This window comes from Diadema antillarum, unplaced genomic scaffold, assembly GCF_040938485.1.
Source record: "Diadema antillarum isolate AM-2024a unplaced genomic scaffold, OU_Dant_1.0 seq00001459_RagTag, whole genome shotgun sequence".
Classification (NCBI taxonomy): Eukaryota; Metazoa; Echinodermata; class Echinoidea; order Diadematoida; family Diadematidae; genus Diadema; species Diadema antillarum.
Window position 1 is genome coordinate 222,132 of NW_027272204.1, and position 72,089 is coordinate 294,220.

At 38.4% G+C, this 72,089-nt stretch overlaps 4 protein-coding genes across 4 annotated transcripts in view; 1 reads left to right on the forward strand and 3 right to left on the reverse strand.

The window, feature by feature from the left end:
* Positions 1–3,011: 3,011 nt before the first annotated feature.
* Positions 3,012–7,414, reverse strand: LOC139709705 (PSME3-interacting protein-like). Its single transcript, XM_071621661.1, has 5 exons — positions 7,296–7,414; positions 6,612–6,710; positions 4,537–4,658; positions 3,799–3,935; positions 3,012–3,448 (listed from the first exon to the last, which is right to left on the reverse strand). Exons 1-5 carry the CDS (start codon positions 7,402–7,404, stop codon positions 3,124–3,126), a joined length of 792 nt encoding a protein of 263 aa, XP_071477762.1. The 5' UTR covers positions 7,405–7,414; the 3' UTR covers positions 3,012–3,123.
* A 6,861-nt stretch (positions 7,415–14,275) lies between these two features.
* On the forward strand, positions 14,276–32,154 carry LOC139709686 (gamma-tubulin complex component 2-like). Its single transcript, XM_071621643.1, has 18 exons — positions 14,276–14,372; positions 15,156–15,323; positions 17,139–17,301; positions 19,224–19,326; positions 19,727–19,896; positions 20,554–20,781; positions 21,388–21,587; positions 22,269–22,383; positions 23,184–23,358; positions 23,939–24,089; positions 25,242–25,421; positions 26,419–26,492; positions 27,315–27,421; positions 27,960–28,030; positions 28,954–29,128; positions 30,089–30,232; positions 31,022–31,144; positions 31,849–32,154. Exons 1-18 carry the CDS (start codon positions 14,320–14,322, stop codon positions 32,152–32,154), a joined length of 2,706 nt encoding a protein of 901 aa, XP_071477744.1. The 5' UTR covers positions 14,276–14,319.
* A 10,099-nt stretch (positions 32,155–42,253) lies between these two features.
* On the reverse strand, positions 42,254–57,700 carry LOC139709706 (probable tubulin polyglutamylase TTLL9). The gene is made up of 13 exons (XM_071621662.1): positions 57,580–57,700; positions 55,932–55,978; positions 54,876–54,959; positions 50,129–50,243; positions 49,127–49,246; positions 48,517–48,651; positions 47,742–47,882; positions 47,273–47,360; positions 46,773–46,894; positions 46,146–46,279; positions 44,864–44,977; positions 44,211–44,335; positions 42,254–42,466 (listed from the first exon to the last, which is right to left on the reverse strand). The coding sequence occupies exons 1-13, from the start codon at positions 57,595–57,597 to the stop codon at positions 42,396–42,398; spliced, it is 1,314 nt and encodes a 437-aa protein (XP_071477763.1). The 5' UTR covers positions 57,598–57,700; the 3' UTR covers positions 42,254–42,395.
* A 6,502-nt stretch (positions 57,701–64,202) lies between these two features.
* The window catches only part of LOC139709707 (solute carrier family 35 member C2-like), an 8,035-nt gene continuing 148 nt past the window's right edge, over positions 64,203–72,089 (reverse strand). Inside the window, exons 2-9 of the mRNA XM_071621663.1 lie at positions 71,512–71,643; positions 70,101–70,251; positions 68,912–69,048; positions 68,200–68,368; positions 67,373–67,456; positions 66,283–66,458; positions 65,225–65,351; positions 64,203–64,544 (exon numbers count right to left, since the gene is read on the reverse strand). Of these exons, the coding sequence (XP_071477764.1) occupies positions 64,411–64,544; positions 65,225–65,351; positions 66,283–66,458; positions 67,373–67,456; positions 68,200–68,368; positions 68,912–69,048; positions 70,101–70,251; positions 71,512–71,643 (1,110 nt within the window). The 3' untranslated portion in view covers positions 64,203–64,410. The remainder of the gene's footprint in view (positions 64,545–65,224; positions 65,352–66,282; positions 66,459–67,372; positions 67,457–68,199; positions 68,369–68,911; positions 69,049–70,100; positions 70,252–71,511; positions 71,644–72,089) is intronic.

Below are 72,089 nucleotides of genomic sequence, written 5' to 3' on the forward strand. Positions count from 1 at the left end.
AAGCACTTGCACGCACATTCACCACCATCTCACATCAGAGTTTATTTTTCCTGCTATCTTCGCAGCAGAATTTGTATTGTTACGAATCTAGTACGTCCCTACCTTTTCCTCGGGCCGGCCATCTTTTCAAGCAATGCTTCCAATGGCGGCCCTCTGCATAATCACTTCTTAACTACAATCTTTATTGTAATCCCTGCTGCATAGACATGCATACTGTATATCATTAATTTCCTTTGATATCGTTGTTTATGCAAGTCAAATGACTTTGAGTTAAATTTTCTTTGTATATTTCCTACATGTTCATGATTATGTAACTTATGTATATCGTTGTTTATGCAAGTCAAACGACTCTGTGTTAAATTTACTTCGTATATTTCCTACATGTTCACGATTATGTAACTTATGTATATCGATTTGCAGAAAATAAAGTATCCATCAAACAACAACAAAACGGGGATGGTAGACACCTTCATGGGGGAAAAACAAAACAAAACATAAACACAGACACATCCGTATGTGACAACAGGAGACAGGATTTCTAAGTTGCTTGTATCTTTTAATTTCAACAGATATCAGTCTGCTGTGGTTAAAGAAAAGCGCACACATGGTCTGGTTTTCAGTGAGTAAAATTAAAGACAAACGAAGCAAAAATATAACCTCATTTCTGAATGAAAATTCACATCAGATTTTGTGCATGTAACCTGATATATGTATACATATTATATTACTATACACGCTAACTATTTTGTGAATCATTAAAACACCTAAATTTAGAAAAGATTTATGAGCAGGGTAATGCTTGACTTAGAGGCAATGCAATCATTTAATCAAATTTGCACAAGTGATCATGAACAATATCAGCAAATATCTTTTTTCATTTTGCCTGATTTTTATAATTTTGTTAGACTGTCTTTACTTCCATTACTTTTGCCAAGTTGCAAAGTGGAAAGGAGTACTTCTATAAAGCTTTGAACAAGTACAGCACTCTTTAGATTTCAATTATGATGATTCAAGAAGAATGGCACAGTCGACGTCAAATAAGAAAACTTCCATGGGGACCGAAGGTATCTGGTCACCTAACGAACTCATATTTGATCTGCTCATTGCAATATGCAAACAACTTCCTTGCAAGAGAGAGGGCTCTGATATACCACAAAGAAGCCTTACCAAGCCATCAACCAAAACAGCCAGGGAGTTTGCTTGTTTAAGGGGAATAGGACCCAAATATCTACAAAGATGGCTCCAGTCAATGCAGCAATATTAGCAGAACGCATCGGTGAAATTTGAGGAAAACCGGACAATCCATTAAAAAGACATGAATTTTTGAAGTTTCAGTGCTCACACTGCTGGATGAAAAGATTACAACAGTTTGTGACATAATGCAGGCAATGTTACTAAAAAAATTAAGAGAATCCCACAAAATTATTATTATTTTTTTTACTGAAAAGTACACATTCCCCTCTTGATACTGACATATATTAACGGCAACACAATTTCCCTTGTTTTCTGCATTCCACCCGCTTTGATGTTCCATGCTCCCAGCCACTCTCCATTTGAGCTGGGATATAGTGACCCAAAAAGTGGTTCTTAATTTCAACAATTTTAAGCTGTATGTCAAATGAAATTTTGAAATCTTGTACGGAATTTGGTGGTAATATTGTATGGAACAAATCATTTAAGTTTTTTCTGCAAATCTCCTTGCTATCAATGCACCCAAAGACTGAAAAACAGAAATATGGGTATATTTCTTTTTAAAAGTTAGCACTTAACCATCTCATACACATTCGTGCATAATTTGGTTTACCAGGTGTAGGACTTGAATGGTACATCCTTGGGATTAATTAATGGGCTGATATTTATTTCTGCACACTATAGCACTAAAGAAGCACAATTTTTGACATAATCTTGTTTGCATACATGTATCATGTCCTTTGAAAACTATATAATTGCTGCTGAAAATATTGGAAGGGACATCAACTGCTGCTTGCTGGATTTGTTGTGATAGGGGATTGATGCATACTTTCACAGAAGTGCTCTCTTCTGTCAAAGCAAAATTTTGACAAGCGATAGAGCATTTTACTTCTCCGTGGCTCAGAGCATGGGTACAAAGGAGAGAATCTGGTTTCTTCTTGCTCCATAACACCTCCCTGCTCCATACCTTCAAAACAACTTTCGTGCCCTTTGTGATGTCATGAACAGTATAGGTCAGCACTGAAACAAGCATCCCAAGGCCTACTGTTATGCACCTTACTCTGACAATAGCAGGGAAGGTCATACTTAATATCACCTCAGAACTTTTCAATTATGAGAACCATTGCATCGTGGAACAAAGTTCTCAAACTGTGTCCATGGCAGGAGAAGGTGTAGAGTTACGCATATAAAACCCGTCTTGCTATTGTGAGCTGGTGCACCTGGTAATGGCAATGACCACTTCGTTCAAGTAATGTTAGGTACATTGTATGAATATTTTGCTTCCTCGTTTTCTGATACTAGTAATCACACTACCTTGGCATGAAATGTATGGGGGACAGAGCTTCAAGAAAATCAAGAGTAATGTTTATAAAGACATGGTAGTGTGGGGATACATGGGGGCCTATGGTGGCATCAATTCAATTCAATGCAATTCAATTCAATGGGTGGTCCGATTAAATCCATCTACATTTGTTGCTTTCCAGGGTACACTCCGAAAACAATGAACAGCATCTGCCAGCATGCTCAATGAATATGTGCATCTCGGTGCAAACTCATTGGTAACCGCTGCTCGAGTCGAAATTCTTTGACTGTGTGTGTACTCACATAGAGATCAGTGATAAAGCTGTACATAATTTGTTACGGGAATTTTAAAATATATCGGAGCTGCACCAGCCTCCCACTCCATGGTATCCCCATACGACCAAGTCTTCAAACTAAAACAAAATAATACTGCGACATATCTACTGATGATTATCAACCCCGCATTACTTCCTTTCATGCAGAAAAATCACAAAATCAAAATCATGTATTGATCTGTCATTCCAAGGGTCGACAGACATTACATTCTGGTTTTGCAGTTTCTGGAGAACAGTACTAGGAGATCTAGAAAGAGTGCTTTGAGGCACGCCCGCACTCTTCTGCGAGATCCTCTCACTTTTCGGCAGACTTCTTCCGCCTACTCGTTTTGTGGAAGACCGCCTTGATGAGGTCCACGCCTTCCGAGTCACTGCTGTCCGAATCCGAGTCCTCGCTGCTGTTGGAGTATGTCCCTATTCCTGGCAGCACCGCGATGCACCGAACCTTGCCTTCGTCTGATGAGTCCTCTTTGACGGCAGAATGATCATCTCCCTCTCTGGTGAGATGTCCGTTATCTGTCGAGGAGGGATGCGTTGGGGGCACTCCTGATGAACTGACCGCAGCGCTGTCCGTGGGCAAGGGATTCTCAGACTGCGGGGGGTCATCCACGGGCTCCGACCTTGACGACCAGGATGACAAAATAACACAGAATCATTATAAACTAATATCAATGCCAACACCTGGCAACTGGACACAGGCATTGTCGTATACACATAATTACTTGGAATGACCCCTCTTCAATGTCAAGGTTTAAGTAAATACACACATTTCTGCCCATTCCAGAAACACTTCAGCATCTATGTTCGAGAGAAGACAAGTTCATTAAATGTTTACTGTTACAGGTGGTATACACACCTTTTGAAACTTAATAGATGTGTCACTACAGACTAGTCCACTTTCCCTTTATAAAACATCTCTATATCTACAAATATTAAACTGATGAATTCCTGTGTCAGCTGAAGCACCTACTTCTTCCTCTTGACGGCACCAGCCAGCAGGGCCGCCTGGCTGCGCTTGCTGCTGGATCGAGGTCTCCTCTCGGCAGACTGACTGGCTGGCTTTGTAGACTGACTGGGTGCAGATACCGTCCTGCTCATGATGGTTTCGTATTGGGCGGAGTCAAGGATGACAACAATTTGTTCAGGATAATTTGCTAAATGGTACAGTGTAATTAAAGAATTCATGATATACATATTCATGTTTCATCCCCCTTTCTCTTCTTACTATTTTTTTTTTGTCAATGGAGTTACAATTAATTACACATTGATTCAAGAAAAAGAATGATCATAACAAAAATTAATTAAAAGCAAAGATTACTAGCTAATAGAGATCCTTGTTTGATAATGCCATTGACTCATAATTCTTCCACAGATTAGAACATAGAGGCATATTCAATCACATTTCTTGGTCAACAACTTACAGCTAGAATAATAGGACCATTTCAAAAGTCATAATGGCTAAACTGTTATACAACTCTAAAACTATATGATGTAAACAATAAATGTTTTTGTCGTAAAAAAAAATTCAAGAAAGGAAATTCAGCAAAGATTTGTGTACAATAGAGTCACATATTTCGTAACTGCATATTATTTGCATATATACATATATACATCGTATACAGGTACAGTAGCTTTAAATGTATTCAAAACTAACTATATAACCTGTTATTGAACTTTCTTGTTAATCCATGAATTAAGAAAAGGATATCTTGCATTCGTTTATGAGCTGCTTCTCCTCATCAAGTCGTTGGCTTTCAATCTTCATCTGTTTTTCAGCAACGTCGTTCAGGAAATTTGACTCATCCTCGTCAATACCACGAATCATGTTTTCTGCAAAATGTGGCATACATGATAAAAACAAACATATATGCATGCAAACAAGAAATGAATAAACTGCTGATTAACAGGACACTAAAGGGCAAGTGTGTTCAATGAACATTCAATTGTAACCTGTTGATTCTTAGACATACAGGCATTTCCCTCCTTGCTTGGCAAATTAAAATTAAAGTCTTTGAGACAACAACCTACATGTAATATCTATTAGTCAATGTTTGCTATCTCCTCTCCCTGTACAAATGTACTCAGTCATATAAGATCTCTTCCCATGTTCAAGAATTGCCCCATGTTAATCTTATTTATTTATTGTATCTATTTTGTTCAAGGAATTGACACATACAGCAAACTCAGAGAATGACCTTTGATGTTGCAAACATTACATTGTACTTCATGATAATCTGACAAGACTTCTCTGTGACAGTTTGCACAGGGAAATTGTACTGTTCAAAATGTTTTTTCTTCAGTTATAACTTTACAATCACCATTGTACCTCACCATTTTTTTTTTACTACTGTAAACTGTATATCAGTTCCTAGAGCAAACTCAGCAAAACAGTATGATCATGCAACATTTCACTGAATTATATGGATTATCATTTTCTCCAAATTCATTGATAGAGGCAATTAACACAAGATATGCACAAGACTTAGACTGTAAATTTTGCAAAGTTGACTATGTCCACTACTGCAACATGAAGAAGAGAATTAGCAATTCATAGCCTAAGTTCATGGCACTTCATTAAGTGACTTGAAATTACCCTACTCCTGTCTAAAACTATAATTTGTGTCATACACTTGTGTACAGTACATAACCATATAAACCTTTGTGATTTTTTTTTCCATTTATGCCGGTTAAAAGAAACATAGAAAAGAATAATAAACAAAAAATTAAAAAAATGGATACTACTATTATCATCATCCCATCATCTACTTGTATGCAAACATTTCTTCTACATTAATATGTCTTTTTGGTTTTTTTTTTAGTACCGGTACTAGAACTGACAATAGAAACACTGAACCAAATATACACAAAACATCAATTCTGCAGCAAGAAGATATGATATGACACATAATAAACATAAACAAAATTGAATAATACTCGGCATCTCATTACTCTCTCACAATAACTGAATACTTAGAAAATATGGCATATGGAAACAAAAATCAGGGCTTTTGTTTCAGTTTTTGAAAGCTTCTTCTTTTCAACAGCAAGGCAAATCAAACAATGCTGTCTTATAAATGGAGGAATTAATGCAGGTGAAGATGATGCTGATACGAAGAGGATTATTTTTTTTCTTAAATATTGAATTTGTAAAGATAAATTCTCTATGACTTTAGAATTTAATCATGCATGATGCAGTATGGATATCACAATATAATGATTATTTATCATTCTCTGTAACAATTATACTATAGTAAAAGATCTTCGTTGGAAAGATGTTCTTTGTAGTGTATTATGCATATGCCCAGTATTGCTGTTCTATATTATTACGATGTATTGTGTATATCTCTCCTGTGTATTGTTGATGGAAGGCACATTCTCGCAGTTGTATTTGTGGACAATACAGCATTCAATTCAACTCAATTCAATTCAATTCAATTCATTCAACTGCACCATTTTAACTGTTAGATATTTCATATGTTAGATATTTCATATTACCTCAGGAATGTGCAAACTTTACCTATATCATAGGACTTGATATTAGCACTGGACAGTGGCCTGGGGTCACTAAAATTTACGTTGAGCCACCAGACTTTTGGTGGCTTGATGTGGCAGCTTAACTTCAAAAATGAATTTTTATATTTTCTTTAATTTCGGGCCACTACATTTCTTTTTCTTTTTTTCTTTTTTTGGCAGCAAAAGTTATAATTCAAAGATATTTGTGGCCTGAACGGGACATCAGAGAATAATGTTAGTGTCGAGCCCGGCCTAAGTATGGATACTTACTAAATTTGAATTGCTCATCATAGTCAGACTGTTTCTTGTCCTTCTGTTCCTGTAATTTCTCAAACAGAGATCGAGGATCATATTCTTCTTCCGGACATTCTGTTGCGGAGGCAAAAACAAAATAAAAGAGTAATTACTCCCACATTAAAGCAATGATTTACAATGTAGTTCTCGTTGAGACTGGGCTTCACATTTCCAACTTTTTGGTGAGATAATGAGAAACCTCTCAATGAAAGAGTATACAATTCTAAGATAAATTCAAAATTTATATAGAAAACAAACCCCTAATAAAAAAAATATTTGGGTGCGCACAAACTGGATGGAGAGATGTCCATAGTTTGTCTGTTATATGACAATCACTGTTTTTATCATACTAATCATATTATTTTTTTACATATCTATTTGTAATTGTAAATTCATTACCCCTTGTCTGACTATTGTTGTTTTACTGATTCATTCAATTAAATTCATTTACAATGTATCAATTGATTTCATCTGCAATTGTCACATTTCTTCAAGAGGGCCACTTCATTGCTTCTTGTCGAATCATGTTTTGGTCTTTTTACTAATTCAAACCATCGTCAAGATCACCAGAAGAAAACTGAAAATTGGAGTTTGGGTTTGTCATTAATCTTGTTTTCTTCCATGCGATACGACCATGATCTAAAGAATGGGTTTTGTTACCTTCTGGTTGATCTGCTGTTCGCACCTTCTCCCATTCTTCTTGGCGACGTTGTCTCTGCGCCTGAAGCTCACTCTCAGAGACAAATGCTTTCAAGTTGGCACTTGCCATACCCTTGGAGAAAAGATCAGACAAAACAAAAACAAACAAGACAGTGAAAGTGAGCACATATTGCACCCAGTATCATCAGTCAAGGACTTCCGAAGTATGGTAATTTTTGTATTTCATTTATCTTTTTTACACTCGGTTCACAATTTATATTACAAAAAAGGATTCTGTAAACAGTCTATAGTGGTGGTAGTCAAGCTCTCAAAGATCAGACCAAACATCAGTAAGAGGTTGTACTGTAACTACAGTACATGTACAGCAGGGCTGCACACACAAAGCCATTTTTTCTACTGGTCCAACCTTTATGTCAGACCAGTAGGTACCCAATTTTTTTTTTTTTTTTTAACTGGTCCATTCATGAAAATGTCACTGGTCTGACAGTATGAAATACTGGAGAGTATGGTCGTATAGATTGACTATATTTATGGGAAGCATGCGTTACACATATTTCAATCTTCACAATTAAAATTCATTGCAAATAAAGGGCTCGTTTCATCAAGCATTCCAAAGTGAACGCACGCACAGATTAAATCTACTTCTGACCATACAAATGCCTGGTGTGGCTATCTATCTTGTACATTTAACGTTAGGCAGCGATGCACAAGTCGGAGGTGCCGAGGTATTATTTATTCTTATTTGATTTTAAACTTTCATGTTACTAGGCCCTAGGGATTAGTAGAACCCCCTTTGGATACGGTGGCCTTGCCCCTTTAGGGGTCTAATTAATTCAATAATTGTAAATTTATCTTTGTTTGTAAAAGAGAAGGCAAGATTTTAATCTCCCTCTTTTGAGACTTTCCCATTCAAGAAGCTTCATCATATTTGTCAAAGTTAGCTGTTCTGTCATAAAAGTCTAATTTAATTGTTGTAGTTGTTGTAAAAGGTGTATATTATATGCAAATCTTGCTGCTGGTTTTTGGATCTTTTCAGTTAAATTACTGTAGGCTCCTACATGTAAATTTAGAACATTCATAAAATTTAAATTTAAGTTTACATGCTTGTTGATGCTGATTACTGATGTTGATACAAATCATACTGATGTCGTGATGATGTTTAATGAGCTGAGCTGACTATATTGCAGAGCTACCAAGTCTCACGCATTCTGCGTGAGACTCAAGCATTTAGGGTCTGTCTCACGATCTCACGCATGGCACCCATTTTTCTCACGCGTCTGGTGAAGTCTGCAATTTGGGCCAAAAATAAGGAGCATTGCTCAAAGGAATGAAAATGACATATGATGTGTTAGTTGCAATTGAAGGTATATTTCCCTTTTGCCTTTCAAAATTAGTATAAAATAGTCACTTATTAAGTATGCACCAGATCGCATCATTAAGAGCTAATAATCTAAAAAAGCTCCCTACATGTACCATCCATGGGAAGGGGACACCCTCCTCGTTCGCGTGCGCATGCGCGCGAGAGCCGAGACATAAAAATCTCACTCATAAAAGTTTTTTGAACTTGGCATCTATGTATATTGTAATCTAATATGAAGCTGAGATGAATGAATATCATTCGTATATCCTCCTCATTTGAATACAATAGTAAGAATACAGATGTACCCCCCCCCCCCCCACCCCGAACTGAAGTGAAATGATTTTATCTACTCAGTAGCAGCTAAAACTTCGCGATACATACCGCGGCGCTCGCCCACCCACTTATAAGCACTAACACTACAGTCACAGTGCAGTGTGTGTGTCAGTAGGCCCTACTAACGTTAGTAGAGGGTCTAGTTACAATACCAATCCAATACAATGTCAATAGCGTGTCCATCTTACTACACTTACACCGCGCCGATTTCTATGCACGGGACCACACCAAATTTGTGTATGAGTCTATGAACTAAACTGTTAACCCATACTATACCGCGGATCATTCAGTGAACAATGAAATCAAAATCTATAGTCACGCCTTATTCTTACTTTTAATGAGAGACGGAAGGGCCAAGTCACGGTATTCCCATCAGATGGCGCATTCGTTTCCAGCTAAAGTAATGTTTTTGTAGACATCTACACAATTCCTGCACCGGGCCGTGTGTACGTGTAGTAAGTATTTCTAGTCGTGCGATGGAATAGATCGGTAACGCTAGGGTAAGCACTATTTGGGCACCCGTCCCGCTTCATCATGAATATTCATCAGGCAGTAAGATACTGTACTAGTAAATGGCAGAACGCTGGATACGTGCAAAACGTATGGCCGGGAAATGTAAAAATCTCGAAAAATTGCATCAACGGGGAATGTTAAAACGTCTCGCCGGGAGAAGGAAAAATGTTCAGTTTTGCCGAGAAATGTAAAAACGCTGCCGGGAAATGAAAAAAATATGTATTTTAACGGTATTACGGATACATGTAGATGATGAATATTCATGATGAAGCGGGACGGGTGCCCAGATAGTGCTTACCTAACGCTAGAGTGGTAAGCACTATCTGGGCACCCGTCCCGCTTCATCATGAATATTCATCATCTACATGTATTCGTAATACCTTGGAAATACATAATTTTTTCATTTCCCGGCAGCGTTTTTACATTTCTCAGCAAAACTGAACATTTTTTCATCTCCAGGCGAGACGTTTTAACATTCCCCGTTGATGCAATTTTTCGAGATTTTTACATTTCCCGGCCATGTTTTGCACGTATCCAGCGTTCCGCCATTTACTAGTACAGTATCTTACTGCCTTATGAATATTAATGATGAAGCGGGACGGGTGCCCAAATAGTGCTTACCCGAGAGTTATAGCGCGCTATGTAAAAGTAAATGTAAAATATCACAGTTGTTACTTTTTAGTTTATTGGTACTCAAATAATTGATGAAAGACATTTTAGCCATATATAAGTCTAGATCTGTGTTTAAAGTATTTTAAGTTACCCTTATAAAGTTGCAGCTGAATTTTCAGTTTCTAAACAAGTATTGCATGTGAGGCAGAAATTGTAATGAACGAGGATGTAGTGTTTACCGCGAAATGGTGAACTGAGTGAGTAAATTACTAGAATGCTTATGTTCATTTGAAGTTTTCACATAATTCCACTGTATTGTTTTAATGTTCATGAAGTTTCTCTAAGAGATTGATGTGTATATATATTGATTACTAAATCTTGTATTCATATCTTAATTGCAAATGGTAAATATGAACATTATTTTTGTACATACTGTGTATTTACAGAGTAGAAAAATTAAAAACCTAGTAGACGCTAGGTCTATACAAAATATTTAGTATATGGGACTACATAATTTTATGCTCTTCTCTGCATTCATGTCAAGGCGGGCGGTACTGCGCGCTCAATAGGTAGCGAACTACAGGGCTCCGGGCTGCGTGTTTTTTTTAGACGGCACAGATTGGGGAAACTAAAAATCTATCCTAACCCTAACCCTAACCCTAACCCTAACCCTAACCCTATCCCTAAACCTAACCCTAATCCTAATCCTAACCCTAACCCTAACCCTAACCCCAACCCTAACCCTAACCCTAACCATAACCATAACCAAAAACCCTAACCCAACGTTTTTCCCATAGGTTTAACACGCGCCATGCCCCAATCTGTGCCGTCTTAAAAAAAAAACGCCTCCGCCTCCGGGCTGCCAACATTGGAAACTAGTTGAGAGTGAGACTCCCATAGGCCAATGCTGTTATTTAGGAGTCAAAATGAGTGAGATCAATAGAAATGCATGCAAATGAAATAAAGTTTTAGAGTGAGAAAGGACCAAAATGTGTGAGTCTCACTCTCAACTGCTCAATGAGTGAGAGTTGGCAGCCTTGAAACTATCACTTATGATTGTAATATTGTAATTTGTATGTATGGTACGTAGGGGTATGGTTGGGTGTTCATAATACCGGACACCTAACATTTTTCTATCAATAGAAACGTGAAAAATCTCACAATTTGCCTGAAATTTTACTCACGTGTGGAGAAAATACTCCGGATTCACAAGTGCGCACTGAAAATGCGATCTGAGGTACGCGCTCTAAGATGGCGGCTTCGAACGCGTGGGGTGTCATTTTTTCCGCACTCAGTTGCCCTGCTCATTTCAGCCGACCACCCTGACAATACGTAGAAAGGGCACTTAAATGCGTTTTTTCGACAGGCCGCTGTTTTTTTTCTAGCCGTCATTTTTTCCCCAATAATATTTGAATATATTTTGAATCCTTTGATATTACTTTTGAAGGACTGTTTGATGAATTTGACTTGATTTTCATTAGGAAACTTTTCATCGTAATTGAAATAAATTAGATGAGTCGGTTTGTTTTTTTCACGTTCATTTCTCGTTTCTGCATCAACTCGTACGGTCGTAGCTAGCGGGCGACAAAATGTTTATGTCATGTGTATGTGTAACGTGTGTGCACGATCGTACAAGCGGCGGTGACAATTTTGCGTTCAAAATCGTCAAATTTATTACGGAAAGATACTCTACATCTAACAACGAATCAGCAAAGGTAGGCCTAACGTGTTAGTTATATAGTTACACGATAAACCTTATTCGATTTTGCTAAATTTCGGTAATTTAGAGGGAATACTTAGTTGTTTTCGCCACATTTTACTCGGTAGCGTAACCCAGTGAAGAATCGAACACCGTTGCGCGTAGTCCCATGCGTACATTTTCTTTCTGTACGCGCAATGCCATTATAATGCGCGGTCGGTCGTTATGGACCCGGTCGGTGGGTTGAACACCTACCATACCACCTATCGGCAGGGTACCTTCCCGTCGGCACCCTGCGTATCATGGCTGTTTGCGTATAGAACGAAAAGGTACGCGCAGGAGAGTGTCATTAGCTATATTATGTAGACAATAAAAACGAAGAAACGAAAATTAAACTCAAAAACAAACTAACACATCCGCTCAGTAACGACACATGGCTGTGAAATTCACATGTACGGTATTACCTATGGCCTGTGAAATTCACGTGTATTACCTATGCTGTGAAATTCATGTGTATTACCTATGCTATGTAGGGGAGGGGGTGCCAATCGCAAGGTACCCTTTTTAGCTGCGCGAAGAAAACGGAACGCACGCACTAAAATTGTGCTATTTTAAAACGGAGATTCATAATCAACGAGACGGTCACGACATTCAAGACTGCAGTATTTATGGCATATTTTAGATAAGAATTAGGCGAATTTGTGTTATATTTTAAGAATAAACAAGCTACAGATCCTTAGGATGACGATAGGTGGTACCCCCAACCCTACAAGATGAGGAATGGATTAGCTAACCAATGTTACACTTACAGGTTAATTTTCCCGTAGTTGATATTGAAAGAGATTATCAATGATTACAGGATTCTATTTATTTTTATTCTGCATAATGCACGGGAGGAACCACACAAGGTCACAACACAAGTTCACAAGCAAATGCAGCTGGCAAGGGCAGCCTGCCCGGCGATGATGCGCGCGTGTGTGTGTGTGTGGGTTGGGGGGGGGGGATCCAAAAATAAAATTCTTCCAGAGACGAGAGTATGCAGAGTAGAGTGAGACTAGATTTCTAAACTCTGACTGTTTGGAGTGTTAGTCTAGAGTCCAGCATTGCAGCAATGTAATGCAAGGCCATCATCTCGCAACATGGGATGCATTCAAACACTATTGAAGCCTACCGTCATGGCCGTACCCGCGCCGGAGGAACGCTCGAGCAATAATGTTGATCACTCCCAGGGAGTAAAAAGTGGACCTTCCTGATGAGCTCGAAAAAGCGTAGCATAGCAAAAAGGAACACCCCACCAGAAGTTGCCATGCCATGTATTAGGACTGCATGTTGTCATATGCACATACATGTATGTCATATAGATGCAAAGAGTTTATTCTCTTGTGTTTGGTACTTGTATCTGTAAGTGAAGTGTGCACGCCAGATATGCAGATAAATACCAGGTACCCTTAATTGTACAAAACGTGTGACCCCTCTGAAACTAACCTCTGAGGTACCCTTTCTCCTCAGAGCGCTAAATTGCTCCAAATCTGGTGCAGTAGATTTTGATTTAGTGCATTTTGGTTTGCTTTTGAGCACTCAAACGCGCCATTGAGTCATGCACAAAGCCAGAGTTTTTCAAGACCCATTTTTCTTAACAACAGTAAAATCTTAACTTGTTTGAAGGACCAAAAAGGGGCCTGTTAAGCTAGGGATGTGAATAATCTTCTCTTTAATTGTGAACAGTCCCTGGCCTCATACAACATTGTAAGCTTGCTAAATGAAATTTGAGTTTCTTATTTTTTTAATTTTTTTTTTTTTACATGCAGTCACTTTTCATATTACCAAGTTCATGAGTTAGCATGGATGTGTCTGCAGAGCAGAGGACACTGTACTGACCAAACCATTCAGATGCAGATTCAGAAAAAAGAGAGAACCAGTTAGAGTTACCATACCAAGATTCAACCACACAAAACTTGTGGTAATGGGTACAAGTAGTCCAAAGTCTGTGGTCAAATATTGAATGGCTTAAATGTGTTGGCTCAGTGAGTAGAGCAGCTGCCCCTCACAATCAGGAGGTCGCGGGTTCAAACCCCGGCCGCGTCATACCAAAAGACGTTAAAAGATGGGAGTTGCTGCTACCTTGTTTGCCGTTCAACAGTTGAAAAGGTTAGAGCAACGTCGATCTGGCACTGCTCAGTGGCTGCCGGGCCCACGATCAATTGGGCAAAATGAATTTCCATTCTTGGACAATAAAATTTGGAGTTTACATCCAAAACAATTATTATTATTATTATTGTTATTTTACAGTTATAAATTAACAGATTGGTAGACTCTAGTTGGTAGCAGACAAATGAACTGGGTATGAAAAGCATGAAAATGACTTGATAATGTATCTGATAATATTAATCCTTCCAGTCAATGCTAACTGCATCACACATCGGTCATGTGAGTCACTAGTTTTACTTATGTCTGTATCTGCAGTTTTACTTGGACTGCCTGAAATTCTTCTGTATTCATGATTCATCATGAATGAGTTCAGAATACACCACCTTGTCAGTGAGCTGATGAAAGTCTTGGGGTAAGTGATCATTCCTCCTTTCAATAAAGTATAGGCCACCTTATGGTGTATCAGGATAGTGGTTTGCATTATAAAGTATTTTTTGCCATACATTCTGATTGGAACAAAAAAAGAAAAATACAAATGTAGTGTCAACACATTCTCATATTTCATGACACCTCTGTTATATTTGTCACAGACATCCAGGAGGGTTCTACAGACTCATGTGCCCTCTTGCCATGGGCTACTAAAACTCAATCTGTTGTAAGATGTATGGCTACATTCCTGCTAAAAGCACAGTTGTATGTTGCCTTTGGTGGGCATGCTAATGCAGACAAATGAGAGAATTTAATGTAATGCCCTGTCAATCAATCAGTTTATTTGCCTACATATCTCTTTTTCTCCACTTCTGAGTACGAGTCTGTCTTTATTCATGTGCAGTTTTGTGTTGGACAGAAAATAGGTTACTTTGCAGCTGCAGAGTTGTAGAACAAATCTGGAACAAATTACTTATGCATCTCAAGCGAACCAATACAGTAAATCATTTAATTTCTTTTTTTTTAATTGTGAATAGATTATAAGCTGTATGCAAAAGTTTTTTCACTTTTCATCTTGACTTGTCTCCTCTTCTGTCTGTCATTTCTGTTTTCCTTCTGATACATTATTTCACTATTTTCCCTCCTTCAATATGCATAGAGACATTATTCTTTGTGTGTGTGTGTGTGTGTGTTTGTGATATGCTGATGGTTTATCATCATTATTATTTTCATGACTTTTTTTTTTTTTGGTAAATGCATCCAAAAGGAGCCAAGGCAAGGAAGGCCCAGAGGTGTACACTGAACTGCTGCTGAAAAATGTGACTCCATATGTCACCACCCAGGTCTCTTCCCACACGGCGAAGAGAAAGATTGCCTCCTACACCAAGCACCCGCAAGAGTTCCTCAACAAATATGACGAGCTCAAGTCAAAGAAGTAAGGCTCACTAGTGCCATGATTCAAATCTTTTGTGTGTTTCCTCTCCAGAAGAAGAAATCAACTAGCAATATCCACAAGCTTTGGTGTTGTCATAAGGATTATTTGAAGTATTATGCAAATGAATTATATTCCAGCCGTAGAATAGTTGAATCAAAGGGGAGCTTATTTCCGATTTCTGGCTCTGGTCCAAAGCCTCACAACCCCTCTCCAACAGTGATTATTTACTGTTCTGAGCTGCTCAGTTAATTAGTGGATTTCAGCAGCTTCATATAGTACAGAATTGTCTATCAAGGACTGGTGATAAAATGGGCAGGACTTTGCTTCATCAAGAATGATTAAAAGACGGGTATAAAGGATAATTTTCACATAGGACCATATTGTGGCAATCTTGTCTGCAATTACAGTTCATTACAATGACATCGTTTACAGTTCATTGCAATTACATCTGAGTTTATACTCCCCATGACACCAAGATGTGTAGTCTAATACCAATGCTGGCTTGCTCAGTTTTACCTGTGTTTACCCAGCTATGTGGTGAACTGCACAATCATATTAACGTGAATCCTGTCAACTCCAAATAAATTCAGTTTTGTTTTTGTTTTGTTTTGTTTTTCATTTTTGAAAGAAAAGGCTTCCACATTGCTACATTTAAATATTCAGACTGGATTCTGGAGAGAGAAGAAACCCAATTTGAAAGCAGAAATGAAGTTGAAACCAGATGAGAATAAGTAGATGAATGTGGTAGTGGTAATTTTTTGCTCCTTTTAAAGGACAAGTTCACCTTCATAAACGTAAGGATTGAGAAAATGCAACAATATTAGTAGAACACATCAGTGAAAGTTTGAGGAAAATTGGACAATCGATGCAAAAGTTATGAATTTTTTAAATTTTTGTGTTGGAACCGCTGGATGAGGAGACTACTACAGCTTGTGAGTCATATGCGTACAACAGTATAAAGGAAATATAAAAGAAAATTCAAAATATTTTCACTTTTTTCGCATAATACAAGAGCAATTGACTTGCCTCTTTCTAAAGGCAGGGGGAATGATATTACCCATAACATTTATCGGTAACGAGTCAGGGGAATGTGTACTTTTTTCAAAAGATGGAATTTTGTGAAATTCTCTTTATATTTTCCTTATATTGTTGTACGCATGTGACATCTAAGTTATTCATACACTGCAGTAGTCTTCTCCTCCAGCGGGTACTGCACAAAAACTTCAAAAATTCATAACTTTTGAACGGATTGTCTGATTTTCCTCAAACTTTCAATGATGTGTTCTACTAATATTGCTACATTCTCTCAATCCTTGTGTTTATGAAGGTGAACTTGTCCTTTAAGAGAGCACCATTTTGGCACGTTGTGTGGCTCAAAGTGCCCCGAGAATTCCCCACATGGATACCACTTATGGTACACGAGCCATTCTTCATGCAGCCACATAAAGGTGCATTTTCCTCCTTCGAGATACCGATTTATTTACCCGAGTGGAAATGAGGGTGTAAATGTTGTAGTTGCATAGATTAAATATTGAGGGGAAATTATTTTGTTTTTTTATTGTTTTGTTTTGTTTTGTTTTTCTTTTCTTTATTGTCATATGGTATAGACTCATACTTATATGTCACTGCTTTGAACTTGATCATATGTGTCTGGACTATTTACACAAATGATTTCTCAGAAAGTCTCTGAAATTGCTTTTCTGACCCAGTTCCAATGAGAGAAGTACCATATTATAGGAATCAGTGACTAACTCTGCAGGAACCTAAATAAGTGTGAGATGTAATGTAGTTTCCTTTGCTGCCAACTCCTGTCAGTGTGCGTGACCTGGATGCACTGGTCTACCTCCTCTCCAAGCTGACGGAGGACAAGGAGGTGATTGCCACGCTCGACGAGAATGCTAAGAAGCTCCTCATGCCGATGGACAAAATCAGTCTGCCGCCCTCGGGCACCAAGATGTCACAAGAAGAAGTATCAGAGGTAAGTCAACAGGCCAGATCCAAGTTTGTACTGTTCCATTTTGGTCTCTCTTTCTCCCTCCTGTGTTATTTTTTTTTTCTGATTTCCTTTAATTGATCCTAACTTTTTTTTAAAAAAATGTATCAGTGTAATAATATCATTATCATCATCATCATCATCATCAACATCATCGTCATCATCATTGTTATCAATAGCAGTAGTAGTGATAGAAATAGTTGTAGCAGTAGTATTATTGTCATCATCACCATTTGTATGTGATCATACAAACAGTTGTGTGTTAGTAATATCGTTGTTTTTCCGATGATGATAAATGCCTTTAAATGAATGACACACCATCTTTTTGCTAATATCTGTACTTGTTGGATGATATTCATTTCATTTCATCTCGTGTGCAAGATCCATGTAGAAATGTCTACTTTTTTTTTTAGCTCACCTGAGCCAAAGGCTCAAGTGAGCTATTGCGATCGCCCTTCGTCCGGCGTCCGTCGTGCGTCGTGCGTCGTCCGTCGTCCGTCGTCCGTCGTCCGTCGTCCGTCGTCCGTCGTGCGTCGTGCGTAAACTTTTTACATTTTCATCTTCTTCTTGAAAACCCCATGACGATTTTCATCAAACTTGGCAGGTAGCATCCCTAGGGGGTTAGGAACTCAATTTGTTAAAATGGGCACCATGCCCCACCCAGGGGGCCCCAAGGGGGGCCCAACCCCCCCCCCCCCCAAATTAAGGAATCTGTAAAAATCTTCTTCTCTAGAACCAGAAGTGATAGAGCGAAGTTAATACTATGAGTTAGTACATTGATGACTGTAGTTTCAAGTTTGTTCATGGCAGAATCAGGGGTGCCCCCCTTGGGACCCAGGGGAGGGGGGTGGGGAAGGGTTCTAATGGGGCCTAAATTGTACATTTTCATCTTCTTCTTGAGAACTCCATGACCCATTTTCACCAAACTTGGCAGGTAGCATCCCTAGGGGGTTAGGAACTCCATTTGTTAAAATGGGCACCATGACCCACCCAGGGGGCCCCCAGGGGGCCCAAACCCCCCAAAATTAAGGAATCCGCAAAAACCTTCTTCTCTAGAACCAGAAGTGATAGAGCTAGGTTAATACTATGAGTTAGCACATTGATGACTGTAGTTTCAAGTTTGTTCATGGCAGAATCAGGGGTGCCCCCCTTGGGACTCAGGGGGGGGGGGGGGGGGTGGGGGTGAGGAGGGGTCCTAATGGGGCCTAAATTGTACATTTTTATCTTCTTCTTGAGAACCCCATGACCCATTTTCACCAAACTTGGCAGGTAGCATTCCTAGGGGGTTAGGATCTCAATTTGTTAAAATGGGCACCATGCCCCGCCCAGGGGGCCCCCAGGGGGCCCAAACCCCCCAAATGAAGGAATCTTTAAAAATCTTCTCTAGAATCAGAAGTTATAGAGCTGAGATAATACTATGAGTGAGTACATTAATGACTGTAGTTTCAAGTTTGTTCATAGGAGATCCAGGGGTGCCCCTCTTGGGGGTAGGGGGGAGGGGGGTGGTTGGAAGGGTCCAAATGGGGGCCTGAATTGTACATTTTCATCTTCTTCCTGAAAACCTCATGATGGATTTTTGTCAAACTTGGCAGGTAGCATCCCTAGGTGGTCAGGATCTCAATTTATCAAACTGGGCACCATGCCCCACCCAGAGGGCCCCAGGGGGCCCCAATTCCCCCAAATTAAGGAATCTTGAAAAAATTGGGCCCTTATTGTACATTTTCATCTTCCACTTGAGAATGCCTCGTCAAATTTTGGTAGAGCTGTGAATAATTTAGATTAGTGACTGCGTGAAAGGTGAACTTGCGATACTCAGGTGAGCGCTAGACCCGCGGGTCTCTTGTTTCTTTTTTGCATATTTCACTGTAAACACTCACCCTGTTTTTTTTTTCCCTTTTCTGTCCCAGCTGCGAAACCAGCTGCTGAGTCTGACCAGTTCCAGGGCTGCATCTGGCCAGGCGTCGGAGGTCTTCAGAAAAATGATGAGAGAAAAACAGGCCAAAAAGAACTGTAAGTCTGTTTTCGCCTTCTCGTAATATTGTCAATAAAACATCTGTTTTGCTACCATGCTTGTTGTGCTCTTTCATTCATATCATACTCTACTTTGTAGGTTTGACTATTTTGGATAGTAACCTTTTTTGACTCGTTTTATCAATAAACATAAAGAAGAGTAAAGGAATGTTGATCAACAACACAGTAAAAAAATGCTCTGCTGTAGAAGCTTATCATTTTTTTTTTTTAGTTTGAGTCTAGCTAGTTGGGATTAATCAAATGGTTTTTAGTTATAGAAGCACAATAGAAGCAGTAAGAATGCTATTGCTGGCTGAATTAAATTTTCATGTTCAACTACAATATGTTGTTATTTGGAGTAAGTCATTACTGTCACAGTTCCTTTCACTTTGATATTTAGCCTCCATCAATCTTCCAAACCTCTCTTCGTGGGTGTTTGAGCGGAAATTTCTGACTGGGGATTTCATCCGGGATGCAGACGCCAAAGTGGAGCCAGCAGTTCCTCTAGGCACACTCCCTCTGGGTATGCAGGAGATTGCCATTGTGCAGGACCTGCTTACAGTTATGACAGTGAGTTAAAAGAAATGCTCCAGGTAGTTAAAGGACTAGAGTACTGTAGGCTTACACTCTAAGTGATATCCCCCCCCCCCCCCCCCCCCCCCCCCCCGGAAAATGTGGATTGCACTATAGACTCAACTGAAAAGACAAGGAAATTTATAATAAGAATGAGACCAAGTTGGCAATGACAGCATTCACTGGAATCATTGATTTGTAGAACCAACATGGGCTTTTGATCACACCCTCCTAGTAAGGCATTTATTGTGATATAGCAGGCAACAGTGAAAGCTATAGAGCTTATTGTCATTTTTAGGGTATTTAATGTTTCTCATGTAAGGTATTTGTCAAGAGACATTGAAAGACCACAATTCTTTGTATACCCTCTTTAGCTAGAACTGCCAAATTATGTCTTATAGCCACTGGTGCTCCTTTGTCATTATCAGAAGAAAGAAAAAAATGCAGACTCAGAAGTCACAGTGAGCACAATGCATTCAATCAAAATTCTTCTGACCATCTGTTTGTCTCTCTGTCTATCTGTCTGCCTCTCTGTTTTACTTTCTCTCTCTGCTCTTTGTTGTAAAACATACATATTGCTTCCCTTATACATGTTCAAATGCTAAAGTCTGAAAATCACACCGGAGGTCTCCTTCAATCCTTCCATTTCTGCAGGGAACGGAGGGGAAGTACATCCTCATACAGGCCACAGCCGACCGACTGGAACCATGCACATTTCAGGTGGACAAGTCTCTGGATGGCTCGCTGCAGGAGCTCGTCAGAAGAATCTTGCCAATCTGCAGCAACTACTCTACTGTCATGCATTTCATCGAAGACAAGTCCTCCTTTGAGTTTGGTGTCGTCAACCATGCCCTGTGCGGGGCCATGAGGACATTGGTCAAGGTACAAGGAAAAGTCTTGTTTAAATGGTTTGTAGAGAAATCACAAATCTAGATATTGTAAAATTGGGGAAGTAGGAAACATTTTGAAACTGCACTCCAAGTTTGGAAAATGGAATGCCTATATTTTAAAACAAATATAATTTTCTTATGTTCACTTGTACTGTTTACCATATGAACTTCATTTTCTGTTAATGATTGGTACAGGGAGTTGTGACTGCAAATTTTTTTTTCACTAGAACTGTGACCCTCAGAAAAGCACAGAAATTTTTGGTACAGCTGTGGTAGGGCAACTATAAAACCAGAAACATTTGCGGCAAGAAACTTTCACATATTGGAGCCAATGGCCTTTTTTTATGCATTGCCACGGACATTCCATGCATTGTGCAGACAACACTTGTGTATGCATTTTACTTTTGCGAATCTTGGCTCCTTGCAAACTTCGTGAAAGTTTCATGCACATGAAAATTTCTGGTTTACAGTTACCTTACCCATTTGATATTCTGCCATGTGATCATTTCTCTGCCGAGTATCCTACGTCACTTGATACCAAACGTTACCTCAAACATTACCTCATGTCTTTGCGTCCACTGATGTTGTCCAATGACAGGAGTACAACATCCTGATTGCCCAGCTGGAACACCAGGCCAAACAGGGCCAGCTGCCCCTCCAGCGGTTCTGGTTCTACGTCCAGCCCTGCATGCAGACCATGGAGATCCTGGCCGCCATCGCCTCCTCCGTGAACCGCGGCGCATGCACCGGCGGCTCCGTCCTCAGCCTGCTCCATGAGAAAACTATCACCATGATTGGGTAGGCACCACGATATGGCCATGGCCAATACATTCTAAGAAAGTTGTTAGCTGGTTCCTTCTTCATCATTCAGATGCCATGTATTTCGGGGAGTTTTTATTGCCATGAAATTCATGAGTTGGGTGCTATGCATGAACTCAACAACACACAAAAATATTAATTCTATATTCCCTCATAAATGTGACATGCATATGTACATTTCTCTAGTCATTACTGTACTCCAAGATCGGATCATTGTGAATTTAACCACTCGCAACACTGTCGAGAAGCCCTGAATCATGAAAAATTAGACTCACTAAATATATGACATACTGTATGGTATTGGGAGCATTTTGTTGGGTTAACCCTACCCATGGCAAGCGCAAAAAAACCCCCAAAAAAACAAAAAACACACTTTTGCAAAAATTTCTGGCATACTATACTCTCTTGAATATGTATAAATGCCAATACAGAAGATTGACTTTGGAATTTGAATGTGCTGCATGACCACAACATTAGATGCTTGTTGCTTGGCAGACATACTGCATGGTTATTCACATGACCTGAGTTTAGCTGACTACACCAATACCATGTGCTTCATTTTTACTGCAGCTTCTGATTCAGAGTCTGTGAATCTCTTTCTTCTGCTGTTTTCTTAACATGTCTGTCTGTGTGTATGTGTTTTGTGTATGTCACTCCCAGTGATATGAGGGCCCAGGAGCTGTGTCTCTTCCTAACCCAGTCTGCCTGTGCACCTTACTTTGAGATTCTGGAGAAGTGGATCTACAAGGGAGTCATCAAGGATCCGTACTGTGAGGTGAGACTGGAGTACCAAAAATTCACCCTTTCAGACATTTTATTGAAGTGTGATTGTGTGTATGTGTTTATGCAATGAATTTCACTTTTATTTTGTAAATCATATTCATATCAGAATAGACAAACTGTCATACACTTTTGATCTTAATGATAGATGATTGTCTCTGTGTTCCTCCATTGATAGTTCATGATAGAGGGGTGTAAGGGCTCTGGAAGTAGTTACCCTTGGTAATAGCATTGACTTATGTATTTCTGTAGTCCTCCATTGGTAGTTCATGATAGAGGGGTGTAATAGCTCTAGAGGTAGGCATCCATGGTAACAGCAGTGCATATCTCTGCACTCCTCAATTGGTAGTTCGTGTCAGACAGATGTAAAGGCTCTAGAAGTAGTTACCCCTGGTAACAGGAGTGACTCGTTTCAGTACTCCTCTTTTGGTAGTTCATATTAGATAGAGGAGTGAAAGGGCTCTAGAAGTAGTTACCCTTTGCAATGGCAGTGACTTCATCTCTGTACGCTTCCATGGAAAATTCAAGATGAAGGGGTGTAAGGGCTTAAGAAGTACAGTGGACTCCCGTTATAACGAAGTCCTTGGGACCGGCAATTTCCTTTCGTTATACTGAAATTTCGTTATAACTGAACAAATAAACAATAAAAATACATAGAGTGGGTAATGTTGCGGCCTTAATTTTCACTTCGTTGTAACCAGAATTTCGTTATAACTGTGTTTGTTATCACGAGAGTGCACTGTAGTTACCCTTGGTAATGGCAGTGACTTCATTTCTGTACTCTTCCATTGGTAGTTCATGATCGAGGAGCATGAAGGGCTCCAAAAGGAGAAGCTGCAGCAGGAGTACAACGATGCGTACTGGGAGCAGCGCTACACCATCTGCCGGGAGCGTAGCCCCATCTTCCTGGAGACGATAGCTGACAAGATCCTGCGCACTGGCAAATACCTCAACGTGGTCAGACAGTGTGGTAAGTTCAAGGCTGAGAGAAGGTAAAATCTGAGGTGTGAATTTTCTTCAATTTGTCTCCCTCTACAAATAAGATTTTTAAAATCGCAACTGCTGATCTATAATTTAACAAACATGTCGGAAAAAAGGAGCCTCCGGACTCAAACCTGTCATCTACTGCTCTCCGGGCAGTGACACTACCACCAGGCTTTCCCTAGTTGCTGGCAGTGACATGATGAACTTGGAACAAATACCCAAGCTCTGAAATTCCGACATTGTAATGTGAAGTAGTCCAAGGTAGACAAGGCATTAATGAAAGAAAGAGAATATTTGTCTCCCTCTACAATTTCATTTGTAGAGGGAGACAAATTGAAGAAAATTCACACCTCAGCCTTCATCCTTCTGCTTAATATTCTCTTTCTTTCAAGGTAAAATCTGTCAAAAATGGCAACACCAAAATTTTGATTATTTTGAATGGCTTGTCTGACTTTCTTCAAAATTTACTGATATGTTTTGCTAATATTGTTGCATTTGCTTCATCCATATATATTATTTGGGTTTCATTTTCACCTTGTCAATCACTCCCACTTCATGCCATGCAGGTCAGGACCCTCGCTGCCCCAATGCTGAGGAGATCCTGTACACTCTCAAGGAGCGGCAGTATGTTGAGCAGATTGACAAGGCCTACCAGTACGCCAGCAGAATCTTGCTCGAGCTCATCATGGAGGAGAGGGAGCTCGTCCAGAGATTGAGGTAAAGCATCACCACAGGAAAAATGGCAGCACTAGAAAAATACTGTATTTCGCGAATCACGGTTTGATCGTGAATGTAACAACACAGAAAAATGTCGCCATGCACTAGGTTGATAATGCATTAATGATAGCATTGGCGTCAATTCGCGAAAACAACATCTTGCGAAAATGGCTATGACCTCCCCCCATTTGCGAAAATATCTGTACACGAAAATAACAGCTTATACAGTAGAGCTCTGAGGCATATTGCTTTACAGTGCACTCCCGTTATAACGAACACCTTATTAAGTAATGAAATTCCCCTTACAATGAAGTAAAAATTCGGGTTCCATAGTTATCATCTATATATCTTCGAGTACTTTACTGTTTGGCTATAATGAAATTTCCATATTACGAAAGTAAACTGCTGGTCCCAAGTTCTTCATTATATTAAACAGGAATGCACTGTATTTAATTCTTATACATGCCTTAGGGTCCAGAAATTTGTTATGGTTGGTGATACATGTACTCAAATGCTACAAAGGGTTGTGCATTTGTCAACATTGTCAATTATCATTCAGAGTATTATCTCCTCAGTTCACTTTTTTTCATTCACTTGTATTCTTCCTTATGTCTCACGCTCATTTGTCATATCCATCCTTCCAGTATGTGTTTCTCTCTGAACTCGCTGTAGAGTTGGTCGATATTAAATAACTATTATTAGTTTGAAGCTTTTAAATTGCAGTTTTGAAGGCTAGTTGAGATATTGGTTGTAGAGTAGCTAAGCCCTCGAGTGTACGAAAGGGCATCAAGGCAGTCAATTCTGTTTCCCTCCTGTTAGCTCTGCATGGGGAAAATTGCTTCTCATTGATAATCTAACTGCTTTTGATAACAGCACTTCCACAACATTCCAAATTTTGCTGGTGATGCACCCTCACATTTTGAATGATTAATATATCCTCAATGTGTCTTTCTTTAAAACATCCAAGTATCCTAACCATCCATGGATGGAGTAGTACAGGACTCCTTTAATAGTGCTAATCGCACACTAAATTCAGATGTGCAGTACATATTGGCTGCAATGGTGAATGGCACCCAAAATCTTAACTTGTTTTGATATTGTGCAAAGGTGCAGTTAATACAATATTGATTGTGATGTGTTCTGTCTGACCAGATCCATAAAGAGGTACTTTCTCCTGGAGCAAGGGGATTTCTTTGTGCATCTCATGGACATCACTGAGGAGGAGATGAGGAAGAAGGTGGACGACATCATCCCCAGCCGGCTTGAATCACTCCTGGAGCTAGCCGTCCGGACCAGCCAGGCCAATTCAGACCCCTTCAAGGATGACCTCAGGTCAGTGTCTGAGTTTGTCTCCCTTTCTGTTTCAGCATCAAGCTCAGGACATTACTTCATTTAGCCTTTCATGTGTGGATGTGTTCATTATGCAGGGCTGCACATAAACCCATAAACCTACAAAACCTGTCTGTCAGACCAGTTGGTACCCAGTTTTCCCTTGTTTTAATGGTGCATTCATGAGAAAGTTGCTGGTCTGACAGTGATTTTTACTGATCAGGGACCGTCGGACCAGTGCCAGTGTGCAGCCTTGCATTGTGTATCATCAGTAACTGTTTGGTGTAATCGCTATAGTTTGATGGGATCTGTGTTTATATGGAAGCGTTGTCTGATGCTTCTATAATTCTGAAATTTCCTTTACTAATAAAGACCAGGCATTTGCAGTGCAAGAACAGCAAGCTTGTCAAGCCAATCTTGAGGCCTGTGATGCCATGAATTATGGTGGAATCTTCATGTTACACGGAATAAAACTACCAACAGGCACTGTCAAACAGATGTTACCCTATGTTTGTAACATAGATGGACACCTTTTTGCCTGAATCAAGCTTAGTATTGTAAAAAGGATGAAACAACAGCCGTTCTTGAAAATAGAGATCCTGTGTTTTGCTGCCCTGATTATGAAGCATATGAAGCTTCGCAAAAATAATTGACGGCACCTCATTGAGAGCAATTCCAGTAAAAATGTGTTTTTTCCACTTGGTCGGGTAAGATGAATTTTGCATGCTTTTTAACTTTGAAGAATCAAAATATAAAATAGTATTACAAACAAGCAAAAAACAAACAAACAAAAAGCTGGTTTGTTTTTATTTTTGCATTAGTTTTATGTCAATTTAAACTTTTACAGTAGTACAGTAGTATCAAGTGACATTTCTAATACATTTGATATCTAAGGAGCATAATGGCCAACCAATCTCTCCTCTGTGTCAAACTAAGAGTTCCTCTTGAGTATCATTTCATTCATATTTTGTGATGTATCTTTTTTGCCTTCCCCATACAGGGTGGACCTGTTACCCTATGACCTCATCACACAGCTTCTCAGAATTCTTTCTATCGAGTCCAAGCAGGAGAAAGGTATGATAAATTTTACTCTGCAAAAGAGTTGCTTTCAGTCAAGTGTACAGTCAAGAATAGTCACCGAGACCTTGACTCATCATGATACACACAAATGTTATAATAGGCTCTTTTTGAGTGTGTGTTTTTTTAAGCATACATTGTGATTGGCAGATTTACTTGTGACGCTTTGGCTTTATTAGCATTCTCAATGTTTTCATTTTATGATTGCATGAAGTAACATCAATCTAAAATAGTGAATTGGCTGTCTTTGTAGAAGTAAAAACTCATTTTGACAAAGACTAGGGAAAGATTTAGTCACCTTTGAGTCAAGAAGAGAACACATCACAATAGCATTCAAATATCTGGTACAAATGAACATGTACACATTGATTAATGAAGATTGTATCCCAATGGGAAATATATTTTCCAATATCATAATGCAGTGAAAACACTAATCTTTGAAAGTTTGAGTTTCCAAACGTCCATTCATATAGTGTAGTCAAAGTGAATTACTCGTGCAGGAGACTTCCCTTGTGAGTTTAGCTTCTTTTTTCCAGATATGCCTTCTCAAGCAATTTGAAGACAGTGACTTGAATATCATAGCAAGTAAATGAATCACATTTTGGTCATGATGTCATTTCTAGATTTCCCCAATGAATCAGCTTAGAAAAAAAATCACAAGTCTGTGTTTATCTTGATAGTGATACCCTGTCATCACATCTTCATTTGGAAACTAGACATCCATCTGCTTGAGAATCCTATTAAATCTGAAACGCTAACAACAGTTTCACATTCTTTCAAGATCTTCTGATCACTTAAAAATGCCTCAATCCTATCCAGCCATGCTGTCTGAGATGGATCCAACAGAGCTGAACATATCTGGGTTGGAGGCTTTCTCCTTTGACTACGTTGTACGATGGCCAGAGTCCCTCATCTTGAGCAGAAAGGTACTTGTTAATTCACATTTGCTTTGTCTAGGGTTGTAAGTCTTCATTAAGTTTTTCAAGATCTTTGAAAAAAAAAAGAGAAAAAAAAAGAATTGTTAGGAGTACTGCCGCTGTTTAGTTTGAAATTTGGAAAATTAGAAACACTGCTTGGATAGAACAATATCACAGCCGCCTGCAGCATTTGTAAGACATGTTTTTTGCCCTTAAAAGGAATGAAGTATTGAGTTGAATAGGACACATCTTTACATCGAGTATTCATTTGAAAAAAAGAAACTTTGTGTAAGTTCATCTGGAATTAACGGTATAAAAAAGAAAATACTCTCAACTTTTACCAGCCACTGAGGCACCTGGTTTGAAGATATAACATTCAACAGTGCCCCTTGATTATTTGAAAAAACACATGATGTAGTTTACTGGCATGCAAAGCTAAGCCTCAAGCCCCACTTTAGCATGCTTCATATGGTTTTATTGTGCATACATGCCAGGAGATGATTGTCATTGCTATATATATATATTCTTCATATTCATCTTATCCCAGGCCTTGACAAAGTACCAAATGCTCTTCAGGCATCTTTTCTACTGCAAGCATGTTGAGAGAACACTTTGCAAGTAAGTTTCTGTTTGGTCTCATTTTCTTTCTTGTTGTTTTCCTGTCCACTGTAGCATTTGTTGTGTGCATGAGTCCATCTTCGTGTGAGATATTTTGATTGTGTTCCTCTTAGCCCCACATGTACCTGTGCACTTACTTGTTAAACTTACCACACTACAGTCAAACTTGCTCTAGTGACGACCTGTCAATAACAATCACATGCCCATAGCGACCACATGGGAATTACCTGCCAAGAAAACATTCGGTTAAGAACCTGCCGACAGCGACCAAGTACCTAATGTGACCAAGGAGCACTGATTTGGTTTCCACTGGAAGACTACTGCCAGATACTGCCTGGAGGTTTGCAGAGGCAGAACAACCACCTTATAGATTTGTTTGCTGTTACATGGAATAAATACTGCTGAAACTTATCTATGGCCAGGGTGACCATTGCTTGTTTGATGGGGGTGTTCACTTGAATAGCTGACACAAATGATATTGTGTATTGAAGTATGTAATGTGTGTGTTTATGTCTAGATGTAAATATAGATATGCCCATGCATACATATGAACAAGTCACAAACGTGACTTATTTCAGACATATTTTATATAAAATCTCACATAAGTGATGCCCTGCCAACAAAACCAAGCAGCTCACTTTGAGGGGTTGTAGCTTACCACGTGAGATTTGTCTTGGACTTTCACATGTCACAAAATTCTTGTTCTTCTGATATCACTCATGACAGTCACAATGTATGAACATTGTATGCTCATTTCAGTTCTTTTAGTTCTGCCACTTGTGCAGTAGCTAGCTGCAAAAATATTTCACATTGTATGCATGCTGTTATGTACAATCAGCCAACATAAGTGTCCAGTTCAGTTGTCTTTTACTCCATCATAAAAGGGTCTGACAGTATTCACACATTTTTTGTCCTTTGTCCAGTATCTGGCTGCTTAACAAGGAGGCGAAACGCTTCACGCTGTACTCGTCCCGCTGGTACGCAGCGGCCTTCGCCCTTCGCCAGCGCATGCTGCACCTGGTGCAGAACCTGCAGTACTACATGATGTTTGAGGTAGTGGAGCCCCACTGGCACATCCTCCAGGACAATCTCCGGCAGGTGAGTGTGGGCTGGCAGCCCTGGCCTGGCCCCGCCTGGCTAGAGAGCGCCCTCTGTGGTGGCAGGACTCTCAGATTATACCCTTGGTCAGCTGATTCCACAGCAAGTATTGTTTGGGCCAGTGTGTACTAGGGTTATTCCTATTTCAAATCACTTTTTGTTCTGATTCTGATGTTGTTCTACTACTGTCCATGAGATTGTAGGCTGATCCAACCTGACAGCAAAATCCTGAAAACAGAAAAATTACTGCGATTTCCCATATGTGCACGGGTATTGGGAATGCATATGGCGACCAATATATATTATGCATTTAGCATATGTGTGTGCAACTGGGACACTGCAGTTAATGGCGGGTGATTTGCCAGGTATACACGAACAACAACAACAAATGGTGCCTTTTTGTCCAATTTACTACCAGGTATCCACATTCCTAGCTATGACGTACTTGCAGCAATCGTCACAGGTTGATGAAAATGAAAGCAAGGTATTTGCAGATTGATGACTTGAATGAAAAATTTGGGTGCAAGATGTGTTGAGTTTCTTCTGTTGAAACCTGAAATTCAGCATAACGTCACTGGGGTGACAAGACCTTGTATCTACAAAATGTCAAATGTTCAAGAGAGGAAAAAAAGCATCTAAAGCCAAAGCACTATATCAAATGGGAGAACCCTTCCTTTAACATGCCGTGGTGGCTTCATTTTTTGGGTAAGACAGGTAGAATTTGGACAGGACATCAGTTTTGTAATTATCTGACCATTTATCAAAAAAAAAAAAATCATTGTCACCAACATTGCAGATACGAGGTCTTGTTGCCCCAGCGACGATACGCTATTCCAGTGCCAAGTCGCACTTTTAGACATGCTTTGCTCAAATTTCATATTCATTGTGTAATGAGATGGCTGTCGTGAATGGGGTCAACGCACTATCTGAATTGTGAATATGACGCCCTCCTCCACACAGGTGTCCAACATCGATGAAGTCTTGGAACACCACATGGATTTCCTGGACAAGTGCCTCAAGGACTGCATGCTGACCAACCCAGACATCCTCAAGAATGTTAGCAAGCTCATGTTGGTGTGCGTCACATTTGCCAACTGTATCCAGGTATATGGAAAGTTGAAACGGTGTTACCATCATTACATGGCTTGACTCTGTTGTGAAGTCTGTTGTGTTGCAACGGATGTCATCTGTTGTTCCTCCTCCTTCTCCTCTTTACCTTCATTCTATCTTCTCCTTCTTCTTCACCATGGTGAAGCTTTTCACTAATTATTACTGCGTCAACAAACATTTTGAGTTATGTGCAAAGGAAGTATTAAAAGATGTGTTTTTCTTTGGGATCTGTACATTTGATAAAATATCAGGTAAACAATAAAGAAATTTGAGACTTATTGCTTCCCAGTACTTTTTTTTTCACAAATGACAGAGTAATGGTAAAGTCCTGATTTATTACTCTGCCAAGGAGGTTATGTTTTTGCCAAGGTGGTCTGTCTGTCTGTCTGTAAAATAACTCAAAAAGTTGTGCACGGATTTTGATGAAACTTACGGGAAAGGTTGATAATGACATCAGGAACAGATGGTAAAGTTGTGGTAGTGACCTATATAGCCGTCTGAATCCAGAATACGTCTGTAATTTTTTTAAAAGGATTACAATATGCACACTACCTGTGCTCTCGAGATGCAGCCCACACAGCATGCAGAAAGCTGCTGGTGCTGAGGTAGAATCTGCAGCAGACACAATGTACAGAAAGGCTTCTTTATCATTGGGGAATAAGGGCGACTATTATTAGCATGCATGTATGGGTGGAAATGAGCTACTTTGCGGAGGTGTGCGCTCTCCAAATGCTTTTCTAGTTATTTCTATAATTGTGTCGTTGTTTTATTGACCTCCCACAGAGAGTCACTCAAACTATGAATGTGGACTCAGAGGTCAGCCTGATAATGGACACGTCCATGTCTCCAAAGAGTGACCAGGAGCGGGACCAGCTGGACTCCGAGAGGCGGAGAACAACGACCAAGGTACCTTGTTTCTCTCCCCATGACCACCTCAATGCATAGCCTCATTTTTTTATCGGGTCTGACTGAGAAGACCTTAGTCTGTACTTACAGGGAAATCCTGTAATACACTGTAGCAAGGTATTCAGGTTTGGCTAGTATACCTTTTTATATCCAGACCCTCCTTGTACCTGTGCACTTGGAACACACCCATAATTTACACTGTATGAACATGTTCTGCTACGACAGGATTACACATGTAGTACCGTGCTGGATTGATTAACTGGAAAAAAGGAAATGCGACAGGAATTTGCCAAGAGTATTCTCGTTTGAAAAAAGTTGTATTCTTGAGGCATGTTGTCAAATGTTTTACAGATTTGACAATAACCATGTCGCAGATGGGTTCTGCCGCTCTCTACTTCCCTTTCCTGTATGTATGTTGTCATTCGCAGTGTGGATTGCCGTCTTTGAAATTGTCTCTCATTGCCTATTTTTGTATCAGCAATCTTTCACTGTATTTTAAGATTTATTCTCTCTAAATAGCATGAACTTGAAGTATTATTAAATTGTTTGAAATACTCAGCTCCCCCGCTTTCTAAACAGGATATCGTCCTTCAAAATGTTTTCTTCCCATGTAATTTCATCACAATGTTTCCTCAACCTGCTGTGCTGAATTATAGCTCTTTCTCTATCGTCTTGTTGCTGTTACTGTTGTCATGACAACCAAGGTGGTCAGCGAGCATGTGGCTCAGCTTAACACCAGCCAGGACTTCTCCAACACCATGCACAACTTCGACACCAACTTCTCCTCCCTGCTCATCGAGCTCCTGGACAAGCTGAGCCTCTTCAGCACGGCCAACTGTGAGCACAACATGATGAACATCATCCATCGGCTGGACTTCAACGGCTTCTACACCCTTCGCCTGGAGCAGCTGGCCGCCACCCGCAGTCGGGCGGGGCACGACCCCCCCGAGGGGGAGGGGGAACCCGCGGGAGCCGCCGGTGGTGGTGGTGGACGGGCGGAGGGGAGATAGGGGAAAGATGGACTGGGTAAAGATATTACAAGTTAAGAGGAAAGGGCAGCCAAAGGTCTCTGGTGTTGTTACCGATGGAAGATAAGATAGTTGGATTCCGCAAGCTTCCTGGGATAGACAGAGACGGACAGACAGACAGACTGACAGACAGTATGTTTGTGATTCTAATGAGGAACTGGGGGAGAGATGGTACTGTAAAGTTGGGATGTGCTGCCCAGGAAAGAGAAAATAGAGGAGACTAAAAGCCATAGTGATGTATGGAAAGACATAAACATACATTGAAGATGGAGGATAGTGTGTTTGGTTGCCCTGGACACAGATGGGGAATGAGTCATAGGCTACAAACAGCTTGAGTAAGTTTCATCTAGACTTTGATGGGCCCTGGAACTAATGCCACTTTAGATGTCATGTTTGAATAAATCACTGTTTTGAAGATCCACATAACTGAAGGAACATCTGCAGTGATCGTCTGTTCATGTTGCAATCTAAGGACTAATTTCTAAGAGAAAATGAGTAGCCCATTTTGTTTCTTCCCTTGGCTTAAGTTATGAAATCATTTCTATAAGATAGCAAAAGACTGTCTGGGAACTTATGTGCTAGATTTGACTAATATTTGGATGTTTAGGTCATAACAATTTGTGATAATGGTACGTCTTCTGTGGCCCATCGAAGATCCATCTCCATAACGTGATCATCGTCTCTTTGGAAATACTCCGCACTTTCTGAGTAGGAAGATTTGCACTCTTCATCTTTATGCCTCATGCGTCTTCTCCTGACCACACATATGTACTGTATCAAAGCTGTGTTCTCACTCATTATTCACACAAAGAAGTTTAATTCCTTGGCAAGAATCCACAGAAAGCATTGGATTTTCTTGCGTAGTTTTGTGTGAAAAACTACTGAAGAATTCTGTGCATGGTAATGTTATAGTCTGAAACGATCCTAACTGCTACTGTACAAATGTACTTTGTATTTTTGTTTCAAGAATGCTTCTATTAATAGATTATTTATTGATACATTAGGTTTGAATTATCATGTCTTCCCCCAATGGTCTCGTTTCACTGAAATTTTTGTCCGTGTGTTGAATTCATACAAATGCCTCTGCTTGCAGCATTTCCCTTTTAGTGCATGTTAAAATGTTACATGAGAAAAGCAACCTTGATGCTAGTTTTATGCGCCATCTGTGCAGTGTATTATTTTTTAAGCATGTATGCATAACAGTGGATAAACAATGTGCGCAAACATTATGAAACTGGCAGAGCGATATACCCTAGATAATGTGTGCAATTTTTTTTTTTCAGTTTTGCTATCCATGAACGTGATGTTATGTATTTTATATACAGGGAAACACTGTCAGGCAGTCCCAATTTCCATTACTGTATTTAGCTGGTCTAGTATGTTTGTGAGGAGGTACCAGTTATAACAAGGTAAAATTGGCAGTCCCAGTGATATCCCTATAACAGGGTTTCGCAGTCCAAGTACATTGTACCTTTTGATTTCAAGTTTTTGGAGAACAAGTAGTTTCTTCAGTGGGCTGATGATCACAGGAAAACTTGGCATTTGAATATCAAAGACATGCCTCCTAATGCATGATTGATGTGACTTTGTGGTTACGTGGTTGCCTCTTAGTGGGGTGGCTTAGTGACAAATATACTGATAATCGTGACACGCCGGACAAAAGTGTCATTTTTTCCTCAGACATTTGTATATATATGAGGATCAAAATTACGGGGTGCTCCAAGAAATCCGCTAACAGAAAAAATGAGAAAATGCCCTTAATTCGTACATAACAATAATGTCTGAATTCAAAAACTATACACAGGGCATTCGCCAGGTTTCTGTACAATGCAATGCAATGTACATGGTTGCTAGTCTTAAAATTCAGACCCATAATTCGACATATTATGTGCATGTTTACAATAATACACCATTTTTACTGGTGTTCCTATGGTAACAGGTGGTTAGTCTGTGTTGCAGACCTGAGGGAGGTGTGTTGGAATAGTCCAGTTTTCTTAAGCACCTTTTCATTAAATAATTTGATATAATTTCTGGTAAAGAATTTTTTTTAGTACTGTCTACCTCCTGTAGAGAAATGGCAAAGAGTGACACGTGACTCTGGCTCAGATACTTTAAATCTTGGGCAATGACTTAGCCAGGTGTAGGACTTAGGCCGCGTTCATGCGAATTTCGTAGCCAGAATCACAAACATGAATCATGATTCAAAACGGCGTTTCAAATCACGGTCTCAGCGGAAGAGCGTTCCTGCGGGCTTTCGCAGCGCTGATTCTGGCTCTACTCATCCTTTGCCATCGCGCAGCGCACTGCGCAGTTTGACCTTGTCTCTGCAACTCGAGCCAGACCTCCTTATGCCAACTGATCAGTCAGTTCATTATAGGCCTTTTTACGTTTTTATTTCGGTGAATACTTTCCAATAAGCTGTGGCATTCAGGCTCTGCCCACAGATCGAGGAATAATCTTAATTATTCGTCTCTCCAATTGTTTCCCTTGGTAGACACAGCGCTGCAGCCATTACTATTATCAACTCAATCGGAGACTAATTACATGTATTATTATATTAAACAGCTAGATACTGGCATTGATGTAAACAAACAAGTGCAAGTATGGTACCGAAACACACGATTCATAAGACGTACACAAGCGCGCGAACAGAACAAGAAGCTGTGGGATACCCCATGAGACACGCATGCGCACAGCGCACAATGACGTCATAGAATCATGATTGAAATCACGGTTGCGTTCATGCGGTTTCTGCGATCGTGATTCTGGCAGAATCATGATTCAAAACGCCCTTTTTTCCGCGTTTCAGATCGGCGTTTTGAAACGCGTTTAAATCGAAAAATCGCATGAACGCAACGCAACTAAACACGTTTAGCGACTAAACGTGTTTAGTTTCGCATGAACGCAGCCTATGTCACAGCTCATTTTTTCTCCCAGAACTACTAGTTTACCAGTAGAAGAGCTGCATATTCCATTGAGATCTTAAGGTTTTGGGTATTGGCCTACATATTTCCTAACAAATTTAACCTGTTTCCTCCAAGATTGTGTGAATTCCATAGGTTTAGCGCAGGGATTACCTGGTTCCCATAGGCAATTTTTATAGTCCGCACTTCCCCTCTCTATATGTTTCTTATTTCTTATGGGGGTTATTCAAATGTTTAAAAAGGTTAAAAGTTTGTTTTCATAGATGAAGTTGAATTTAGACAATTTGAATATTTTTAAAAATATATTGATATTTGTAATTTCACTCATAAAGACTTAAAGCGGTTTGAATATTTTTGGTCTGATAGCTATGTATAGACATGTTATTAAAGAGTAAAAGCAATGTTTGATTGGTTCACATTATCCAAAGAGGGTGGGATGTAGTTGGCTGGTGAACAAAGTCTATGGGGGAGTTTAAAAAGTTGATAGAAATAAAACAAAATCGGCATAGAGCAGAATCTAAATCACAATATAATATGACAAAATTCCCGACCCCAAAGGCGGTTGATTCTATGATGCTTTATGTCAAAATACATTCCACCCAAAATACATGTGATTGATAGGAGGAAAAAGTATAGTACATTAAAAACAATATAGTTCAACTAACCCCATTAGTCCAGCAGCATAATGAAATGATTGTTAAGTTTTATCGCCTTGTCAATTGAAGATGATGTTACATAATGACAATTATCAAAGTTAGCTAGATCTACTAGTATATCAAGAAACCAAAAAGAAGGGGTGGGGTGGGGAGAGAAGAATGAAGTAAGTTATTAGTATCTGTAGTTTTGGTTTTCAGTATATTCATTTTAATTTCCTTAATTTCCGTTAGGTCATCATGGATTGGAGCATTTGTGTACTAGTAATCTGCCAGGAACAAACACAAGAAAAACTTAAAGGTCCTATATACACTTTTGGGAGAGTGACTTGAAAAAAAATGTTCAGGATATCACATTTTATGCATAATATGTGTAGTCTGGGGGCATTTCATGAAGCATTTCGTCTGACAAGTTGTCGGACAAATTTGCTCTCTTCCAATCAGATGCAAGGATTTCTGTAGTTTGTAACAGTTTGTCAGAAAAATATTTGACCAAACTGCTTCATGAAATGCCCCCCCCCCCTGTTGTATCACAAGACATCCTACCATATACAGTTTTTGCAATCAAAGCAAACATATAAAGAGATATCAGTATTTTTCTCATTAAAGCATAAATGCGGACGGTTTAGTCTGGAAACATGTTATCATAGAAATATTGTTCACATTTTGTGTTATTAACAATACTTAACATTGATTATACAGATTCATTTTTACAGAGGTTCTTTCTATCCGTAACTCACACTTAAGAATAATTTTCGAGCACTAATTTTGGGGTTTTGCCTTTAATTATCCACAAAAAGGAGGACTCAATGCATAAAAGGTGTATGCTTTATTTTTGGAAAATGTTGAAGAGATCAGGAAAATTATATATATTGATGTAGATTTTGGACCTGAAGGAGCAGGTGAAGCATTTTTAAGAAACAATGCCTTGTGGCATCGTTCTTATCATCAAAAATTAATAATGACAAACTCAAATGAAAATTGGAGGGGGGAAGAAAAGACGAACATATTGACATGAGACAGCATGGTAAAGATTAAACGCTAAAATAGACAATGCAGCCTCTTTTCTCAGTTCATACTTATCCAGAGTGTGTGCTTTCTTTCCAGTACCGGTATTATTATTTAGATAGGTTAGGGGAATCCCTTTGAATTGTGTGATACATCATTTTAAAGCTTACAGTCTGCTCTTTCAGAATCTGTCCTTAAAGGACAAGTCCACCTTCATGCACACATGGATTCAGTGAATACAACAATATTAGTAGGACACATCACAGAAAGCTTGGAAAAAATCGTACAATCCGTTCAAAAGTTATGATTTTTTAAGGTATCTGCACAGTCGCGGCGGGATGAAAAGACTACCACAGTGTATGATGTCACATGCGCACATTCTAAGGAAAATAAAATGAGAATTTCACAAAACCATACTTTTTGAATAAAGTTCACATAGTTTCTTTGACTTGCTACTGACGTATGTCAAGGGTAATATTATTCCCCCTGCCTTCTGAAAGAGAAGTTGAGTATCCTTTTGTAAGCGAAAATAATTTATGTTGAATTTTCTGTATTCATTCTTTATATCGTTGTACACATGTGACATTACAAGCTACAGTAGTCTTCTCATCCAGCCTCGACTGCATGAGCAGAAACTTCGAAAATTCATAACTTTAGAACGGATTGTCCAATTTTCCTCAAACTCTCACTGATGTGTTCTACTATTGTTGCTGCATTCACTCAACCCACATGCTATAAAGGTGACAAATCTTTGGCGACTTTTTTGTTGATCAATTATACCAACCCTGATGGAAATCTCTTCAAATTCATAAGTTCTGAAGTCTCCTTTAAGTTTAACCAAAATCTATATATGTAGTTGCCATGGCAACATACCACTTAACACTAATGAAAAGTATTTCAAACCTCTATACATCCCGTCGATCAGTTGTACCTATTCAAATGGAATCTCTTCCAAACTGGAAAATAGCCTCCTGTAACTAACTTCAATTAAAAACCCTAGTTTTGGGTTGCCATGGCAACGCACAAATCAACAATTATATTTGACCCCTGGTTTATACTCTTAGTACCTTCTATACAACGTTCATATCAAATTTTGTGAAAATTGAATCTTCCTACCTGGAGAAATAAACAAAAACATGATTTTTAGAAAAAGTTCATTGACCTTTGACCTTTGACCTTTGGAAAATTCACTCCAAATTCACTCCAAATTCAATCAAAATATTTTACTTGTTCTCAATATTCTTCCCGCCAAGTTTTATCCAGATTTGATATTCCTGACCTGAGAAATAGCCAAAAAACCTATTTCACAAATAAAGGTCATTGACCTTTGACCTCTGACGTCCTTCCCAGCATCAATTTTCTTGGAGCACCCTATTTTTTGAGAAGGTACATCATGAAGTACCTTTGGTGAAAAAATCATGCTTTTGTCCGCCGTGTCACGATAATTTCACTAAGCCACCCCACTATCTGGCTGTCTTCCTAGCTTTGACTTGACTTTCATGTCATCTGGGCCCAGCTGAGTGCAAAGCTTCCCCCCTCTGAGAGGATATCTAGAAGTCTCTGTAATGTGTACAAAAGAGGAGTACAGCATGCTTTTGTAAAGAATTTTGAATGAATCATGCAATGTTCGTGTGTAGAGGGTGCACAGCACTCTAAACCATGCATGTGTATATATATACATGTATACTGTATGTATCAAATACCTTTCCACACTCATTTGTAAATGGAACACACAAGTAAGTGACATGTAAATGTGTACAGTGGCAATGCATAAAATGTAAATTCAGAGACATGTAAATTGCTGTGAGATAAATAAAGTTTGCAAATATGGCCATATTTTGATCATTGACTTCTTCATACACGCAACCTAAATCAGAGCATTTGATCTTCAACACACACTGGCAGATACGCTCAAGCTCAAGCACTAAATACATTCCTTTTAAAAGTGTAACCATTGCAACCATTTATTGGAACTAGAAACAAGCAACAAAGGTATTCATTTGAGGCCGTCATCATGAGGCAAAAGAAGAAAAAAAGTGTTGTAAAGACTCCACATTACTGACACTGACTGAAGTACACGTACTGTGTGCACTAGCCTACATTTCATCATGTGTATACCATATGTGACCCGCGACAACGGTTTCAGGCAAAAGTCGCAAGAGCGAATTCCCTCCTAGGCGGGGTACAAAGATTTTGACCATTATTTTTGTCGATTTAGGTTTTTTGCAGAAATCGAATCTTTGATATGTTTTCTACATCTACACTAAATTTCATAGCATAAGACTAAGTTTTTCCTATCGAAAATGGAATTTTAAGCACCCTATGTTGGATCGCACATGTCAGTTTCGAGCTTCTTTCGAACGCCGCGCCAATATCCCCAGTGTTGCTACGGCGCAGGGTCTCGCATGCGATTGGCTGGTGCGTCGCATACATTTACATAATTTGGCTTTCGGAGACACCAGTTGCAGCGTTTGGGGAATGCTTTGTCCACATGTGCACGGTTACATGCTCCATTGTTCTTGTTAAAGTGGTTTATGTGTACGCTCGCTCTGTTCAATAGTGCGTGCTCTTCGGTTTGACTTTCTATCCAAACTATTCTACCGCAATATTCGACAACGGAAGTGAAACAAAAATCATGTAGCATGACATAATCACGTGAAAAGAAAACTAAATTAATATTCTCAAATTTGTCTACTTGTACATGTAGTAAAAATTACGACAGCAGACTGACTCAATGGAAGATAGATGAGAGGAAAGGAGCGGTCACATGTGACCAATTATATTCCAATACTACACGTCAAGATCGCACCAAACGAGTCGTGTTTGTTCGTTTGTTTGTTTTAATTTAATAAGCACCACCGAACAAAGCAACATGATTATGTATGTCTTGTAAAAGCAAAACAAACAGAAAGCGTGACCCTTGCCAGCACTAGCAATTTTCTGCCTAAAAAAAGGGTCGCCAATGATAACGTAAAAGACAAATCAACCACAGTGAAAACGCGATTTGTAAATGTGTAGATTCGCACCGCTCCTGTTCCATGCACACGGTCATGGCGTGTGGATGCCATTGCGTAATGCGTGCACCATACACATGTACATGTACACCATACGTGCAATTATCGTATTCGCCATCTTGAAAGACGTACTGGTAAACAAACCCGAGCGAAAAGCATTGTTTTTTGGCTCCACATGCTGAGCTCCGAGGAAGGTGCCCGGGAAGTTTGACTCTCTCAGTGAGCCAATCAGAAGGCAATGTGGTTGCTAGAGGCGGAGCTTAACATCGATTGGCACGATCGTACGGATGGGTGATTCTCCCCTCACATCCCCGCTCGGACATTGTCTTTGAGAAAGAGGTGAATCTTCAAAGCCTGTTTTCTCGCAATTTTGTCAGGCTAACAACTTAAAAAGTGCATTTTATTTCTCTTTCTATGCCCACTTATGGTGCAGAAGAATACAAGTGTTTTATATCAATCCAAAGCTTAGGAAATGGGCAATGTGATTCAGTGAAAAAATGAATTTTCAAAATTCCCGACTTTTGCCTGAAACCGTTGTCGCCGGTCACATATATACTATACTGCAGGGCTCGACACAAACTTCTCTCTCAGAGTCTGATGTCCCGTTTGGGCCATCAATTTGTTTGAATCTGAAAGTTTGGTGGTTAAAAAAAAATAAATAAATAAATTGAATAAATACAAAAATACAGAGAAACACAATCAATTTTCAATCTTAGTTGCCTGATGGGGCCACCAAAATACTGTATAACCATTCTGGAAATTTGATGACCTGACATCAATTTCTAGTGGCCCTGGGCCAAAGTTAATGTCGAGCCTGTTACTGTATCATCCAAATGAAAACCATATTCAACTTCGTGTCCAGACAACCGCAAACCCAGACCTCTCCGTTTCCCCCTCTCATGGCAGAATCCAATGATTTAACAACTAAAATTCGTCTGGTGAGAATGAGAAGGGCGGTAAGTTGCCACTAAACCCACAGTGTTTACAGACAACTTAACGCCCTTCTCATTCTCAACCGACGAAAAACTAGATGTTTTTCTGTCTGAATTATGGTGTTGGGTAACCAAATCAGGGGTCGCCCTTAACTTTTTTTTTTTAAACTAGCCAGGCGGACTACTTAGAATCAATTTTAACACTGAAGCAATATTTTGGCTGGCCAGACGGACTAGTAACTTCAGAATTTTATGATTTTTAGCTAGTCCGATGTGATTTCGGGTGGCCAATGGCCAGCGGACCATTGCCAATTTCGAACCCTGCAAATACACTGTATGAGAAAAAAAAACACCTGCATTCATTGTATTATGTACCATAAGATTTGATAAATAAATGAGTGAGAAAACTGCCATGATTTAGGTGCTATGTTTTCCCAAATTCACACATCAAAGCTCTGGAGGCACTTGCCAAAAAGGCACTTGGTTGTAGCAGTTGTAATACAGTGTACTACTGCTTCTATCACCTTCAGGTTCAGATATCGTTTATATGGCTGCTAGAAATTGACCACAACTTCAAATTATTGCAACCGATTGACAAAAAGGAAAGCCCTCTGACATAAATAAACACCGACTGATTAGTCTTAGAGTAATGGCCATGATAAAGCACATGATCTAGGAAACATGACGATCAAACACGATCTCTGACACTGAATGATCAGTGTTATTTATGTTGACAAAGGGCAGTTTGTCAATCAAGTTGCAGGAAAAACAACTTGATGCATGAATTGATAATTTGAATAAACCAAGTTAATTTACATCTACAAAGAGTGAATCTATGCCTATGCTGTAGAGGACACAATGTGGTAACATAAAAAGAATAAATGTTAAAAGGGGACAGAGATTTTTACATTCATCGTGCATGTAGGTACCAGAGAATGTGTCTACGAACAGATAGGCAATTGTTTTTACTGAGAGCAAACTATGCCCTTCTTGGGTGAACAGATCGCAACTGTAACTAGGCATTTAAATTCATCTGTAATGAAACTCAACCCAGAACTTAGCACTTCGTGTATTACAAAGCAAAAGACATTTCTCGGAAATGAGCAAAAATACATTGTACCAAACTGTAAATGTAATCATACATCAGCAATTTGAAATACTTGAATCAATTCAATACTTGGTTCGGGTTTCATGATTACAAAACTAAAAACTTATAAAAAGACATCAGTAAATAACAGTAAGATGGCACTGTGTGACAAAAACTAAGCCCTAGCGTCGCTCAACCTCCTTTAGGCCATTAATAGAAAAATTAAAACAAAGAATGTTTCTTCTGAAAGAAACGCCAACAACAACTAAAGGGTCCAGCCTGCTGGACAATCTGAATTTCACAATGCATCAGTCCTCTCCCACCATGCTATTCAGCTATTGCTTCCAGCAATCAACGTCCTCATAAACACTAAAGACTTGTGTGAAAGACTGAGAAAGAGGAATGTACACTTCTTGATGACATCAAGCATTGCTGCATGGTGGACTTCACAGTAGCCGTTCTTTACACGTTGTACTGAAGGCACTGCTTCATTCAAATCTCCTTCAGTCCCTGAGGCATGGGAATAGACATGGGCGGCAATAACTGTGTCCGAGTTCCACCAGTTTTTAAGGTGGAAAAGTGGAGAGGGGCACTTGCTGATGTCCTCACGTCTTCCTCTGGGCAGCCAACTGCTTGAAGAGATGCCTGAGTTGCCTCTTTCTGTCATTGTGGCACCCTGTTTGTTTGGAGGAGCAAAAGGAAAAAGAAAAACGACAAGTTTACCGAGAAGCAGCACACTTGATAAGTATGCGGAAAACATTAAAGGACTTTGATGAGCCACTTGGGACAACTGAAATTTCATTATTTTGGGTATCTTGTACCAAGAATAAAACAAGAGAATATAAAAGGAACTGAACCTGCAAAATCGGTTAATCACCTCTATTTTGGGATTTAATGTGTACAGGTTGCAGTAAAAATTATGGTATCTGTTTGTCAAGCTATGAGTGATGTGGTTCCTGTACGGACAGGCTCATCTAGTGAAGATATAGGAACATCTTTACATGTTAATTTTGGATCAAAGTGGCAAATATGTCTGTACATGAGCCAAGAAAGTAGATAAGATTCTCAGGAATTCCATGAATTTCAAAGGCGTAAAGCCCTGGGGTGGTATTCTGAGGTTGTAATTAAGTCTGTAATTAACTTCGTGATTAAGTCGTGAAGATAATAGGCCCTTAATCATGGGCAAAATCGGTATTCTGAGGACGTGATTAAGGTATGATTAAGTCCCCTGTAATTATCTTAGGTCCCTCCCATCTAATTGTTATTCCATCCAATCAGTCGCGTTGTTAGAAGCCAAAATAATGATTACACGCGCAAATATGCCCTCAATGCGCGCTCCTCCACGCCCCCTGTAATTACAACCCAAGAGCTCCGTGCGCACACTCCGGTATTTGATTACAACCCCTCACCTACGCACGCGAAGATCTCAACCTCTTTGCTCACATAAAATGACAAAATTCCCGGAAGATCGGCTATATTTCTTTTTTTCTCTGAATTCACGGATACCACGATAACAACACTCAACCGCTCCTCGGTTACCGAAGACGGTAAGCATCGTTGTGGCAGAGAAAACACGATGTATTGCGTGATATCGGAGTAGTTAATGACAGTCTTTGGTATCATTAAGTTTTCCATTAACTTACATACTTAATTACACCCTCAGAATACCGATTCGTAATTAACTCTGTGATTAAGTCCTCTCAGAGGTGCACGCGCATTGATACGCGCAAACGCGTAGGTCCTTCCCGCCAAAACGCTTGTTGCTATGGTAGTTAATATGCCCCCTACTTAATCATGCTCTCAGAATACCAATTCGGTAATTAAGTGCTAATCAGACACTTAATAAGCTCTCAGAATACGGCCCCTGGAGTGCCCGAAACTGAGATGCGGTGTGTACGGATGTCATGCAATATGTGTCATGTGTTGTTCTTTGGCATTGTGTGTGTTAGAAATAATAGCAGCTTTACCAGTAACACTGCAACACAGACATGGACATTAAGCAAATCTTCTAACAGGTTATTTGGAAATGCCTTCATTATGAGGAACACAGAATGAAATTCTCATTACAGTGAACTATGAAGTAAAATTTTAGGCCCCCAAATTAGCATCTTTAACATCTTTATGTAAATAATACTGCTTGGCTATAAAGAAATTTCAAAATATCGAAACAAAACTGCCTGTTCTGAGGACTTTGCTATAACGCGAGTCGCCTGTACCTGTGACACATGCATAACACAAAAGGCTTCTGTATTGTTAAACAAAGGAGAAAACTTGATTGAAAAGAAAGCCAATAGTATTCTGTCGCCATGCACCCTTTGCAGAAGAAAGATCATGGACATCATGATTGTGTGTAAAACAATGCAACCACATTTGGCACTGCTATTAGAGGCACACAGACAACACATTGAGTAGAGACTCACCAAGGAAGGTGTTGGTGGAGTACGAGGGGGGACTGATGCAGTCCACGCCACCCTCCTCTGCCATGACTGGCCCATCATCCCACATCAGATCAAAGCCTCCTATCCTCTTCTCCTTGCCTGTCATCCTGGGGGCAAACAAGGGTGAGAAAGTTTTATGAGGGGGTGGGGGGGGGGGGGGAGTGAGTCCAGGATGTTAGATAACTTTTATTTATACGAGCTGCACATTTTTGCATACAAATATTTTTTGCAAATTGCTACTTGTGAGACATTTTCGCATGCTGTTAATTTTGCAGTTGTGAGATGAGGGTCTAATCGATACTTTACCTTTCCTGAACAAACAAGAATGAGTAACAGGTGGTAATACTGGTAGGCCTACTGAAAGTTCCTACTCGCTGATTTCCCATAACCAAACAAGTGAACAGATGAAAGTAATCAATGCTTGTTACCTATTTATTTATCATATTTGCCCTCTCGCATTTCCTTTTTGTAAGTTATACGCCACATACAAATGTCATTCAAAAGCAATTCATCAAAGAGTGATCCTACCTTTCAGTTTTGTCATTCAAGGTACAAAAAAAAAAAGTATATAAATTGGTGTAGATACTGGTAGACGGTTGGGTTCGGGTGTGATAAAATTTTGACACACACTGTACCTGGCTTCCATGTCGACAATGTGGAGAACATCTTCCAGGAGGCCAAATTTGAGGACATAATCCTCCTGACTGCTAGCCGTCAGTGAAGGGGATGCATTCACTTCTATCAGCCAACTGAAGGAAAGATAAATACAATGGCAGGTCACTGGAAGCAAAGACATATGTAGCGGTCAGAGATCATAATATTTTATGTTTGATTTTTCCACTGTGTTAGGGGCACTGCTCTGCAGTATAATATCAACTGAGTTCACAGTTACACCCGTTACATCCTTATGCTCATCCAACTTTGGCTTTCTTGCAATTTCAAAATTCGCAACAACTTGGGGCACACAAGCTTTTGCCCATGCTGATCACATCTTTTGGAATAACTTCAGTTTGTTTGTTTTTTAATTGCCTATCAGTAGATTCTTTCAAAAGTGGTCAAAAAAAAAACCCACTCCTTTTGATTATCTAATATGTTTCTGTTTTGTTTTTATTCATTTTTTGTACTTCTCTAACTTCTTCCTTGGTTCTATTTGCACCTAGATCACTCCACAGAGTGGATTTGGCACTATTATGAATCATATCTGTTATTAGTAGTATTATCATAAATATGTGTCTTGTCATCCCTGGGCCTTGTTTTATGAAGAGTTAAAATTGATTATATATTTCAACTGTAAGTCTATGGCAGTCTGTGTGGTAAGGAAATTTAAAATCGATATTATCTTTTGATAAAACGGGGCCCAGATGTCTGTTGTGCCAGATAGACTGGGAAAGATGATGATGATGGAGGAGAGGAGATGAAGAGCAGGAGTAAAGAAAGAGAAGGGCCATGATACTGAGATGGTAGGAGACATCTTAGTGAAATCTCACTTGAAGTAATATTGAATTCATCAATTTTGTACCTCTAAAGGTACTCATTGATCCACTGACAAATATTTCTTTTAACATCTATGACTGTTTAAATTAAAATATCCCTAGATCTGAGGTACCGTGGAAGTAAACACAACCTAGTATATTTACATTTAAATCTTTAAAATGCAGATGGCTAAATATTAAAATGAATGATTAAATAAACGTAAAAGTGAATATATTACAAAACAGTTATCACATTCAAGAAAGATGTATTTTTTCTTCTTCATAATTGCCAAATATCTTCCTCTGGAATTAAACTGCTGCTTATTGTTCACAGGATTTGCACATTTTATTTGCTTGACTTCTTAAAATCTACATTGAGCAATGACCACTTTGAGGGTTGACGGTAATGAGTCTTGGGCTATAAATTAAAGTAGGTGAGGCTTACGGCTTGAGGTTCTGGTCCATGAGGATGTCGTAGCCATAGAGCTCGAAGCAGTGCTTGTCATTGATCATGATCTTCTGCACACTCTGGAGGCTCTTGATAAAGATTTCATTCATGTCCCTGAAGAGATTCTCCACCTTGGCAATACAAGTTGTGAGACACAAAAGTGTTGCAGTGTTCAAGATTGCTTTTGGTTTGCAAGTCTAACATGATTGGATGATAGTTTACATTTATCAAGTGTAGCTTTCAAATTGGTCATTTCTTCACTCATAGAATGATATTGATTATGGTTGTAAGAATAAGGAGCACAGAGGCATTTCCTAAAGAAAAAAAACAAAGGAAAAGATAACTATGGAAAGTACACATGTGTAGAGCATCTGTCGAGAGTGACCTGAAATGGATACCCTGGGTACTATACACACAAAGACTTCTATTCATTTATACCCTTTACGCACACATAAACTTTGGAAAACAGTTCCTAGAGCTTTTTGACCTGACCAAAACTGGACAAGTGCACACATCTATGTTGTAGAACTATGATTAACTGTTCAAATGTCTACAGCTTCCTTTCTCTAGACTTTTGAACCAGTCCGCGTTAACAAAATGCAAGTGAAATACCCCACTGCTCACCAGTTCAATGCCATGCTTCGCTGTCAGATACGTCTTCATCTGTGGCATGGACCACTTGCATCCCTTCTCAGGGTCGTAGTCAGGGGCAGTCTTTTGTATGGCCACATTGGTCAGATGGACATCTGAGCACAGCTGGGAGTCAAGGAAAAATACTCTGACGCAAGTCTTCAAGTATAAAACGTATTCATCTCATACAAGCATGTGTGAATGTCATACTGTAAAAGCATAGGCTGCAGAGGTATACAGATCACACTAGCACAATCTTCCTTCACCACATCACAGCCCAGATTTTTCTTTCCATCTATTTCTTCCTTTCAGCAAATGATGAAATACATGTACAATCAAGGAACAAAATACAATTAAGCCACCAGGGATACCAAAGTGAAGCTGATGTTCAAACATTTCATGCAGCAAAGTGACTACTGCCATTACCCCGATGACAAGGCAGAAGCAACTACAACGAAAGAAGTTAAGTTAAGTGAGTCGTTTCAGAAGGATACATGCATCATCGATGGAATCCAGAGAAAACCTCGTATTCGAGAATCTGGCAAATCCACTGCGATACAACCAGGCTTTCAGAGGAATGTACTGTGATAAGAAGAATAAAAACAAGACAAACAAAACAAAAATGAAAACACACATCGCCAACCATTATGATTTAAGTACAATAAAGTGAATCCTTCTTGTCTTCAAGCATGGTCAACATCACTGTAAATTACAGTCATAATGAATATATAAAATAATTGCAAGGTAAACAAAAGTTAATTCCATATTAGCTAGGACATGAAATTGATGTTTAAAAGCACACACATTTCAGTTTCTTGACGTGTTGATGCACCAGTTCAGTGACTGAAAGACTGTCAGGGGGTAGCACATGACAGTATCAGTTCACTTACAGAGCAAGATGAAAATAAATTACACTAAGCCATGCACATGGTATTTCAACCAGCGATCACTCTCATAACCTACCGAAGTGACCAGCACATAGACCCTGAGATCAAATTTCCTCCCTCCAATCAGGTAGGGCCGCTCGATGTACTTGGAGACGATGTAGGTTTCCACCGGCTCCTTGTCGTCCGCCTTCTCATCTCGAGGTCGGTAAATGTCGCTCTGCAGAGAGAGCATCGCACATTTTTTATAAGAGATTAGTGCACGTAATTTGATTATACAGTGGAAACTCAGGGTAACAAAATCCTTGGGACCAAGACAATTTGTTCTTTATATCAGATAATTTGTTATATCAGTAGTCAATAAACAATACAACACAACGGAAATAAATTCATTGGAACCGGAGAAATCAGTTTGTTACATCAGGTATTTTGTTATATCAGATCTCTTTATATCGAGTCTCCACTGTGTACCAAAAAGCCCCAGCCTTGCTCTCTTGGAATGTACACATCTCATTATGACTCTTTCCGACAAAATGTGTTACTTCTGTCGATTGCCTTACAAATGGTAAAACTTGAACCATTCTATAGTTAGCCACAGTCTAAACATATTTCAAAATGCAAACAAATATTACATTTAAATAAACATTAGCACTTGTTCATTGGGTGATTTCCAGACTCTGCTTTTACTTTCTATATCATTATTATCTATTCATAGACACATTTTCAAGATGAGCTTATGGCAACTGTTTGGAGTGCAGAATTTTGTTTCTCTTCTTTTTTTTAAATGTCATCATCGTATGCCTCTTTTGCAGGTAAAGTACTCTTAATCAAAACAGGGTGGAGTTTGTTCTCACCTTCTTCCAGTCTGTGATGTCTTTCAGCTTCCTGAAGAGAAAGATGCCCTTTCCTTGAGACTTGGCGACCGGTTTCATGATCCAGACCGACCCAGGGTTCTTCTTGAACTCATCAACGAACATGTGGTACTCGGACTGTAAGGATTATATCATGAAGATCGAGGGTGGCAGTCAAGAAAAGTAAATAGGCCTGAGAAAATAAATGTTTGATGGGCATGGGCAGTCGGCACTTCTGTGTGCAGCATTTGAGAGCAGGATGACACAGGAAAGTTTTCTTACTGACTTCAGCTAGGCCTGTTGTGTATCAGGTAATTCTTTGCTTTTTGAATCACACTAATCTCTGAAACATTACATATAAATGACTGTCAACTGACGATATGGTATGTGTCTTAATGCATTCAGCAATCAATCAATCAATCAATCGAAAAAAGTCTTAATTTCTTTGAGCACACTGTAACTATCAGGCAACATCTCGACATACAGCATTCCAAGGGGCTGTCTCAACACAACAACAGAATTTCAGTAGCCATCCTATACATGTATATCTGGCATCAAATATCACAACACTAGGCAGTAGCTACGCTATATGTGGGCAAAATGGTCAAGTTACCGGAAGTTCAAAGGTGGTGGGGAAGAAGTCACATTTGGAGGCCTCAATTTTTCCACTCTCACGCTCAAGCATCTTGCGATGCCGCTTGAGGTTCTTGACCATCAGGTTCTTTCTTGTTAGCTGCACAAAGATATGAAAGAAGAAAATTGTATAAAAATACACACTGAATGAAACCTTGGGATTTAAAAAGAAAAAAAATTCTTGATAATTTGGAAGGCCCAAGAGCTCTTAGTAATGTTTATGTGATTTATATTTCTATAGAGGTGTGGTACGTTATAACATTGTTTTATGCAAAAGACTGTGGAGAGTGCGCCTAAATGCCTATTAAAATGGCTAATTTTGCCAATATGCTGTGCGCACAGTCAAGACCAAAACAATCATATAATACCTTCCAATTATTAACCTTTGTACACTATACTTTGTCACCATTTGAAATAACAGTGAATATGATTCACCATGGTTCAAGCATACTATATCATGTTTCAAAAGCATAATCTAGGAATTCAGATTGACTCTGATATTACATGATGTATCATGCCTTGAGAACTTTGATCTTGAAATCATTATATACTTGCATACATACATCTTTTAAAACAGACCAACTAGCTAGGGTACAATTCTGTTTCTCAATGTTGATCTCATAGAAAACACCAGCTTTGATAAACTCATGTTATCTGCAGGCTATTTGGTGATCAACTGGCAGTACGAGGCAAACTCAAGTAAATAGGAATGTTGTATTCGTGGACTGGTAAGAGTACTGTCCTTCAAAAATAACATAATATAAAGGTACAAAAACAGAAAAGAATAATCATGTCATAATAATGCTTCTCCTGAACTTCTTCTGCTTACCATCTTTTTACCTAATTTCCATGCCTGGCTAATACGCAAGTTCTAACTCTTTGCTCTTGTCAGGTGTAAAACAATTTCAGGTCTCATTCCTGCATTAATCATATCAAATCACCATCCTTCTATACAGTATGGTGCCCGCACCCCAAGTCTCACCTCGTAGTGATTGCGGAAGTGGTTGATGCGGACATGGTCCTCCATGAAACACTGGTCAAAGTACTCCCTCATCCAGCCCCGGTCCGCCCAGAACAAATCAAACTCATTGTCATCTCTACACAGAACATACATCATTGAAGTAAAATACCCCATGCACTTAGTGTTATGGATATCATAAAAGACAGTGTTTGCTTCATTTGAACTCCAAGCAATATCTCAGCATTGCACACAATTACTTATCTAAAAAAAGAAAAATGCAGTTGGGAGCATAAAATTGTTTCTGCAGGCAGGAGGGATGATAAAGAAGGGTTGGGCATTTTGGTAATTGCTTACAGGGTGCCAATTTAGTCTGATTTCATGTGATATTTACAATGATGGGTAGTATAAATTATTTTGGTGGTGATGGAAATGGCAGAGATGATACTGAAGTTGACTATGATGATGTGATGATAACTTTCCATATATCTGTGTTTGTATTGAAGGAAAAATAATCTTTACAGGTTTATGCTTTGCTCAAAAAAAAAAAAATCCTTTGTCTTAGTGGATGCACTGAAACATGACTGACTGATGATTAAGTCACAAAAAAACACACTTTTTTCCGCAAACCTGATGTATGCCACATTTGGCTAATTACATGTGTGTGTTCCTGATACATATGCTATGATTGTGAAGCGGCAACCCTGAAAATGTCGGGAACACTGGTGATAATGTTAACCCGTTGAGGACGGACTGATCTTGCTACAACACGCATTTCCCATAGACGCCTGCCCGAGTGTACTCGAGACTCACCCACAATGGGTTAAAATGATGGAAGTAACACCCCAAATTGCGTTAAAAAAAGTAATAGATCTTGCCATCCACATTTTGTGAGAATACCGGTAACATATATCACATCAATGGGCAGTTTTGGCAGTGAAAACTTTGGGTGGAGGAAATTAGCCTCGGGTAACAGAAATATCACCAAGCATCAAATACTGCCCACTGGAAGTTTCTATCAGAGTGCATAATGCTGATATTGCTTGGAGTGGACAAAGCAAGCCTGCCTCTGTCATACAAATTTAAGGAGCAGAAATATCACACAGATGTCAGTTATTCTTCCCCACTGTTTATAAGACACAAAAAAAAAGGCATGACAATGCAAATTTGAATCTGATGAAAAATCTTTGCAGAATCTGTATGAAGCACCCATCCTTTGCTGTTAGTGCACACATAGCAAAACAGACACATGATTCTATGTTACATACAGTTAGAAAAGAAACACTATAGCTAACAAGATAGAACTTAACAAGTCCCTAAAAGGGTATTGGCTTTTAGTGTTTTATTTCAATTTAGAACACTATATCCCTCAAGTTTTAGTGATCAATTACAACACATAGAAAGAAAATAGATATGTTGATGAAATTCAAAAATAAAGAAACATCAATTTAGTTTCAAAAGTACACTGTAATTATCAATCAATTGTTATTTCTGACTCAAGACTATTGGTTTCTACTCTATGACCCATCATAGTTATTCTTCCTCTTTAGATCTCTTGTCCTCCCATTCAAACTCCTTATACTTCAAGTATATTGCATATTTTATGAAGACAAAAAAGCTACACAAATGTCTCTCATACATGGGGCCATTTTTATTCTTTTTTTTTTTGGGGGGGGGGGTGGGCTGTAGGGGGTCAAGGGTCAGTGATTACTGCTTGGACAGGGAAATCCATATACAGACCCTTCAGGAAGTCATGGGTGTTGTTTTTTCTCTTTCAGATTTTTTTTTTTTCAGATTTTTTTTTTCAAGACCCCTCAAAAGTGAGGGAGATACAGCCACAAACCCCTCTGCCGCCCCTGCATTATTCTCTGCACTGCACAAATTTATTTAAAAAGGTTGGTATGTCAGCAAGAACAGCCATCATTTCCCAAAAGAAAATCATACAGCAAAAAGTTGTGCTACACCTTTTCTCCTTCACGAAATAAACATTAATGTTTGTGATACAAGTACTGAAGGGAGATTTGACATTCATTGTTGAGAATACTGCACAGAAGTACTCCAGGCTTACAATTTCCAAGACAAGTTTCTTTCACAAAGCCAAGTGCAGTAAGAAGCTGTTCCTCTTCTAATTGCAAAATTATTTCTTTAATCTTGCTGATAATATCAGCTAGGGAACCACTGATGTAATCATTGGTCATCTTAGGAATATATTAAGTGATTTCAGTTGTATTCCATTGGTTTATCGTACATGGACCAATAATGCAGCTCTTTATCTAATGATGCATTGGGGAAAACATTGGAAACATCTAAAATTACCGGTTCAGGAAACTTTTAGAATCATTGGCAATTTCAAAGCTTGGAAAAAAATTCAACAATCTGCGCTATAGATGTGGTAGTGGTAGTGTGTAAGCCAGGCATGGGAGAGTAAGATGAGGTTAGTTTCCCAAAATTGACCAAGCTTGGGAAAAAGCATAGAAACCTACATTACAAGAGCATTCCATACACATTTTGTATGCATACTGTGGTGGACTTTCCACAAAATATTATCTGGATAAATTAATTAATCACTGTTAACTCCCAATCCCCCCCCCCCCCCAACAAAAAAAAAAAGAAAAAAAAATGTTACCAGACAAATTTCAGATATATCCACTGAGATACTGAACAAAATGCTTTATAATTTAGGGACTATTTTAAGTTGCATGTCTGCACGCAGCTGAAAGAAAGAACTCATATTGCATTATCCTCTTACCATATTAACATGTGCTAGTATAGGGAATGTATAATAAATTATCCCAAACTATAAAGAATCAAACCAATTTTGACCAATTTCATTGATTTGACAGTGAACAATGTCAGTGTCCAGGTGCGAGGCAATCATAAGCCTATATATGTAAACAAACGTGAAATTGTCTCCTACTTGCCATACGTCATACAGGGTTTAGTCAAACTTCATTCTGTGCAGTTAATATATCAATATTAGTGTGTATTGTGAGGGTGGGGTTGATTTCTTTTTTTTTCTTGATGCACAGGACATAATCATCTGCAAAGAGCTTTCATCAACTTTGTTTTCCTACCTTCAATTTCCATAAAAATGTGGCAGGGTTTTAAACAATGCATGTCATATAAATCAGTATTTTTCTAGTGAGATTCATATTTCTGCTCCTTTATTTGCTAATGACTCCCAGAACATTTCCCCTTCCTTTCTTCTTGTGTGTTAGGTCTGAAATGCTTGAGAAGTGGGCTAACCTCAAAGTGATTTCTAAAGTGGTTTATCCGGATGTGCTCCTTGAAGTAGCTGCGGTCAAAGTGCTCCTTCATCCAGCCCACATCAACCCAATTGAAATCAACCTCACCCTCACTGCAAAGACAGAGAGAGGATCGAGGCAAAAACTGTTAAAAAAAAGGGGGGACACCATCCAACAAAGCACAAGGCATAGTTTGGAGTCAGGGGGAGTGAGTGGCGACATCGTTATCTTTGACAGCGTAAACATAGTCAAGGTTGCTCTCCAGGTAGTTGTGTTGGTAGAGAGTATTACTTGGTCACTGTGATGTCATTTTCACATTTCTATGTCTTCAATATAATGCTCATACCGAGATGACAAAAAAAAAACCCAAACAAACAAACAAAGAGAGAGAGAATTGTGTATTAGTGGCCAGAAAAGGTAGGGAATTCACCAGGGAAAAATTGGAAGACAAAACAGAAGGCAAAGACAAATATGGATTAGACAAGAAAAGGAGGGGGAAATATCTACCCTACATGCTCTTTGTGACAAAAAAAAAAAAGAGTGCGCTTTAAACTGAGAACATGAGGGAAGAAAATGGAATGAATTAATAGAGCAGAAGCAGAACAGAAAACATCAATATGGGTAATGATGGCTTTCTGCTCTTCCAAGGCATGTACATAAAAAAAGGTGGGGGGGGGGGGGCAAGTAGAAGGGGAAATGCAGCAGCTTTCATACAGCCCATTTACATTACATGTACCTACTTTGATGACTGTGATGCATACATCTGCATTTTTATTTTTTTTTGGCAATCAAAAAGCATTTTATAAGCTCAAAATGCAACCTTTGCTATTTGAAAACATTTTGTCCTTTTCCCCCTGAAGAATGAATTAATTCACATGAGAAACGTAACTGCAAGATTATGTTATCCTTTACAACCAGAAAGCCTCACAATCCTCCCATCTTCTCCACATAATGAAACAGTGCTCAGCAAACATACATACATGTATAAGCATCTTCATATCACATAACAAAAGATTAAACAGCAGTAACAAAATCAGCACTACGAAGCCATACCTACTTTGCACTAACAGAGCAATTTCATATTTAGTTTGTGGATGCCAATTTCATTGCCTAGTTGTTATCTTGACTATGTAAACAGACAAACTGATTGTTCCTGATACTTGAACAAAACCATGAAGGAACAAAGGAAACTTCTTGTCTGCAAATTAAAACTATATGGATGTCATCCACCAGTCCCATCACAGTCAAGTGAACAGCTTTAATTGTTGCTATTTTTTTTATGGCAATACCTTTTTCTATTAAAATAAAATTGTTTTGCATGTAAATTTGACAACAAAATTTGACATGAAATATTCTTTGGCAAGGAGCATGCTATGACTGCGAAGTGTAAGCTGTTTTTACAACACACATACATCTGTACTCCTGAAACTCCTGAAAGAACAAGAAAAAGAACAAGCTAGATCTGGTACCAAAAGTTTAAACAAAGTCCTGGCCCTAGCTAGGAACAATTCTGAAGAGGAACCTACTCTCTGACTTCGACCCAGCCCTTGGATCTTAAGACATCTAGAATGGTGTTCTGAAGGGAGCACTTGAAACGAATGGCCCTGTCACTGAAAAGAAAAACAAGACGAGAAAAGGACCATGACACCTCAATAGCAATATTACAAACAACATGTCACTCTGAGGATCATCTAAAGTGAGGATCATCTAGTTAGTGTTTTCTTTTTATTACTAATCATTATTCATTACAAAAGTACAAACAGAATAGCTAGAAGGTACACCATTACTGCTTCAGAATCTCAATAATGGGAATATTGAGTCAATAATGGCACATTTTATGTTCATCTAACATACTTTTATACTTATAGACACAAAAGACCAGATCTTCCATGATGTAAAAATGGTGTTCAGCCTACATGTGTTTGGAATCACATACTTTTCAGCACCAGCAAGAGCATATATCGCAACTTCTGCTCACTCAAAACCTATTTTAAAATGTGCAGTTTTATGTAATTACATCATATATTAAAATAAAATCTACACGAGAATAGCCTAAAGATACAAGTTTATGGACATGTGTTTAGAACATAATGCAAAAAGTATGAAATAAAAACACACCAATATAACAGCTGTATATGAACAAAATAGTTACCAGGTAATAAGATACTTAAAAGCTAGACTCATGTCACCCAGTATGTCAAAACCACTACTTACAAAAGTCTACACACATGCATCTTTACTCTTAAAAACAAAACAAAACAAATAAAAAAAACCCCCAAACTTATATTTCATAAATAATTTAAACATATCTTACATTTGGATGGAAAAACTGATAAAACTGCACAGATTAAAAAAAAAAATGTAAAAAATGTAATCTTGCACTGTTTGCTGATTTCATGTCATTTACTTGTAAGTACAATTAACAAATGCACACAATTTTGTACAAGTGAATTCATCACAAATGCTCAGACAGGAGAATTACTGTATTCAAATATTCTGAGCTACAGTAAATATTTCAGTAAAAAATAGAAAAAGTACAAATGTCCACTGTAGATTCTAAGTGTATCAAAACACATTCTTACCCAATGCCCCTAGGCCGCTGGCTTGAAAACCGGTACTGCTGTGTGGTCTACAGACAAAAAAAAAAGTCTTAGATAATAGTACATGTTTATTCTTTTAGCTAAATGGAACACATCAAAGTAATCATACCATTTTCAATTAGATAACTATTTGAAATAAACTCATACATTGTAGCTGAGCAATGTGGAAAAGATGTACACAAAAAAAGAAAAAGAAAGGAGAAATTGTCTGCTCACATATCTCCTAAGCTACATGTACCTGAGAACAGTTCCTCAAAAGTTGTTACATACCATACTGATACAATGGTCCATAAATTGTAGGCCTACATGCAGAGAACATTAACAAGATTCATGGTTCTTCATTTTCCCTGAAGAAAGAGTCTAATATTGATAAAAATGACACTGTGGCACATATACTTGTAGACTAAATGTACACTGCATAAAATGTTGTACATGAATTATGCAGGCTCTGCAAAAATGGAAATACATGCATTTTTAACCAAATTGCTAATTGCAACTACATTGGGGTATTCTGCATCAATTAGCTACGATTGAAACTACAGCTGTATGTAATAATGATAATGATAACAATAATAATTATTATAATAATAATCATCATCATTATTATCATTATTATTATCATGAACATCATAAGCTAATTATCATCATTATCATCATTTATTCAACCCCATATATATTAAAAAAACATTTGATACAAACATAAAACAAAAACTAAAATGAACATTACACCTGGCCTGGCTTGTATATATGCATCCAATTGTATAATATGCATATTATACAATTGGATGGGCCTCCACTAGCTGCACTGTACATCATTAAATGCAACACAAAATGATAAGGAGGGGAACAATTGCATTACAGTGGCAAAATTAATTTGAGCAGATACCCATAATATTATTCTGTATACAGTATAAACACCAGAGCACAGAGCAAGAAGTTCCATTATCTACAAAAGTACAAATTTAGATGTGGTGTATCATATCATAATTCATATTCATTTATTTTAACCATGCAGTCTAGCTCTGCCTGGTGCTCAATGACAATACCATACAGTTGAGTAGTAGGCCCTAGCTGCGCAAAGTTAGATATCTAGATAATCTATATTTAATTTAGGAAGCATGAATTGAAAGCAGAATTCAAAACCACTAGTTGAGGGACTGCATGCCGAACACAGCAACTCGTACATTGACGTCATTGTAGCTGTCGTGTATGAACTTTTAGAAGATCAGCATTCCATGTCATTCATGATCAATGAGTGTATCTACAAACCCAAATAAAAGTTTCGATGAATTACAGCCCACGGGTAAATAACTTTTGGTCAGATTTTTTTACAAGCGTTTGATAATGCTCATAGACTCATTGTAAAATGCATTGCATTAAATTGTTTCAACCTGGAAACAGGTTGCTCGCCTTGGCAACGAGACGCCGCGTCGACCCAAAAGGCCCCTGACCTGGGTACATAGATCTCCACGTAAAACTAACCGGCGACCAGCCCGAACGCGAAGCTCTGTAACTGTACTGTGCACAGGGAGAGCGCCCCAAACGTACCGCACGCGTACCACAGCTTACTTTTGCCCTTGTATTCAGACGCTATGGTGTCTAAAATGTGGAAACTGACAGAACTACTTACCTTGGGATTTTTATTCATGATGATATCCTGCCTGAACCAAACCCTTGGCGAATCATGATTCTTTTCTCATAGAAATGGAGCTCGTTCGAGAATGGACCACTGCTTGACTGCATGCGCCAGGTATATGGCCGACGGATCGGAGGACGGATAGGATGAATAGCTAATTGAATGGCGCCATCACAGCACCAACCGTCGTATCGTAACTATCTAACGTGTGAACTCTACTGACGTGAAGGGTGCACAGAAAAAAAGAAAAAGAAAATAAAAACAAAGACGATACCGGTAAGTGCATACCGGTCACGCATGCCTCATCCAGAGTCCATAGCATCTTTTCCCAATTCACATTAAAGATTCCCTCTTTTTTGTATCTTGCGCAACTATAGATAACACAGTAAACACAAAATAATATAATTTACACTACAAACAACCTGAAAATACAGCTATATATATATACACTGTACTACAAAATGAAAAGGCAATGCTACCATAACATACCTAATTAATCCACGTGCGCGCACACGCACACAAACGCACACACACACACACACAACACACACACACACACAACACACACACACACAATTCACATTGATACTTGCATATTTGTCATCGCATCCTGGCTGTCAGCTGCCCATTCAAGGCCCTTGATCCACACTGTTCAATAATCAGCCAGGGATAGAGGTGCCAGTAATTCAAATACAAACATGATACACACAGAAAATTTGAATGCTATGTTCTGTGCATGCAGATTGGAAACTGGATTAAGCAGCACTTATAACGTGCCATCCAACTGAACTTCAGTTTTTGTTATGTCGTTCTTACGTGTGCTTGTAGATTATATATTTATTTCTCTCTTCTCTCTCTCTTTTTCTCTTTTGTTATCTATATATCTATCAATCTTTCTATCTTTCTATCTATCTATCTATCTATCTATCTATCTACTTATAACATGCCATCCAACTGAACTTCAGTTTTTGTTATGTCGTTCTTACGTGTGCTTGTAGATTATATATTTATTTCTCTCTTCTCTCTCTCTTTTTCTCTTTTGTTATCTATATATCTATCAATCTTTCTATCTATCTATCTATCTATCTATCTATCTATCTATCTATTTATCTATCTATCTATATACATACATACATACATATACATGTATATACATACATAGCTATGAATATATGTATGTATATGCACTATATACCTTATACATATTATATATCCACTTACATAATTACATGTACATAAAGGTCAATCAGTCTATAGCGGCCACCCAAGACAAACTAAAAAGCTATTAGGTCTTCAGCAAAGCTTTTCTCTTGGAGTGAATTTTCTTTAGTGGCTGAATCCAGCAGGTGGCTGCTATATATAGGCAAGCTTGACAGATGGGATGATTCCACTTATGAACAACTTACTGGGTATTAACTGTGTAACAGACATATCTCAAAGTTATAGACAGGAAGAATACTTGACGATGAGGAAAGGAACAATACAGTACTCGGCTATTGATACATTGTATTGTTATTGGTGACTGAATCAGGGCCAGGTTGAGAGATCAAGGTGTTTTCTACCCTTCTGCCATAGCTAAAATGACCTAGATATTGTTAAATTAGGTACCAAGCAATCTCAGTTCCATCTCTCTGATTATCACCCAGCGGTCATCATATTCCATCTATCATGACAAAATATGGCACACATTTTATACAATATGCAAACAATCATGACCAAGGGGGCTCACATAACAGAAATTCCATACATATCAGCTCAATTGACAGTATATCAAAAGTATAATTTATTGGTGAGAGTATAATTATTTCACCTAAAATCAATATCATCGACACAGAAACGGGAGTGTTGAATTTTATGACGTACACAAACCCGATGATGAATTAAAGATCAAGCAACATTTACCGGTAGTCAAATACTGATGTTGAGATATACACACAAACGCTAATTGCAGGATTATGAATATAAAAAAAAAAAAAATCAGCTTTTTGCTGATAATACATGTATCAACAAATGATAGAGTCAAACTTTACCTTTTAGAGTTCATACCCGATGGGAACCAACCCATCTGAGTGCCTTGGAAAGAGGCATCCTTTTCCATTAACACAGAAGACACAGAAAAGTACTTCCTACAAACATGAAAGAATACTGTTTGTATCAAAGTTAGGGACATGCTGGATAATTTATCCATCTGCCCTCTTCACAACTAATATGTATGTATAACCCAACATGAAGTTGAATGAACTGTAGCAAGAAATTATACAACGTCCAAGTAGATCCTTGTAATTTGATTGGAGGATTGTCGGTCACGTGATATTCAATAAGTACTCCATTCAGTGCGCCGTGCAATTTTGGTTCTATTTTTGCGTGCAACTTGGTTCGATTTTTTCGTTCTATTCCACGGTTCGAGAAATTGTACGGTACTGCGTGTACTGTGTGTTGCATATTGAGGATCGCATGCAGCTAGCGCAGTGTACGTGTGCGGTACATGCATACGCGTACGTAGGCCTTCGTAGTGGTAGTGTACGTGTATGAGCGCTAGGCTGTGACCTGTATCTAAACGCACTGATTGCACAAGCCAGAAAGAGAATCGCAGTGGATCCACATGTAAGTATGGCTATGTTTTTCATACATATATAGACTTCTAGGCCTACTTAGACCAAAAAGATCTACTTGGACGTTGTACGTGTATAAATCAAATAGTGTATGGTCTTTACTCGTGCAATGGAACGAGATTTCGCACTCGGTGAAAGATGAGGCGCTCTATTCAACTCGGCTTCGCCTCGTTGAATAGAGCGCCTCTATCTTTCACCTCGTGCGAAATCTCGTACCATTGCACTCGTGACCATTCACTATTTGTATATTATAGCATGATTAATCCATTGAGGACGAGTCCCAAGTATACTCGGGCAAGTGTCTATGGGAAAATATGTGTTGTAGCAAAATCAGCCCATCCTCAATGGGTTAAGAGAGCAGTGACCTCATTATCACCAAAACAACATACAGTATGCCCCCCCCCCCCAAAAAAAAAAAAACAAACAAAAACAAAAAGACAAAACAAAACAAAACATTAGATTTCCACATTGATAACTTTCAATATGATTAAAGTGTATGCATGTTATTTCAGGGTCTGAAAATATAACACATTACCTGTATTTTGCAGAAAACCACATTCAATTTTGTTAGGTGGTCAGAGAGAAATGCGGATCATTGTAAAGCATGCCATGGGTCTGTTTCTTCCAAGTTTAGCGCTTGGATGCTCTTGGAACTGCGTATCAATGTGTGAACACAATGTACAGAACTTGGAGGGAATGGATTCCTGATATGCTCTACAAAGATCCTAATTTGTCTTTGACAACTGAAGCAAATCAGGTGGGGTTTTCTGTAAGATGTGGGTAATAAGATACAGTTTCATACCCTGAAGTTGTATCTGGATTGATTCACTACTTTCAACATTATTGTAACGGAGGGTCCTGTTGTAATTCTTACTGGAATATACTGCACATCAAATATTTCATGTGTATTGGAATGTAGCTCATTGCAATTTGGCCAACAGGTAGACACATTAGCCCTGATACACCGACATCAAGTCCCAAATCAGCCCTGCAGTACTGATGTAATTCAGCTAGAACTACATTCTTCTAAACACACAATTTTTCTCCTTTACACTGCAGCTTTACTGCAATTATAGATTTATAACGGAAAATATACATAAATTGTAACATACTCTCATGTAAGAACCTCTTGATAGTGTGCCTAGGGTTCGACGCTAACTCTTTTCTATGGTGGCCCGTGTGGGGCACTGTAATCTCAAAATCTGAAATTTTGATGGTCAGAAAAAGAAATGAAGTGACCCAAAGTAAATGGAAATTTGACAATCCATTTAGAATCTTAAGTGCCCGATTGGGCAACCAAATATAGCTTTTTTTAAAAGTTGGTGGTCTGACATGACTTTTCAGTGGCCCTGGGCTACTGGACCACTGGTAATGTCGATTCCTGTGTACCTCATGAACATCTCAACAATGACTGCAAAGGAAGAGCTACTGTCAAAAAAAAAAACACCAAACAAACAAAAACAAAACCACACATATTTAAGCACCATTTGAAGATCAAGACTTATAAGAGTATACTTCCATTACTTTGTTGACATATCAAATTTGCATGTTTTGGCGAAGTGTATCAGAATCACAATCGACCAATGATTTACCCTCTCTTTGTTCCTATCAAATGATAGATAAGTTTCATAAACTTGCTAAATATGAAATATCACTATAAAACAATGATAGTAGAAATACGGTACATTTCAACAATCAATGACAAAAAAAAAAACCCACCAGTGTTGCCTCAACCAACATAAACTTTTTCACAAATTTTTCACGAACCAAAGCTAGCCCACCAAAAGGATCACATGCACACATAACAGACATACTAACACACCAAATGTGGTCTACTTATATTTTCAGACTTCAACTTTTAAGTTGAAATGATAACTTCAGATTAATTCCATGAAAACCATTTTTTTTTTTTTTTTGCATATTCATTGGAAGTTTTCGAAATTGCCCATACACCAGCGCAAAGAAGAAGGCAAATTCAAAAGTGGTACACAATCCACACCATCTCATCCTCTGTTAAGGTGATTATGTTTCTTCTGTACATGATTTATCTGCTTGTTGGTCTGCATGTGGATACTGTTTAAGTTGAAAAGACATGAACAGCTTTTGATAAAATTTTCAGAATCAATTGATCAAATTCAGTGCTTATTTATTAAAGTCAATGTAGGGTAATTTGTTAATCAGTTGCAATGAAAACAACTTGACAGAACAATTTCTTGAATTTGAATTTTGCAGTAAACGCTGCAAACTACAAGGACCTGGCTGTCGGGCAGATGCTCAGTGGTCTAGTGGATAAGACGCCTGTCCGGGGATCGGGAGGTCGTGGGTTCGAATCCTGCCAAAGTTTTTATGCCCATGATTTCTTTGGTCATGTCTACTACAAAAACACTGATCAATTCAGTGCTTATTGAAGTCGATGTAGGGTAATTTTTTAATCAGTTGCAATGAAAACAACTCAACAGAATTTAATGAATTTGTGTGTCCACCTGCTCTGAAGTTGTAGTGCAGAGGAAAACACACACACACACACACACACACACACTATTGGAAAATACAAATAAGTGTATTGACAGTGTACACAACAGTATGTCTGGTGGATATATACTACATTGTATGTGTGATACAAGCAATACGTTCTGCCAATTTCAGCAAACTAAATATATATATATATATATATATATAGCATTAAATATATTTTTCTTTTTCTTTTTTTAACCCCATTACAGTGATATGTCACTACAAAGGCTATGACATGTTATACCAGAAGAATTTGAATACAACCGCAATAAAACTTGTCTATAAAGACCTACCTTGGGTAGAGAAAGGCACATTTTCAATAAGTGTGGTCTTTATACACAGGTTTGCAGACATTTTGACTGCATTGCACTAAGATTTGCTGGTCTTTGCAGACAAGTGGTCAACATACCAAGTGGTTCCAGGAAAAATTCATTAATGTTATCGTTCAAATCTTTCTTGCCACACATGGCTCTCCACATCTGGTCCAGTGATAACAGCACCCTTTCATGAAATGCCCTATTACTATTAAAAATCAACAATGTCAGTGAACTTATAATGAACACGCATGGATACAACATAAAACATTTTAGAAGAACAAACAAGTACAGTTTTGGAAGACGTCATAAATTTGAAATGAGTGTTTCCCCTCTTGAGGCACTGACAGTTAGGCCACAATAAAGGTTTCCTAGTGATGCACTTATGTATCTCAAGCTGTTGTGTTCTGGGCTGACATAATCCATTCAGTCTAATTCGAAGGCTACTTACCTAACGAACAGCATTCACAATATTGACTGTTCATTTTTTTTTCTAAATCTACTGCTGGAAATGTGACAAAATCCAAAACCCTAATCACCTGTAGAAGCCTCCAAATATTGCACGATATCAGCAATCCAGAAATGACAATATCTTGAGTAGTTACGAGTCACTTTCGTTCTCTACTTCTCAAAATATACACAGACTATGTGAGTACCACACATGATCACTGGAATAAGATTCATCCAAACAGCCATCTGTCTGGTAGAACCCATATGATGGGGCCATTGCATCACAGCTGCTGTATTTTTGTTTTCTTTTAATATACCCTGACACACCATATAGCGGTACTTTGGCTCATTTCACACTGGCAGTTTGAACATAATGAAACCAAAACCAGTGTGCATGATAAGCTAAAAATCATAATCCTGTAGAAGTTTTGTACACGTTTCTAATAAATCGCCTAAATTTGTAGCATGAAACAGCCAAATGCTTCCTGAAAACAAATCATTCAAATAATTTCAACACCGAGCACACCATAACCATACATTTGTACTAGATTCCAGAGGCTCCCAGAGTCAATGTTAAACTACTGTAGATGGGTTACGCACACCAATCATTTTCTTAATAATTTGCTGAGGAATGGGTCGATGAGTAAATAGAAAAACTGACAAATCATTGCATCATCTTTATAGTGCAACATTTGCAACTGTACCAGACGGCAATGGGACCCACTATGGAATTTTATACTTTTTCTAAACAATGATAAGCATATGCAATCTTAAAATTAATTGAAGCATCAAAACAGTCATTCTCAGTCTCTTCAGTATAAACACGTCTTCATTTTCTTTGTTACGTGGTGAGTTGGAAAAAAATTTGTAAAATCAATAAATAACAATGAACGAAAAAAAATGTCTCCGAAAGGCTCTTACAACCTCAGTCTCTGCTATAAGGTTGTCACTTGCTTCTTTCTCCTGACAAATATCTCTTCCTCGTCGCTACTGACGTTAGCATCCCCATTCCGCGTCAGGAGGTCCTGGTGATCATTGCCACTCTTACTGGCTTTCGTTCCTTGGGTACCTGTCAAAATCCATCGACAGAGTTGCAAGAGGAGATAAAGTATTGTTGGGACAGCACTTCAAAGTTGCATTACTATTTCAGTTTAAGTATGTTAGAACATGGTATATCAACAAAAAAAAATAATAATAATAATTTTGAAAGAAAAAATAATAATTACACGGGTTACCTAAATCAAGCCAAGAATAAAATGCAAAGTTCACTAGCTTACTAGTACCTGTATAAGCAAAATTTTAGTGGTGTGAGAGAGGGCAAAGAATATCATGGCAACAGGTGAACTCTTGTATCTTCAAGTACAGCTATCTATGTTTAGGCTGAATTCAGATACTGTAAAAGTGAATATTTTCGCGCGACTAATTTTTCACGCTTGGCCAGGTAAGAAGAGTTTCGCGTGATTTTAATTCCGCGGAATCAAGACATCACGCGCAGGAACATATGGCAAGCAAAAATATTTGTGTGCTTTTATTTTCGCGCTGGTTTCTGGTTGCGCGAAATGCGCAAAAATTTCAACACCGCGAAAATTTCCACTTTTACAGTAATGATAACTAGAAGAAGTGGGATTTGCAAAACTGGGTAACAAACTGAAGGATAAGTTGCAACAACAACAAAATTGAGTAACATGCTACAACTATGACTTAAGTGGTATCACAAGTAGAATTTGCCGTCTACTCTGTTTCACTCACCTCTTGTTTCAACTGCCTTCATGATGACATGTACAGTGATTCCACACAAGCATATCACCATGCCAACAAAGTTGAGACCCGACATCTGGTCACCCCTCAGAGAAGCAAGGTATAATGTGCAGATCTCCTGCATTAAGAAAAAAAAAAATGAATGACAATGAGATGGCAATCTGCATACAACTTTTGTTCACTTATTTATAGCTGTCAACTTTACATTTTGTTCATGATAGGATTACATTGTACGTATACACTAAAATAACTACAATGAAAAGTGCACCTGTAAGAGATTAGATACAAAGAGAAAAGGAGGTTACGTGACTGCATAGGTCAGAAATAGACTACTGTACGAGCTGAAATTTTCAAAGTGGTTTTATTTTCGCGAATTTCGCGAATCGCCTTTGAACAGCGAAAATAACGACACACGAAAATAAAAACACGCGAACAACTAAGTTCAGTTAGACCCTCGCAACCGCGAAATTAACAACACACAAAAATGTCCTCCAAGTAGCAATTCGCGAAAATATCTGTACGCGAAAATTTCAGCTCGTACAGTATTTTTAATCCTTTGTGTGCTTTGAGTGCAAATTGGCACAGAAAATCCTGTAGTATTGCACACAATGTCCAAAGTCCATGGCACCAAAAGGGTTAAAGTGAAGTTTGCATAAGACCCTTAAAAGTGGCTGGGAAAATTTTGAAAAGTAATACTTCTTCTTGTGCATTAATTACGCAGACTAGGAAGATCACATTTAATAACATTCCAACATTTCAACAATAGTTTGATCCCTTGTATCAATATTATTATTATTTATTTGACCAAGAAGAACACAAAACATCATGCACAGCAAATGAAAAACATGTTATGACAAAGAAACTTGTAACTGATTATCACGTTTACATTGCAATGAGACTGATTATGTATAGTTCCTACTAAAAGGTTTTTTTTTTTTTTCATTGACTGTTAGTTTTTTACCTCCCGAGGGCACACTCTTACAGTGAAATTGATCAATTTAGATGTTGGACATGGGAACAAAGCAGACGACAAGATTCTTATAACCCACCTTGAATATGCCAGATATGGAGAGAGTGAGTGTTGAGGTCTGTGAGAGAAGGAGGTATTCCGACATTGCCAACATGAAGGCAAGACCAGCACCTACTGACAGCTTGGCACATGTCATCGAAAACACATGAAAGTCGCTGAACCCAAGGAAGTCTTCTGTCGTACAGATTTTAACACCTGTATTTGAAGAATGAAAGTAAACGTGCTCAATCTAAATGCAATCAATAAGCCTATCCCTCTCCACCTTCCCTCCCCTTTCATACACACAAGCACACACACAAACAAACTCCAACATACAGACAAACACATAAGGTCACTTACACACACACATTCACAAACACAAATACTCACAACAAACATACACAACCATATACTTATACACCTAACAACATCCAACCTTATTCAAATCATGTTGGTTGACATTACATAAATTTGGATGAGTGATGATGGGAAAAGAGAATAAATACTGTTCAGTCACCCCTGCTAAATCGGGAGGGGTCGGCAAACAACAGAAACATGCAAAATAATTGTTAGAGTATTAAAAATAGTTTTCATATACCAGAGATTTCATCAACAACTAACATCACAGACATAAAAGCCAAGAGGGCTGCAAAATAAGGTAAACTGGAATGAAAACAGATAATTTGAATGTGGTTATAAAATGCTGAAGTTTACTATCTGAATTACATGTACCATCTGTTCAACTTTAAAGTGTCAGAAAATTTGTTTGTTTTTTATGATGCTCATCACTATAATGCTTTGTATTGACCTAATTTGTTTTAAAGCACAAGTTTGTTTATGCTTGATTGCATCCAAACTTGACAGTCAATTCACAATAACTTTATGTCAAGTACCTATCCTGTAGATGGCTTCCTTAAATTTTGTCAAATAGCTGTAGAAATGCAGTGGGACATACATCACTAGAAAGTTTACAGTCCCGAGATGCCAAAATCAGGAATTATCCAAATTCTGCGACTTTATACAGCTTTTGCAGTGATGGATCACATGAAAACAAATCAATCTATCATTGTGTGTTATAATCTAATGATAAGATTTAAGAGACAAAAAGAAACTGCGAGCACTGTACATACCTTCAATGCCTACTGCAAGAGGCAGAAGACCCAATATCATGATTGGTTGGAGATGATATATCGTATCTACTGGATTTTTCAGACCTTCACAGAGACAAAATAAGAATTAAAGAATGCACGGTTTACTGCTAACAGGAAGTGGTTTGCCATTTGCATAAAGAGGACAGTTTCATTTATTTCATATTCACTTCATGATGATAAGGAGCATTCATTCATTCATTCATTCTTTATTGGTCTATGTCAGACATAGAAATTTGGCTTCCACTGGCATTACAGTGCAACAAAATTGCAACAACATGTTTCACAAAAGATGTCGAATTCAAACAATGATTTGCCAATTGAACTTGCAATACACATCTACATTATGTGATTTTATAGAGAAGTATCATGCTTTTTGCAAGAAGAAGAATGAAACACACACTTTAATTCAGATCATCTGACTCAATTCTGCAGAAATCTACAAAATTACTAATGCATGATGAACTATACAAATACGAGTGGAATAGTATCATCATAGCTTAATTTTGAAGTGGGTGGGGGGGGGGGGGGGATCTCTAAACCACCCACAGCTGCCATTCTCAGAAACTGAATTACTCATGCGCATGGGTGCCCATGCGTGCATTTTGTGAAAACATGTTAATCATATCTGCATCCAGGTGTAGACTGCAAATTAATCTCTCAATACATACATATCAGTTTGCCTCGCCTCAAGCCATACAAACTTGCAATGAAATTGGCTACTTTCTTCAACAGATAGAGGCTGGTAGTGCAAGAAAGCCTTTAGGGTACTGAAGGGGTTTTTAATCAGAAAATAGAAGGGTGCTGACCTGTTCCTTCCCCCTGGGTGAGGATTTGAGCCAACGACCACCTGAGTCCACTCAGGATGGACGCGACGATGACCAGGAGAAATCCTTCCAGGTTGAATTGAGTCGACTTGAATGTGAACATGAAGAGGCCCAGGGCTATCAACATCACAACAATCACCTGCACCCAGTGCTGCAAAGAGCAAATTGAACGAAACAAAGCAAAACAGCAAAAATTAAAAGCAAAATAAAGAATAGAAGAATCATGAATATTCACCTCTAGTAAAAGAGATTGCAGATTTTTTCAATGAAAATGTGCATTGAGTAGATGTAACAGAAGTGACAAAGAAAGACAATTTTTGTAAATGAAGCTGGTTGATCTAACATAGCTTGTTCCAGTTACAATAATCAATATTTTATAGATGTATCATTACCTAACTTACATACAAAACAGACTGATGAATCATAATGTGGCTGTTACTCTGTATGTTATCTAAAAAAAAAACAAACAAACAGAAGCTATACTAAGGTTTCCAAACTATTTCAAACTTCCCTCTTGAGGAAGGAAGGAAGGAAATCAAAGTATGCATACTTGCTGCCGAGTTTTTTTTCATTGCAAAATTAAGCTTATGAGACAAGTTTTTCAAGCACAATTCCACAACAATACTACAGCTGTATAAGACAAGCTTTCAAGAATAGAAATGCATTCCCCCTTCTCCATGAATCTTTCACTCACCGGTTTTTGAAGACCAAATATAATCGCAAAGACTAGGATGAAAATGATTGCCGATGATTTGCACATTGTGTAGAGGGATATTGTGATGAACACCAGACTCCAGTTTGAAAATCCAATGTCAAGAGCGCTGGTTATGCCTGCAGGGATTTCAACAACAAAAACCACACACACACACACACACACACACACACACACAAAGGATAATGATACATGTTAATTAATTCATCCATTCATTCATGTCTCACTGATCTATCAACAGATATCTTCACAGAATACATCTAAAGACTTGGAATCACACACTGATTTAATTTGAATGCAAAGTAAATATGCTTTTGGGGTGGTTTTCATGGAATTAATGGCAATTCTGAAGGAATAACAATAGAAACACAGTGTAAAGGCTGTGAAAGTCCTGGTTGTAAATCATATGGGGAATCAGTTCTTCATAACTGCACACATGAAGTGTTTCATGATATGGAATTTTTTGCTTAAAACTTCATAAAGTGTGATATCAACATGAAAATAAAGAAATGCAAATACACATCTTACTACTCTATTTCGTACTTTATGAATAAAAACTGGCACAAGTTTGTATACAACAAAGGTAAACAAATTGATAACTTAAGACTGATTTAAGAATTTGAGAATATAAGAACATTATCTCACAGGAGTGAAAAAGAAAAACAAAAGGAAGGTGAGCATTTCCGCTTTTAATTAGAAGCAACTTGACAACAGTATGATCACATCAAATTATCATATGTTTTGTTCTGCTTTATTAGACACATTTCTCTTCAAATGAGGTCTCATTCACATGTTTATCTTGTTCTCAAAGCGGAGGGAAGGAAAGCTGTGGTGGCATTTTTCCTCTTCAATATTAAAATTTCTCATGCCATCTTGGATGAGGATAAGTCCTAACTAAATAAAGGTTTCATAGACATTTGCATAAAATCAATCGTTGATGCAACTGATGTATTTATTGATAAGACTTTGAATTACATGTGTGGCATAATTGATATTCCACATTCTTAACAAACCTTAGCATTGCAGAAATCACCTGAAAACTTTAACAGTTGCTGACCTCAAACACCAAAATGGATAGTATAACATACGCAGAAGTTTCTGAACCTGCACAACATTTTGCATGAAGGTCATCTGATGAGTAATGATACAGGATTATTTATTGTTTCCTCACCTGTTGGTGTCACAATCCTGATGTACGCAGACCAGTTGAGGGTAACCGGCTTAATGGACGTACACAGCTTCAGAAACTTCCGTACAATAAGGGCTAAAAGGTATTTTACTGCCAGGTGGATAATGGTGATGGTCAGTGGAAATTTGAAGTCCTGTCATGGTCAAAATGTGACACAAAATATGATAATCATACAAACAAAATATAATGCAAACTTACAATAATAATGCATCAATAACAGTATTGTGACCAGAATATCTAATTCAAAATAGACATGGTCCTTTGATTCGAACCCTACCATATCTTCACTTCAGTCCTTGGTATACAATGTACATGTAAGACATTTCGGTACCTTCACTACTTCTTTCTACTAACTTATGATACAAAAAAAACTTAAAGAGGGGGATGAGGAAAAAGGGGGATGAGGAAGTGATTATGTTGTCCTACTTCACCTTATAAACAAGAGGACACAAAGTGCCTTAGTTACATACAATATTTTCATTCAATGTGGAAAGCAATGATCTCCTTGGTTTGAGCAATCTGCTACACTATAACTTCAAACAAAGAAAATGAGCATTCATGCCTTGACCCAAGGAGTGAAACAGTGAACAGATATCACTGCTTTACTATTCATGCTCCTGTGATGGATTACAAGAGGGAAATTTTGAGGATATTGTCCCATAATTTCAAGTGGCTCGCATTGGAGGTTGTTTACAACAGTCAAAACTGTCGAACCACAGCTACTGAATGTCAAGTACATGTACTTCAAGGAATGACATGGAGGAGGTCTTGCAATTTATCTCATAATAGTCCTCTGATGTGATCAATCTGCTCTGTTCTGTATAGTCTAAGGCACTAAAATTGGATATTGTCAGTCACTCTTATCTTTCAGTTTTTGTTTCACCCACTGAGGACAGACTGATTTTGCTATAACATGCATTTCGATAGACACCTGCCCGAGTATTCTCAGGACTCGTCTTCAATGGGATAAAAGTGAAGAGCCACAGTGGATTTATTAATCATTTATTTATTATTTATTCATCTATTCATCCATTCATTTATACATTTATTTGTTCATTCATTCATTCACTCATTTCTGTTTTTATTTATTTAGTTACCTATTTATAAGAGTTAGTATTTATTCATTTATTCATTTATCTATCAACTTATTCATTTTGTGTTCCTTATGCAGAGTAGTCTGCTCAGCACATAAAAATTACTTTGCAAGAGAGCCCTGTACTACATTAAATAAAAGTACATTTGACAATCAGAGAAGTTTTTGAACAGTGAAATATTAGATTTCATAATACAGTATACACATGCATAAGTATTGTACATGTATAAGAACATATAGAATATACAATATCAAAACCAGTAAAACATTATAAAGGGTTGATAAGGATCAACGGTTAACCTGCAACAACCACTTGTTGTAGAATGTCAGGGTGATGGAGAAAGTGTAGTAGAAGAGAACTAGGGCAACCACTTTTACTCCAAGCAGAAACACCTCCATCCATCTTGACTGCACCAGTCGAGGCGGTGACACCTTAAAATGGAAAGAAACACAATGCAGGTGTCATAGATATCTTCTTGATATATGATATAATCATTTTGTGAGGGTGAATGTACAGCATATGGCTTGCAAATTTCATGATTTATAATTCACTGAGATAATGGTGGGCAGGAATTTTATGTATATTTTCCAGCCAAAACACAAAGGTATTGTTAATCCACAATATTGAGCCGAGGACGGACTGATTTTGCTACAACACACATTTCCCACAGACACCTGCCCGAGTATACTTGGGACTCGTCCTCAACTGGTTAATTCAACAAATTACAGCATTGTATAATGTATAATACATAAATCTGAGAACAGACAATAAATTCAGAAGTCATGTGATACTCTAGCAAACAAGCTGTCATTTTCAGAACCTCAATATACAATTGTAACCAGAAGACTCACAAGTCAATGACATTTAATTGTGAAAA

What these genes read in the sequence shown, in the direction of transcription:
- LOC139709686 (XM_071621643.1), top strand. Translation starts at nt 14,320, where the DNA reads ATGAATGAGTTCAGAATACACCACCTTGTCAGTGAGCTGATGAAAGTC. An exon ending in CCCTTCAAGGATGACCTCAG is followed by an intron (nt 25,422 to 26,418) that starts GTCAGTGTCTGA and finishes TTCCCCATACAG; the next exon opens with GGTGGACCTGTTACCCTATG. An exon ending in TCCAGGACAATCTCCGGCAG is followed by an intron (nt 29,129 to 30,088) that starts GTGAGTGTGGGC and finishes TCCTCCACACAG; the next exon opens with GTGTCCAACATCGATGAAGT.
- LOC139709706 (XM_071621662.1), bottom strand. An exon ending in GGCTGGGTCGAAGTCAGAGA is followed by an intron (nt 50,244 to 54,875) that starts GTAGGTTCCTCT and finishes TGTTCTGTGTAG; the next exon opens with AGATGACAATGAGTTTGATT. An exon ending in TCTATGTGCTGGTCACTTCG is followed by an intron (nt 47,361 to 47,741) that starts GTAGGTTATGAG and finishes TTCTTATCACAG; the next exon opens with TACATTCCTCTGAAAGCCTG.
- LOC139709705 (XM_071621661.1), bottom strand. Translation starts at nt 7,404, where the DNA reads ATGGCAAGTGCCAACTTGAAAGCATTTGTCTCTGAGAGTGAGCTTCAG. An exon ending in TGATGAGCAATTCAAATTTA is followed by an intron (nt 4,659 to 6,611) that starts GTAAGTATCCAT and finishes CACATTTTGCAG; the next exon opens with AAAACATGATTCGTGGTATT. An exon ending in AGCTCATAAACGAATGCAAG is followed by an intron (nt 3,936 to 4,536) that starts ATATCCTTTTCT and finishes TCCGCCCAATAC; the next exon opens with GAAACCATCATGAGCAGGAC.